Genomic DNA, 72,089 nt, shown 5'->3' on the forward strand with positions numbered 1-72,089 from the left:
AACTCAAAACCCCTTTGGTCACAAGGCGCCCTTTGCGGGTTTTCACCTTGGCCTCTCCATTTTTTTTTTTGAAATTTCAAGGCACCCTTTGCGGGTTTTCACCTTGGATTCTCCCTCTTTAGACAAACTATTTTTTAACTGAGTCTGAATTTACTGAATTGGGTAAACTTTTCCCATCCATTTCCGTTAGGATCAATGTACCACCGGAGAAAGCTTTTTTTATGACATACGGCCCTTTCCAATTCGGCATCCATTTTCCTCTAAAGTCTTTTTGGATAGAAATGATCTTTTTCAGCACCAGGTCTCCCTCGTGAAACTCTCTTGGTCGAACCTTCTTATCATTAGCTCGCATCATTCGCTTCTGATACATCTGACCATGACAGATGGCTCTTAGCCTCTTTTTCTCAATTAAGTTTAGCTGGTCATATCAGGATTGAACCCACTCAGCTTCATCTAACCTTACCTCCGTCAAAATTCGAAGAGAAGGTATTTCTACTTCAATAGGTAATACTGCTTCCATCCCATAAACTAGCGAGAATGGAGTTGCCCCAGTAAAGGTTCTGACAGATATCCAATAGGCGAGGAGTGCAAACGGTAATTTTCCATGCCAATCTCTATAAGTCTCGGTCATCTTCCCCACTATTTTCTTAATGTTCTTGTTAGCGGCCTTCACTGCCCCATTCATTTTTGGACGATAGGGAGAAGAATTGTGATGTTTGATCTTGAACTGGTCGCAAACCTCTGCTATCGTTTTGTTGTTTAAGTTCAATGCATTGTCAAATATGATCTTCTCAGGCATTCCATACCGACAAATGATCTCCTTCTTCAAGAATCGACTCACAGCCGACTTAATAACATTCGCATAAGAGGCAGCCTCTACTCACTTTGTAAAGTAATCAATTACCACGAAGATAAACCGATGTCCATTCGAAGCTTTCGATGATATTAGTCCAATAACATCCATGCCCCACATGGAAATGGGCCATGGAGAGATCACAACATGCAAATGTGAAGGTGGAACATGAATTTTGTCCCCATAAATCTGACATTTATGACACTTCTTGGTATAGTTAATACAGTCTCCTTTCATAGTGGCCCAATAATAGCCAAACCTCATGATTTGCCTTGTCATCATGAACCCATTTGCATGCGTCCCACATATACCTTCGTGAACTTCTTCTAAAATTAGCTTAGCTTCCCCAGGGTTGACACATCTCAAAAGTACTTGGTCTTTCCTTCTCTTGTATAGGATATCCCCGTCCAAGACATAGTCACAAGCTAACCTTCTCAAAGTTCGTTTGTCATTTTCATTGGCTTGTTCAGGGTATTTACGATCTCTCACATATCGCAATACATCCTGATACCAAGGGCTATCATCCTTTTCTTCTTTCTCAATGTTGCAACAATGAGCTGGAGCCTCATAGACACTCATTTGAATTGGTCTCATCTCTTCCTCTTTATTTGCCTTAATCATTGAGGCCAAGGTTGCTAAAGCATCTGCCATCTGATTTTCGTCTCGTGGGAGAAAATTGAAGGTGATGTCATCGAACTCCTCTAGTAACCCCAAAACTACCCTTCGATAATTGATCAATTTAGGGTCCCTTGTCTCCCATTCACCTCTCAACTGATAAATTACCAACGCAGAATCTCCATATACTTCTAGGGTTTTTATACCTCATTCTATAGCTGCTTGGAGTCCCATGATGCATGCTTCGTACTCAGCCATATTGTTTGTACAGTCAAAGTCCAACTTACACGTGAACGGGTAATGATCACTATTTGAGGATACCAAGACCGCCCCAATTCCATTTCTGACTGCGTTAGAAGCCTCATCAAAATTTAGCCTCCAAAGAGAATCTTCAGTGGTTGCTATACACATTAACTCTTCATTTGGAAAATCGAAGTTCAATGGCTCATAATTCTCTAGAGCCTTATTGGCCAAAAAGTCTACTACCGCACTTCCTTTTATAGCTTTCTGACTTACGTAGACTATATCAAACTCTAAAAGCAAAATTTTTCATCTCGCCATTTTCCCATTTAGAGCTGTTGACTCCATCATGTATTTTAATGGATCAAGTTTTGAGATGAGCCAAGTGATATGGTATAGCATGTAATGTCTTAATCTCCGTGTTATCCAAATCAGTGTATAACACAACTTTTCAATTGGTGGATATCTCATTTCACAGTCAGTGAATTTCTTACTGAGATAATAAATTGCCTTCTCTTTTTTCCCTGATTCATCATGCTGACCAATCACACATCCCATAGAATTACTGAATACTAACAAGTACAATATTAACGGTTTGTCTGGGCTTGGTGGAGATAATACCGGGGCATTCAACAAATACTGCTTGACCTTTTCAAAAGCATTCTGGCATTCCTCATCCCAAATTCCTTGATTGTGCTTTCTGAGGAGGCGAAAGATAGGATCGCATTTCTCGGTCAGTTGTGAAATGAACCGAGCGATGTAATTCAACCTTCCTAGGAATCCTCGAACTTCCTTCTGAGTACGTGGCGTAGGCAACTCTTGTATGGCTCTGACCTTGTCTGAATCGATTTCAATTCCCTTTTCACTGACTATGAAGCCTAATAACTTTCCCGATCTGTCTCCAAAGGTACACTTTGTTGGATTGAGTTTCAACTAAAATTTCCTCAATCTCAAGAACAATCTTCTTAAAACCTCAATGTGCTCTTTTTCTGTACGCGACTTGGCAATCATATCATCAACATACACCTCAATATCCTTGTGCATCATGTCGTGGAATAAGTTTACCATGGCTCGCTGGTATGTTGCCCTTGCGTTCTTCAGTCCAAATGGCATTACTTTGTAGCAAAAAGGTGCCCCACAAGGTTATGAAGGTAGTTTTATCCATGTCCTCTGGATGCATCTTTATCTAATTGTATCCTGAGAAACCATCCATGAAGGAGAACAATGAATATCCCGCTGTGTTGTCTACTAAAGTGTCAATGTGTGACAAAGGAAAATTATCCTTTGGGCTTGCTTTGTTTAGATCCCTGTAATCAACACACATTCGTACCTTCCTATCTTTCTTAGGAACAGGTACAATGTTAGCTATCCATTTAGAGTACTTCACCTCTTGTAAGAATCCTGCATCGAACTGCTTTTTAACCTCATCTTTTATTTTTAGTAAAATGTCTAGCTGCATTCTCTGCAACTTCTGTTGGACTGGTTTACAGTCCTGTCTTATCGGAAGACGATGTACTACAATGTTAGTGTTCAATCCAAGCATATCCTGATATGACCAGGCGAAGATATCCTTGAACTCTCGAAGTAACCCAACCAGACCACACCTTGTATCCTCGGTAATCAGTGTTCCAATTTTCAACTCCTTCCCTTCCTTTAGGGCTATATTCTCTATTGCCTCTTTCTCATGTGGCATGATTTGTTTCTCCTCCTGCTTTACCATTCTTAACAGATCAAGAGATACGTCACAATCTTGAACATCTTCAAAAGCTTGAGGTTCCTCTAAACACATGTCTTGCTCGCAAGAGAAATCAAGAGTTGCAGTATCAGTGCTTAAATCATTGATATCTAAGGACCTGTGGGGGTATGAAAGAATATACAAAGAATGAATGAATCTAAGAATGATTGTTTATGTGCTACGAATAAAAGAATAAGAATTGCCAAAATTTAAAGGAATACTGGTTGATAAAAGTGAAACAATATTCGTTTAAATTGATCAAAGTTATGTTTTATTTAAATAATAATAGATGAACATAAGCCTATTTCACAAATGTAATCTTACTACTCCTAGGCCGTAGAGTAATAGACATGTTTCGAGAATTACTCTGAAAAATTCCTAAAGCCTACAGGAAGGTCTTTCACAGTCCAATTGTTCAGAGAGCTCCTTGGTTTGTAAGGGCGAATGCCCTTGAAGTTTCCTTGCTCCAATCCCTCATCGTGTACAGTATTAATTTGATGACTTTCTTCTACTAGTAATCCTTCCAACTTAAAGGATTTGGATATAGGTGGGAATGCCATCGGTTCCTACTCCACTTTTCCTCCATTCAGACGCGCCTTTCTTCTCGCTTGGCGCTTCTCAATCTCTTGCCTCTTGTGCTTAGGGTCTGGCTTGAAGCCCAAACCAAAGCAATCTTTCTTCTCAAACAGTTTTGGGATTTGAATTCCTCCTTGCAACTGTCTTCCTAGTCTTTTTCCTGGCAATGCCCCTTTTCCTACCATCATTTGCAGGGCCATCCTTGTGGTTCTGGACATTTTGGGTAACGGCACCTCACTTCCTTCCAAAATGAAGGTTGCATTGATGATTTCTAAAGAGCGAAAATAGCACTCAATAGCTTCTTCATTCGCCTCGACATAGGGGACCTTGCTAGTGACTGCTGCTATAATATCCTCCTCCGCATTGATGGTTATTAACCGTCTATCTGTTACTAACTTCAATTTTTGGTGCAATGAGGAAGGCACCGCTCCTGCCGAGTGTATCCATAGCCTCCCCAATAAACAATTATAGGAGGGCTTGATATTCATCACCAAGAAATCAACTTCATAGGTATTTGGCCCAATTTCCAAAGGGATGTCGATTCGTCCCATCACTTTCCTTTCAGTTCCATCAAAGGATCTTACCACATTATGACATGTTTTCATATGCGAACTGTCAATGGGTAATCTGTTTAAGGTGGATAATGGTAGGACGTTCAAAGCTGACCCATTATCAATGAGTACACTTGGCAGCATGTATCCTTTGCACCGAGTGGTGATGTGCAAGGCTTTGGTTGACCCTATGCCCCCAGGTGGAATTTCATCATCATTAAAATAGATGAAATTGTCAGCACTAATGTTATTTACGAACCAGTCCAATTTGTTAACGGATATGTCGTGGGTGACATATGTTTCGTTAAGCACATTCAATAATGCGTTCCGATGCACCTCAGAACTCAGAAGTAGGGCTAATATTGATATACGCGATGGCTGCTTACGCAACTGCTCGACCACACTATACTCGCTATGCTTAAGGAACTTGAAGAACTCCTTAGCCTCCTCCTCCTTCACCGACACATTGATGAGTATTTCAGTCTCTTTCTCTTTCTCAACCTCGACACCTTTTGTCTTTGTGGGCTCCACTTTGACGCCCCCCGTATCATAACGTTTCCCACTCCGCGTATGGGAACCTTCATTTTGCACACTCCTAGATGCACTGACTATACTATCTTCTTCAGGTACTGTTACACTGCAATCATAACTCCATGGTACCCTCTTGTCATCCTTGTAAGGGAAAGGATTGGGTTTATGGATGACAACCCTGGGCCCGGTTCGCACCTTTACTTCATTATTCCCCAGTAAGGAAATAATAATTCTCGGCCGGTAGGTTTCTTGTCGTTCATTTTCCAGTACACATAATTGTCCTTCGCCAGGACTACCCTCAGAAATCTGTAGCTCTTTGTTAACCATAAGGCCTTGCACCATGGCCTTAAACTTCTTACAATTTTGGATCACATGACCCATCTCTCCATGGAATTCGCAATAATTCTCTATTCCTCTTCTACCTTTTCTAGAGGTCAACATACCTCTCTTCATCATCTCCTGCCATATTACTTTTATGGGTGTGTTTACCTCAGCAACATCTTCCTTGATTTTTCCTTCCTTTGTTTCATCGATGGCATTCACTCCTTAATTTTCATGATCTGGTAAAGGATTTTCGGTATTAGGAGTACTGTCGAACTTCACAACCCCCATCTTAATAAGCCTCTCTACGTTCTTCTTGAATCCGGTGCAGTTTTCAATCGAATGCCCCGGTATTCCCGCGTGATATTCGCATTTAGCATTTGCATCATACCATTTGGGGAACGGTGGCTGTAGTGGTTTCAAGTGAAATGGAGCGATAGCATGTGTATCGTATAAGCTTTGATAAAGCTCACGCACAGGGATAGGCGTGAATTGTATCCTCTCTGAATTCTATCTTGTACCCGATTCCTGTCTTTAAGCACTTTGTTGCTCTGCTTTGGGTTGACCAATTGTGACTGCTCTCGAGTTGAGGCTATTCATATTATTTACCTCGTTGTCCTTTTTTCTTGGGGCTGATCTTTTAGCCACTTCCCCCTCGATTTTACCGCCTCTCACGGCATTCTCAATCATCTCACCTGCCATAATTATATCCGCGAAACTTTTCGTGGTACTTCGAATCATGTGAGTGATGAATGGCGCCTTCAAAGTGTTGATAAATAACATGGTGGTTTCCTTTTCCAACAATGGTGGTTGTACTTGCATTGCCACCTCCCTCCATCGTTGTGCATATTGCCTAAAATTTTTATTAGGTTTTTTCTCCATGTTTTGAAGTATGATCCTATCTCGGCCATATCACCACATAGTTGTCTTTGTTGCATGAAGGCTCTGCGCTGATCTCTCCATGTACTTATTCTTGCACGGCTCAACTGATTGTACCATCTAGCCGCTGCTCCTACTAAGCTGTCCTGAAAACAATGGATCAATAATTGATCATTGTTCATATATCCAGTCATTCTCCTACAAAACATTGTTATGTGTGCCTCTAGACAAGTAGTCCCGTTGTACTTTTCAAACTCTAGCATCTTAAATTTATTAGGAAGCACTAAATCTGGGACCAAACTTAAGTCTTTGGCATCAATCCCATGATGATTGCCAGCGCCTTCCAAAACTCTAAACTTCTCCTCTAACCACTTGTAACGATCCTCCAATTGTTTCGCGGATTCGATTGCCATTCTTTCCTTCTCCATCGACCCAAATCAGGAGTGATAGGGTTGATCGAGCTATCACCCAAATTATTTCCCAACCCAGATGGGAAATTTACAGGGATTCCAGCATCAACTGGCCCATGTTGAGGCCTCACGGTGACAGATGGCCTTCTAGGAAGTGCCTCGATTTGTAGTGGCACATGAGGCGGAGTAAAGCCCGGAGGAGGACCTTCATTCTCCTCTTCAGTGATCACCATGGGAGCTTTTCCTTTATCAGTGGCTCTCAGCAGCTGAGCCATTTCAGCCATCATGTTCCTCTGAGCTTCTAGTATTTGCTCCATTATTTCATTCTGCATTTTGGCCAACTGCTCTTGCATTTGGTCTTGCATATCTTTTTGCAATTGCTCAAACCTTTGATCCATACTCTTAGTTTTAGTGCGAGTGCCGTAAGGATGTGTGATTTTCAGATTTTCTTTTCTACCTTCTGAAGTAAACTTTAACTAATTAGGGTCTTTCTATAACTTTGAATACAAACGATGTGATGAAATGAGATACAAATGCATGAATGCAAAAAGGATATCGATTCTGGTTCAACTTCATTTAGAAAACTTTATTTAGAAAAAGAATATCTTTATATACAAGAGGATTACAAATAGGCTTTCGCCCTAAGGCCCAAAGTTTTAACTCTATCTAATAAAAGGGCTAACTCTCGTCCTATATCCGACGACGATGAATACAATAGGCTCAATACATCAGTTCAAATTGCCAAGTCTTGCACATATTCAGCAACCTCTCGAATCTGGGCTATAGCCTCACCAATGACATGATCCCTTTCTCTGACCTGTCCTCTAGCCTGATGAAGCTCTCATTTCAGATAATCTTCTTGTGCCTTAAGCTGCTCAACCCGGAGTTCACCGTCATGCAATGCCATTTCCAAATCTTCAACCTTGCTTTTTAGCTCCTTTAACTCGACCGTAGAATTATGATTTTGGTGCCAACGCAAGGATCTTCCAAGCTCAACTAACTTAGTCTTTAACCCTTTATTCTCTTCCTCTAATGCCAAATTCTGCACCTGTATCTCTTGGAACTTCCTCTCCCAATACTCGGCTCTAGCCTTTTCCTCTTGGACTTTTTTCTGCAACTGATCTGAAGATCCTCCTACTCTCGCTCTCCTCAAGGATACTTGTGCCCTTTTGTAATGCTCCTTTAGATCATCTCGATCTTCCTCAATCTTCCTCTTTTCTTTCCTCTCTTTCTCGACCTCCATCTTTTGAATGTCGACGTCCAAACTCAAGTACATCTTTTCTTCTTCGAGCTTTGCTACCTTCTTCTCGAACTTCAAGCTCTTTCTCTCGAACTCCTGCTTCATAATTTCTAACTCTGAGGGCATTACTTGCAAATATTCCTTTACCAGTCGAGCTCCTTCCATGCTTGGCTTAGGAATGTTATCATTAACCTTTCTGCCTCTCCATTCAACGTATTCCAGTGTGGTTGCAGGGCTAATAGCTACTTCTTTCAACCAACAAGTCTTTTTCCAAGCACTAGAAACTTCACTAACCTTCCTCTTGTAATCGGCTCCTCTGTATACGAACTCACTTTGCGCTAACCCCTGAGTTGCTGGTATGAACTGTCTCAATCCATGCTGCCTCAGCATGAGCAAATGGGCATAACCAATGGCACCCCAAATTCCCAACAAGGGGACCCAATCAAAACTACCGCATCGGTAAAAAACCTCAGCAGGAATCATCCACGGAGCCCTCCACTCGACATCTTTCGACTGAAGGTTATGAAGTAGCACCATCCAATTCTCTTTTGGAACATCAACTCTCTTAGTTGAAGCTACTATGTCCTTCAACGGTGAGTAATCCTCAAAGAAGACCCGACAAACCACTCTATCTATCAACCGAAAATGACTGTAGAACCAAGCCAAAAGTAACTGAACACATCCTATAAACCTGCCAGCACTAACCCTCCTACATGCACCTAAAGACCTGAATGTCTCCGCCAAAATTGCAGGGACGGAAGTGACCTTTTTACTGAGTCGATGAAAAAGATCCGTGGTTGCCTCATCCACATATCCCAAAGCCCTAGGGAAGACCATCGATCCATACAAACTTAAGGCAAAAACATTTACCTTCTTCGTCTCATCAGGGTGTGTCAGAATCAGATCTTTCAAGGCGTCCCACGAAATGCACTTGCACTCACATTTCTCTTTAATTCTGGCCGTGGTCCAATGCTCGTTCATCCCCGTAATAATCATCAATTTTTTCCAAAAGGTAGGGACACAAGCAACTCGAGAATAGATCCTATCATTCTGAAACCAGGGACAACGAAGTAAGGCAATGTACTCCTCCACAGTAGGTACCAAGTCTACTTCCCCAAAAGTGAAACAACTGTACGCCGGGTTCCAAAACTGAGCAAGGGTTCAGAATAAGTGCTCGTCTACTTGAACATCGAGCAAGTAAGGTAAGTCTCCATAATTATCATAGAATAACTGCTTGGTCTTTTTGTCCCACTAATCCCAAATTTCCTTAAGCTCTTGGAGATTATTCTGCGTGACACTAATACGAGTGTAATCTGACAGCGCTGACATGTATCCCATAGTTATACTATCTCTCTTTTCTAGTTGCGTTTGCTCAGACCATCTATGGACGTTGGCGTTGTCTTCCACTCTATCAAGAAGTCCGTTCTCCATAGTAAAACTCTTTATCTTAGAAACTAACCGTGAATGGATACCTTTGTAAATGCAAAATGACATGCAAACAAAAGAAAAGAAACAGTCAGTACCGCATGATATCAATAAATCTCAATAATAACTTATAGGGTAATGTCTAGAATTTAACATCTAACTAAGCTGGGTTCTTACGGTTTTCTATATAAGGTCGGTTCTAAAGTTTGAGGTACCCGAACCAGCAGATTCCTCGATTCTCACCCATTTTAGGCTCATTTGAAACGAGTTCAGTTCAGGGGAATACATTTCCCTATGGCTACACGAAGATGAAAATCTCACGAAACCATAGATACGGATGTATCCCGAAAGTGATCCACTATCCTGCATGGAGGCGAAAACCTCACGAAGGCGTAGTTTCTCACTCCCACTTAAGGGTGTAACCACAACGGTCATGCAAATGCAATGCGTATCAGAATATAGCAACACATGTAATAATACAAACACATGTAATGCAAAGAGGATTAAATTTTAAAATTTTTAATTTTCGACATTAAGACAAGAAATAATCAATTACACGGCTTGGCTCTCTTATTAGTCCCCAGCGGAGTCGCCAAGCTGTCGAAACCATTTTTAAATTGAGTTTTGGAAAATTGGAATCGACTTTAAGAAACGGAAACAGGAGTCGCCACCAATATTTTTTAGGTGTGATTGGATCACCTTTAAAACATTTTGTTTTAAAATCATTAGTTTTGGTCTACGAAATCATAAGATGGGTTCGGGAGCCGGTTACATACGAGGAAGGGTTAGCAACCTCGTAATGCCCAAAAATTGGTACCTAATTGATTATCAAGTGTTTTTAATGTCGAAAATTTAAAATTTTTAAGATGTAATCCTCTTTAAAATATTTTGATTTTGTAAATTGGAGTTCACTCGTATCAAAGTATTGACATTAAGTTAGCTTTTTAGAAATCTCCATCTCGAAACAACAAAACGCCACATCCAATAAGTTAGGACATATTGCTTTGCAATTCTAAGACAGTTGCTCACATTTTGAAAACCTTTAAAAACTTAGAAGGGTACTTGATTATTTGAACTCAACGAGAAAAGTTGTAACCCAATAAGTTAGGGCACTACTTTCTCGAAATTTCCAAACACCAAGCATTGCCTTTATATTTTTTGAAAACTTTGGAGCCTTATTTTTTTTTTTAAATGATGCGTGGGGAATTGTATTGCATTACAAATCATACATAGTAACATATTATTGTAGTAAGTAAATAATACATGCATTTAAACAAAATGATGGCAATAATATAAAGATCGTGCATTAGATACATACATATAAAACTAATATACATATATAGCAAATATTAACAATAAACAAAACATACAAACATACAAGTAATAATTAAATAATGCATGATATACAAAAAGAGTAATACAATATCAATGTACATATTCATGAAATGTAATATCAAAATATAAAATAACATATAACACATGATATATGCAATATAAAAAATAAAATAAGTTATTATTAACAAAATATACATATAGTACAAATAAAAACATAATATTTAATAATAATTTTAAAATAGTATTTGCTATACAATATATAAAAACATAATAACAAAATATTTATAAAAGAATAATAATTATATATAAAATATATGGGGTTTTAAAAATATATAAAATAAAAGTATGTAAAAGAATTTATAAAATAACACATAATATAAAAATATCATTTTAAAGTAAAATAATACATAATAAATAAATAATTAATAATTTAACATGTGTATAATATGAGTTAAAATATAATTTAATTTACAAATTTTAAAATTTTAAATAATATAATGAATAATATAAACATAAATAATATAATAGATAATATATGATATACATAACAAATATAGAATAAAAATAAAAATATAATAAAAGTTATATAATAAAATATAATTTAAATATATATAGAAAATAAGTAATATAATAGATATAATATAAAATGATGAAAGTATATATGTAAAAACAATATATATATAAATAATTAATAAATATATAATACAAGTAAAAATATAATAATAATATAAAAATAATGATGTAAAATAATAATAATAATTTGTGAAAAATAATAGATAATAAATAATATTGATATATTTAATAAAATAATCTTACAATATATAATATAAAAGCAAGGTTAAAAAATAAAACAAATAACAATATATGAAATATATATATATATAATAAATAAATATATAGGGCTAAATTTAAAGTTCAAAGAAAATTATCAAGTAATTCAAAAGAAATAAAATTGAATTTAGGTCCCAATTAAAACGCGTGTAAAACAAAAGGAACTCATTGGGCAAATTGCCCTATTCCCAAAACAATATTGCTTCCCGAATGTGATTTAATAACCGTTGGGACTAAATTGAAACAATTGTAAAATATTAGGGCTAAATTAAAAATAGAATAAAACGTAATTATAAATTAAAAGAGATGGAAGGAGTGATTGGGTAATTAGCCCAATTCTAAAAAACACGCGGATACTCCCCGGGTAATCGGGTCAACGCGCAGATCCTAGTTTATATACGACGTCGTTTTAAGCTTATTGGATTAAGCTAAAAGCGGCGTGGATTACTCGTTGTGGCTATATAAGCCAAACTATTAGTTTTAAATCATTTTGAATCGGTTCGAGGAAAAAGAAAAAATTCTCTGAAAGAGAGTTGGGGAGGGTATTCGAGGTCACCGACCTCTATCTGAGGTCTCAGATGCTCCACGCGCCTCGTCTTCTCCTCCGCATGCGGTGGTCGGAGGTTTAAAACCTCGCCTTTCAACGCCGATTAAAGGTATTGCTTTCTCTTTTCATTATTTGCAGTATATATATGTACATATATCTAAAAAAAATTCACCTTTATGTATTCAATCGATTGAGATGCTTGCTCTGTATATGTGTACGAGAACAAATTCTTTTGCTGAATCTCTAAACTTTTATTGATTCTCTCTGTGTATTCTTTTTTCGAACGTAAGTCTTTACATCATTTTATTTGGGCTTTTATAGCCACTGCTTTGTTACATAAACTGGAAAAGAAATCTTCGATTTCTTTCCATTTCTTGTCCACCGTATCCACCGTATCTTTGATTGTGATCTGCTGAAATCCTTTTATTTTAGTTTCCTTTTTTTGTTTTTCCGTATCTGCTGGGCTTCCTTTTCTTTTACAGGTACTTACGAGAAATTTGGTGGTGACGAGGGCTGGTGTAGATTCGCGCGCTGATTTCGGAGGCAGAGTCACAGCGCTGATGGCCTCGATTGGGGAGCTAGACAGACGCTCCCCGAACCTTCCAAAACTTGTTGCGGCGCGAGGGGAAAGAGCTAGGGTTGAAAACCCTAGCTGATAATTTTAGGCTTTTGGGCCTCTGTTGTTTGGGTCTAGTTTAGGTCTGGGCCTTGGGTGTATTTGGGTTAAGGTTGTAAGTGGGTCCACTGGGTAGCTTTAGGCCTACTAGGTGGTATCCGGGTAAATGGGTCCGAGATGTTTGATTTTGGGCCCACTGTTTGGGCTTTGTAACATGAACTGTTTATTTTTGAATGGACTTTTAAAATAAACATTTATTTTTTGTTTCTGTTTTAGTTAAGGGCCCGGTCAAATTTGGGCTATTACAGATATTATTATAAATAGAAAAAAAAAACCTCTCAAACCTAATAGACAGTTAGATTTTGTTAAATCGAATTTTGGGGCGAGTTGAATCTAATTTTTCAATTGGTTGGATCAAAATTGAATATAATTTTGTTTCTTTTAGTTGGATTTAAGGAAAGTAAATTAATATTTGCTTTTAGGTCCGTGAAATAATATACTTAGCACGTTGAAATAGTTGGAAGGTTAAATATTATTGCGGATAGCAAAAGAAATAAAAAACTCAAACCTAATAAATGGTTAGATTTTTTTAATCTGGTAAGTGAAATCTAATTTTTCAATTAATCGGATCAAAATCGAAATAAGATGTAGCTTTATTTTATTTTTTGAATTCTCTAGTTATTGCATGCAAAGGACATGTAACCCACCCATCACTCTCACTAAAGGTATACTCCAACAATAAACAATAATCGAAGTAAGAATGTCAACATCGAACCAAGAAGCTTTTTGGCATTAAAACTTGGATTCAAAGTTCAATTTACCTTAAAAAAATTAATAGCCATGAATTCTGAAATGGTTAAGTTCATTGACATTAAAGAACAATCATACAGCCTGTTAAAGAGCATGGAGAAACACACATGCAAACACCAATGCCGTCTTGAAATTTTCTATGTACAGAACCAAATTCAAAATGAACACGTAAATACAACCACATGTTTGGTTTGAATCAGATTAGGAATGATATAATCAAATCAATCATCAAGAAATTTGATGATGATGACGAGGAAGCATTGCATTTGTAAATTAACATATTTCCATATATCTATAGAATATCCCAAAGTACAGACACACGAAAGGGCAAATACCAGAAGGTTTCTGCAAACATAAATGATAAAAGCTACTTTAAATATTTCGCCAAAGGCTAAAACGCAACATACAAATTTGCTGTGCATAAAGGAAGAAGTTTTTTTTTTTTTTTTTTAAATTTTATCCATCAAAAGTCGAGCATATCGGCTGCGTCGAACAAGGGAGTTGCCATGGCTTCATCAGAGGATCGGAGATCTCCAGGATATCGACGTCGTACCCGCTTCCGTCTTCCGCCATGTGCAGTATCGAGTTCAAGGACTGCAAGCTCTCGGTCAATTCAATTATTTGAGCTCTTAAGACACTGTTGGAAGCTTCCATTTTGACGAAGCGTTGGGTTGTGAACTTGATCTTTTCACAGATCTGGGTGTTATTTTTCTGCAATGCACTCACTTCGTTAACTAAATCTTCGAGTAGCTTTTGTTTCTTCATACGCGATCGCCTCGCTGATTCACGGTTCGACAGCATCCTCTTCCTTTTCTTCTCGTCCATGTTGGCGCATCTTGGGTCGGATTCGGAGGAACTCGCCGGTTTTTGCACAGTAGCCATCTCAGGTGGGAGGGAAATTATTTTTAACAAATTAAATGAAAATTTAGAGATTTTATTTCTTTCAATAATCACAGAAACTAATCTAGTAACTACAACTTAGCTTTAAACGATCACATTGATGAACAAAGGGGTAGTCCTTGAGAAAACATAGAACCAGTAAAGGAAAACGACCGAGAACGAGTGAAGAATATGGATCCGATGCATAGGGATAGCGAAACTCATTGAACACCCAAGATCATTAGACCGCCTTTTTTTTACACCGACACTTACCCAAATTCACAGATCGGACATTAACAAAGACGAAACCCTAAAACCAAATCCCCAAATTTTAAAAAGAGAGAGAGAGGAGATTTTTGAAAGAATACTTAGCTGATTGACTAACAAGAAACAGAGAGCAATTAAAGGCAAAGCTGAAGAAGGTTTTCAAATGAAGAAGAAAGGGTTATTTTATAGGCAAAAGAGGGGTAGTTGATAGATTAGGTTAGTGGCTAAAATAATAATAATAATGGAGGTGGAGGGGTATTTAAGGTATTTTAATTGATTATTTTATTGGAAAATGGAAAGTGCTGGTTGTCACCGCTGGCGTGCGAAGTGTGGGTACAGCTACGATTCCAACTCCGTCTTTGGAGTTGTTTAATGTTTTTTTGACCTTTTTGACAATGATTACTCGAAAATTATATTGATTATTAATTAATTACATTTTATTATTCTTAATTGAAAATAAACATTGAAGATAATAAAAACAAATATGTAATTAATAGGGTAAAGTTGGAGTTCAAATTTCAAATCTCCCAATACCCACAAATACAATTTGTAATATATGGTAATAAATTAGAATTAAGTGCATCTTTATTTAAATATCATCTCTCAATTATAAATGTTATCTTTATTATTAAAATTATTAATATAACTATTAACTAACACATCAAATATTATCTAGTTAAATTTAAAATAAAAATAAAATGTAACTTTTAAAAATAAAATAAAAATAAAGTAAAACTAAAAAACCTTTAATCTAAAAAAAATATTATCTAGCAAAGCTTCACCATTATAAAATTAAAACAAAGAGACCTTTTAATTTAAAAACAGTGAAAGATTATAATATTATTATAAACTTATATATATATATATATATATATATAGATTAGTAATACTTATATATAGAGATTAGAAAAATAAAAGTGAGAATTTTGGAAATTATAGATAAATTATTAAAATAGTCACTTTTGTTTACCTTAGCTTACATTTTAGTCACTTATGTTTGAAATGTTATATTTTAGTCATTTATGTTAACCTGTTGTTATCTTTTAGTTCATTGAGTCGTTAATTGTTATTAACGTTGTAACCGTAAGTTGACATGTCACTTTAAATCATCATTTCAAACAAAAATTTTAGGTTAAATTATACAATTGGTCCACATATTTTTTTATTTTGAGCAATTTTAATTTTTTCTTTTATATTCTTTTAAATTTCCTTTTTTTTTTCTTTTTTTTCATTCTTTTGCTTCTCTCTATTTTCCTCCCTTTTCATATCTTTTAATGTAGTTTTTCTATGTTTTCATATGTTAAAACGAAAGGGAAGAAGAAAAGGAAAATAAAGAAATAAAAAGAAAAACTTAAATTGTTCAAAAAATAAAAGTATAGAGATTAATTTTAACAAATAGAAAACATAGAAAATTATGTTAAAAGAGACAGATAAGGGAGGAAAACAAAGGGTGAAGCAAAAGAGAATGGAAAATAAAGAAAAAAAGAAAAGAAAAGTTAAAGGGATATAAAAGAAAAAAATTAAATTGCTCAAAATAAAAAAAATATGAGGATCAATTGTATAATTTAACCTAATTTTTTTGTTTAAAATGGTGATTCAACATGCCACATCAGCTTAACGTTAATGACAATTAACGGCTCAGTGACTAAAACGTAACATTTCAAATATAAGTGACTAAAATGTAATCTGAGGTAAATAAAAGTGGCTATTTTGAAATTTACCCAAAATAAATAGATTGAAGGAATGATAGAAATTGAGAAAGATAAAAAAACAAGGCAAAAAAACTGAAAACCAATGTCAAGGATGTGAAAAGCCATGTACGTTGGTTTCATGCAAAATTCAGCCTTTAAATTAAAATATAAGGACCTAAATATAAAATTTATGAGGACTAATATCAGAATTCGACCTATTTATTTCTATTTGCGAATGCAAACAAATAAATTGCATTGGCGCTAAACAAATAAAACTTTTACACAATGAATAGGTGTTTTTGTAATTTGGGACTTTTTGGGTCCTTTCGGACAAATTAACTGCCTTCGAAATGCGTCGCATCTAAGGAAAGACGGTGCACCAAAATAACCGTGCAGCCAAGCTGGTTTGTTCAACGCCAAGTCGTTCAATTTCATTGCCTGTGAAAAATTTCACTCGTTTCCTGATCTAAAACCAAAATCTCCCTTATTGTGAGTCGCGCTGAACAAATCATTAGTAGAAAGAGCAGAAAATGGGGACGGAAGATGTTCCTTTGGACGACAAGGCGAAGAGAATGAGAGATCTGCTGTCGAGCTTCTACTCTCCAGATCCTTCTTCGACAAACGACGCTTCTTCAAACCACGGCAGCTTAGACGCTATCGACACCACTTCTTTCGATGCCGATCAGTACATGAACCTCCTGGTACGTTCCAAATAGTTTTGATCTGAATTACGGATTGAAATTTTACTGAATTCTAGTGTTAGATTTTTTTATAGAAATCAATTGTTCGGAATGGAATTCGTCGTTTGGATTACATTATTCATGTTTTTGGTTGGATTTATAATTGATTTGGAGGGTTTGATACCTCAAAACATGGATTGGATTGAAATGTATAGATACGGAAGTCGAATTTGGAAGCGCTTCTTCAGAGGCATGTTGAAATGGCGGCCGAAATTAAGAATATCGATACCGATTTGCAAATGCTGGTTTACGAGAATTACAACAAGTTTATCAGTGCCACGGATGCAATTAAACGGTAACTTGTTTCAATTTTTAAAATCAATATTAGCATCCGCCACTGCTAGTAGAATCGTAATTTGGGAAAAACTATAGGGCTTGTCAACATTATATCTATCCGTAGAGATTTTGTTATTTCCTTTTGATTCAGCAAGATTTTTGATGTGGTAGCAACTGTTGTTTGTTCGATCAAGTTATCTGGACTTCTGCAGTTCGTTCACAACCACTATTTCTTGTACTGGAATATTGATTTTAACAGGATGAAAAGTAATATTGTAGGCATGGAAACAAATATGGAACATCTGCTTGATAAGGTGTGTTGGAATATTCTTCATGTCAGTTCTAGTTGAATTTTTTGAATAATGTATGAACAAACGAGGAAAAGTGAATTACTCAAAGCTGAATATTTTTCCTTTACATTTTTATAATTGCAGATAATGTCAGTGCAATCTAAAAGTGATGGGGTCAACACTTCTCTTTTTGAAAAGAGAGAACATATAGAGAAATTGCACCGGACACGTAATCTTCTGCGTAAAGTTCAGGTATTAAAGACTGTTAAATCTACGTGGTGGCTAGTGAATAATGTGACAGCAGCCCTAAGGTCAAACTGATAACATGTTAACTGGATGTAGCAATTGTGAGTAATGCAATGTTTTATTGAAGTAGATCATACTGCCCATGACAAAATAATGGTTTTAGGTTTTAGAGCTTAGAATTAGAAGTTATTAAAGAAAAATTTTCACTTTAGGATAAATTAAAAAATTACTTCCTCTTTATACATGCAATTGCTAGTTACTCAAACATTGTCTCATTTGGAGAACAGTTCATTTATGATCTGCCCGTTAGACTTGAAAAGTGCATCAAGTCAGAAGCATATGCTGATGCTGTCAAGTTCTACACTGGAGCAATGCCAATTTTTAAGGTCATTGTTGCTTATCTTGTTCGTTTTCTTCTATTTTTTAATTTCAACACTTCGTTTTCTGCATAATTTTGCTTTTATGTCAAAAATTTCTGTTCAAAAGATTTAACACACACCATTGTTTTCTTACCAGGCATATGGAGATTCGTCATTTCAGGACTGTAAACAAGCATCTGAAGAAGCGATTGCTATAATAGTTAAAAACTTGCAGGTATGTCTGGTCTTTGCCTTATGTCTGTATGGTGATTTATTGCAGATAAAAGAAATTTTTTAATGCTTTTCTGAAAATTACCTTCTCAGGGAAAGCTGTTTTCAGACTCTGAATCCATTCAAGCTAGAGCTGAAGCTGCAGTGCTTTTGAAGCAGTTGGATTTTCCGGTTTGTACTGCAAACTTTCAGATTGAATTATCTAGCTGGTTGTGCTCCGTCAAAATGGAGCTTAAAAACTAAATTACCATGTATGGCTTTACTCCACATGCAATGCATTAGCAAAGGGATGTAAATTACTTCATTCTTTCTCTCTCATGTTTTGTTTAAAAAATTGAACTTCTGATTACTGAAAGTCTTTAAAACGAGCAGCTAATATCTTTGACTTACAGTGATGCTACTTTCTAAACAGGATTTTGATATCACTCTATATATCTGTTTAAGTATATTCTTATGCATGACCTAGCTTATGTGTATTTGGGCAGGTGGATAGCTTACAGGCAAAACTGCTTGAAAAGTTAGAGCAATCTCTTGGAGACCTTCAGCTTAAACCAGATGAAATTGAGAATGTTTCTGTGGAGTCTAATGATCCTAAACAGGGAGAAGTTTCAGACTCAATTCCTATTGCAGCTCATGAGGTAAATGAGCATAAACTAGCATTTTGTTAATTTCTTTATATATGGCTTGTTGGATAGCCCTTCCCCAGCATCCCCTCAAATGAAAAGGAGGCTTGGGGTGTGGGGAGGGAGGGAAACTGCCATCTAGATAGACTAATGAAGAATCTCTTGTTTTCAATTATCTCAAATCAGGGTTCTGTCCTTGAGTTTGCGGAGGCTATCCGTGCTTATCGAGTAATATTTCCTGACTCAGAGGGGCAACCAACTAAACTTGCTCAAGACTTGGTTGTCAAGTAAGCAGCTTCATTAGATTTCCCATGACAAGTTGTAACTCTATTGTTTCTTAGAATACAAAGCATGAAAACATTTTAGTCACATGGTTCCTTTTCTCTAGGCACTTTGAAACTACTCAGCACTATGTCAAGGGACGGATTTCTTCTGGCAAACTCCTGGGTGTTCTTCGTAAGTAGGGTGCATTTGCTTTTCCTGACCTGTTCTTGTTCATGATTACGCAATGGCTATCCGAATATTAAACATAATTAATTAACAATTTTATCATTGTTTACAAATGCACATTTTAGAAGTGTCTGCTAAACAAATAATTTATTATCTTGACATTTGGAAATGTCAATATCATTTTGTACTTGATGGAGACAATAGAGGGCTTTTGATGTTATTGCTTTTTGAGCATGTGTCTCAACTAGAACTGAGGCTTCTTTGTGTTCATAAGAAAATTGATCCTTGGTGCCATTATTGTTTTATCAATGATGGTGTGAGTTTGAATTTGTTTGTTTTTGAGTTTTGTTGGAATTATATAAACAATGCTTTCGTTTGTTGTATTTCTTTTCTTTGTATTTTGAAACATAAACTTATTTAACCTTTTTCTTACTGTTGGAATTCCTTAAATTAAGCAGATTTTCTACCTTAGTTCTAGGAATTTCCTTGTACTATTAGCCATAATCTAATTACTATTTTTTAGGGATAGGCTAATTTCTAGAGATTATTTTCTTTTTATTTTTCCTGCTATTCTTTAAAAGGCTGTATTCAGATTAGAAGAAATAAGAATTATTCTTCTTCCTAAATTTGTTCATGATATCGGAGCATCAGGAATCCAGTTGATCCTGCTCTTTCTTCTCTTTTCTTGTTCTATTTTCTCTGTTAGAAACCCTACTCCCAAGGGTGACACCGAAAATTTCTCTGAGACTGAGATCTCACAAATAACTCAAAATAACAGTCAAGGAATCCCACAAAGTGACCTTAACTCTTCTCTTATAATCACAAATAATCGATTAGATGGAAAAAATTTCCCGCAACGGTCACAATATCAAGGAGAATTACTCGGACCTTGGAAATGCTTCCCAAGTATTCGAGATCAAATTAAAGTTGAAAGATATTTGACAAGGAACACTTGAAGTCACTCAATATTACAAACACCTAAAGATCTTATGGCAGGACTTAGACATGTATTATGAAGCTGATTGGGGCGAGGGCTTGGAACACACCAAGTTCATGGATCATCTTAACAAAGAGCGTCTCTATGAGTTCCTAGCAGGACTAAATCGTGATCTTGATGAGGTCCGAGGACGAATACTAGGCAGAACCACACTGGCAACCATAGGAGAAGCATTTGCTGAAGTAAGGAGGGAAGAGAAACGGCGTTTTATTATGTTGGGAGACACAAGAGAACTAAAACCATTGACCATAGCTGGTTATCGTCCTTCCGAGAACTCTGCTCTTATTTCAAGAGGCCCACAATCTCAAAGGTTCAAATATAAAAATGATTCTGGTTCAAATAGGCCATGGTGTAGCCACTGTAATCGGGTTGGGCATACCAAGGAGAAATGCTTCAAACTCCATGGCTATCTTGAAAAAAAACAGAAAGAAAACAAGGCAGCAATGATATCTACTACTGAAGAAGATGCTCAAGATGTTCGGCTAACCAAAACTCAACTTGAGGCTCTTCATAAACTACTCAGGACTCCTACAGCCAGTGGGTCACTAGCTATTCAAGGTACTGCTTTAAATACTACACACGAACCTATCACAACTTCCTGGATACTAGACTCGGGTGCATCCGACCACATGACAGGTAATCTAAGTTTGTTTCACACCTATTTATCTTGTCATGATCACTCTCGGATTCACATAGCTGATGGATCTTACTCGCTGGTGGCTGGAATTGGGATAGTTAGACTTACTGAAAATTTTTCCCTTGATAAAGTTTTACATGTTCCAAATCTTTCCTATAATTTACTCTCAATTTGCAAGCTTACCAAGGATGAAAAAGTACTTGTTGAATTTTCTGTTTTAGGTTGTGTGGTTCAGGAACAGGAATCGGGGAAGATGATTGGCACTGCTAAAGTTGATAATGGCTTATATGTTTGGAACAAAAACAGTTCACAAGAAGGGATGGCCTTATCTACATCAAAAGAAGATTCTATCATGCTATGGCAACGTAGACTAGGACACCCGAATTTCATGTACTTGAAGAAATTGTTTCCTCTACTATTTCTAAATAAGAAAATAAGTTCCTTGAACTGTGAAGTTTGCCAACTGTCTAAACACACTCGTGTCCCTTATCCTTTGAAACCTTATGTTCAATCTCAACCATTCTCTTTAATCCACAGTGATCTATGGGGAACCAGTCGGGTAAAAAACATCACAGGGGCTAGGTGGTTCATAACTTTCATTGATGACCACACTAGAGTTTGTTGGGTCTATCTCCTTAAAGAAAAATCCGAAGTCTCTAGAGTCTTCCAAAATTTTCATTCAATGATTCGAACCCAGTTCAATTCAAATATTCACACCCTTAGAACTGATAATGGGAGAGAGTACTTTAATTCTATCCTAAGTCCTTATCTTTCTGAGCAAGGAATCATACATCAAAATTCTTGTCCTGACACCCCTCAACAAAACGGGGTTTCCGAGAGGAAAAACAGGCACCTTGTAGCCGTGGCTCGTGCCCTTATGTTTACTATGGGTGTACCAAAGTATTTATGGGGAGAAGCTGTCCTCACTGCTTGTTATCTTATAAACCGACTCCCATCAAAGGTATTAAGCTTTCAAACACCTTTACATACTCTTCAAAATTTTTTTCCCTTGTTTCATGTTCCTAATCTCCCAACCAAAACATTTGGTTGCAAAGCATTTGTCCACAACCATCAACCTAACCGATCTAAACTTGATCCTAAAGCCCACACTTGTGTCTTTATTGGTTACTCACCTACACAAAAAGGGTACAAGTGCTACTCTCCAACCTTACACCGGATGTTTGTGTCCCTTGATGTTACTTTCTTCGAAAACGAGCCATATTTTTCAGCCTCTCATCTTCAGGGGGAGATACTTAGTGAAGATGAGACCTTGAGCAATCTTCTCATTATACCTCAAGACTCTATCAGCCCTACCACTACTACAAAACCTGCTGAAAATCCTACAGCCACTGTTATTCTTATTTTGGACCCTGATTTTTCCTATCTCCACTGTTCAGCAACAAGAAACAAGGGTGATTTACCATACTAATGAAGAAAAACAGCCCACTCATTCTGAAAAACAACAAGGAAAAACTCAGGGGCTTCGTGTATACTCTTGGAGACATCAGCTGCCCGAGACCGAAACAGCAGTGCCAATGCCATCTTTACCCGAGGACTGTCCTGAGGAAGAAGTTTCACCTCCTTCATCTTCCATCTATCTTCCAATTGCAGTAAGAAAGGGCACTAGGAGCTACACTCAACATCCCATTTCTCAATTTGTATCTTATGGAAACTTGTCTAAATCCTACAATGCCTTTGTTTCTAATGTTGACTCTGTAGAAACTCCAAAGAACATAGAAGAGGCTCTTAAGTCAACCAAATGGAGGCAAGCTGTGTTGGAAGAAATAAAGGCTCTTGAAGATAATGGAACTTGGGAAATATCTAAACTACCTACTGGGAAGAAGACCGTGGGTTGTAAGTGGATTTTCACCACAAAATTTAAACCAGATGGGAGCATTGATCGATACAAGGCTAGACTTGTGGCCAGGGGTTTCACTCAAACATATGGGTTGGACTATGAGGAAACATTTGCACCAGTGGCCAAACTGAATACTATTCGAGTGCTTCTCTCAATTGCTGTCAACTTAGAATGGCCTTTGATCCAATTGGATGTAAAGAACGCTTTTCTCAATGGAGAATTAAACGAAGAAGTCTACATGGATTTTCCGCCTGGATTCGAAGGAAGCAAGGGCCAAGTATGCAAGTTGAAGAAGTCCTTGTATGGACTACAGCAATCCCCTAGGGCTTGGTTTAATCGTTTTGCCAAAGCTATGACTAGTAGACATTAGACTCAAGGTCAAGCTGATCACACCTTATTCTACAAACACTCGGATAATGGGAAGTGTTGTATTCTCATTGTCTATGTAGATGACATAATATTGACAGGGGATGATTCTATTGAAATTGAAAGACTAAAAGAGTTCTTAAGTCTTGAATTTCAACTTAAAAGACTTGGGGAATCTTCGATATTTTCTTGGAATGGAGATAGCAAGGTCAAAGGTAGGTATTTCAATCTCTCAAAGAAAGTATGTTCTTGATCTACTTTCTAAAGTCGGACTATTGGGTTGCAAACCAGTCGAGACTCCTATGGAACCCAACCTTAAATTAGGAACTGATAAGGATGGAGAAGAAGTAGACAGGGGGAGATATCAACGGTTAGTGGGAAAACTTATCTATCTTTCTCACACTCGTCCAGACATAGCTTTTGGAGTAAGTGTTATTAGTCAATTTATGCATGCTCCTAGGGAGAAACATTTGGAAGCTGCCTACAGGATATTGAGATACTTAAAAGGGACTCTTGGTAAGGGGTTGCATTTCAAGAAAGATGTAAATCGAAGCATAGAAGTCTACACTGATGCAGACTGGGCAGGGGCAGTTAATGACAGGCGCTCGACAAGCGGTTACTGCAGCTATATTTGGGGTAATCTCGTGACATGGAGGAGTAAAAAGCAGTCTTTTGTGGCACGCAGCAGTGCTGAAGCTGAATATCAAGCTTTGTCCCACGGTATATGTGAAGGAATGTGGTTACAACGGCTAATGGGAGAACTAAAATTATCCTATACGAAACCTATAACATTATACTGTGACAACCAAGCAGCAGTTAGCATAGCTCATAACCCTATACACCATGAGCATACCAAGCATGTGGAAATTGATCGCCACTTTATTACGGAGAAAATTAACAATGGGGAAGTTTGTGTTTCATATCTACCTACTAGACAACAAGTAGCAGACATGTTAACCAAAAGCTTGAGCAGAAAAATGTTCAAAGAAATTATGGGCAAGCTGGGTTTGATTAACATCTACACTCCAGCTTGAGGGGGAGTGTTGGAATTCCTTAAATTCAGCAGATTTTCTATCTTAGTTCTAGGAATTTCCTTGTACTATTAGCCATAATCTAATTACTATTTTTTAGGGATAGGCTAATTTCTAGAGATTATTTCCTTTTTATTTTTCCTGCTATTCTTTAAAAGGCTGTATTCAGATTAGAAGAAATAAGAATTATTCTTCTTACTGATTGCCTAATCCTTTGCAGGGATTATTTGGACAGATGTGCTTCTAATGGATGAAGTGTTAAGTGAGGCTGTTCTACCTGGTTTTTCTCTGGAGGTCTTTCTTGGATCTCATTTGACCCATTGTATTTTTAATCTATATTTCATCTCTTCCTCCAATCAGAGTAAATATAGTTTATTTTCATATTGAGGACAATGCTCCGTATAATGATACTCTTATGTGGTCTCAGGCTGCCCAAGTTGCTCTTAAACAGTATGTTGCCAGCACGTTTAATTACCTTCTACGGGACATATCAGGTTTCTTTCCGCACTTGCTGCTCTTGAAAATATTTTCACTTTTGGAGTTTCAAATCACTCAAAAGATAACAATATAGTTGAAATTTACTAATGATGGTCTCTTGGGCATTTTATTGCTTTTTCCTGTTTCCTGATGGAGGTCCAAAGAAATCTCATTAATCATTTCTCAATTTTTAAAGATCCCAGTTCACTTGAATTCTAACTAAAAATATAATTAACCTAAAGGTAGCATAAAGCAAAAGTCATGTCTATGACCTGCCGCTCAGCTATTGCTATTCCAGAATTGATATCCATAGCTGCCTCATTATTACTTTCAAATGCATGTTCGATAAGGATTTATTTATGAAAAATGAGAGTTGCACTAAATGTTAAAGCATACATATTTCTAAATCCTACATGAACTTTTAAAATATTGAAAAGTTGAGTACAGTTGATTCGTTTTGATTTATGTAGATCCATCTAATGAAAATTACCTTAGAAGTCTGAGTTCATTATGTATAATTTGCAGATGCCCTTCTGAGAGTAAATGTTAGTTCAAAAGAGGCAGCAGAGGAGCTCCCCTTGCAGGTTGCTTTGGAAGCCAGCAAAAAAGCTGTGCTCCAGGGCAGCATGGATGTCTTACTGGTAAACTCATTAGATGCTGAAGCAACACTTGTTTTATGCAAGCAAAAATGAATCAAACTTTGCATCCCTCATATGCTATTTATATAAATAATTCTAGTCCATTTTTTATGTTGCTTCTCTGCATATTTCTCTCTTGGATGAATATAAATGACCTTGTAAATGCTTTAAATACTTTCTATATTGAAAAATGGCCTAAGCTTGGAGGCTGCTTTGCATTTGTGGGTTATAAATATATTGCCTTTTTTTGTTATTTAATTCTTTTTTGAGCTTGTACCTTTTATATTTTCATTATTCTTTGCATAATAGTTTATAATTTAAGTGCAGTGTATTCCTTGAACTTCACTTTTAATCTATTTGCTCACTGCAGGAATTCCGTAGACTTCTTGATGATGACTTAGGGCTGCTAGTTCAATTGAGAGATTTCTTAATTGATTGGGTTCAAGAAGGATTTCAGGACTTCTTCAGGGCTCTTGATGATCGTTTTCTCTTACTTTCGGGAAGAAAGAGTTCATCCAGTCAAGATCAAGATTTAACTGGAGCACACGGCGAAAAAGTTCTTGCTGGTCTTGTCCTGGTGTTGGCTCAACTTTCCGTTTTCATTGAACAAACTGCTGTCCCAAGAATTACCGAGGTAACTTTCTGTCTTCACCTAATAATTCTATCTTACCAGCTGATGGAATAATTCTATTACTCTCCCTGCTTCTGTGGGCTTCGGTCATATTTTCATGTATTATTGTTTAGGAAATAGCTGCATCCTTTTCTGGTGGTGGTGGTCGAGGCTATGAAAATGGACCTGCTTTTGTTCCTGGGGAGATATGTCGAATATTTCGGTCAGCTGGTGAAAAGCTTTTGCTCCATGTAGGAACTCCTTCCTTTCTTCTTTTGAAATTTTTAGTACTTATATTGCAACTGTGGGATGTCTTCTCTCCCGATTCAGTTCATCGGTTTGGAAACCTCATGGAATGTCGATGATTTGGTCCCATGCCATTGTGCTCAAGGGAGCTCATAATTTAATTTTGATGGTTTTTAATTTTTCGTGTTGGATTAATAATTTGAGATATCCTTTTCCTTTTTCAATGCAATGCCAGTTATTTCATTGTTAATTACAAATTCATTTTGTTCCATTCTGCAGTATACAAAAATGAGAACTCAGAAGGTATCTACTCTGCTAAGAAAGCGGTTTACAACACCAAACTGGGTCAAGGTTAGTATGCTGTATTGAAAGAAATTCCTATAATTAAGATAGTCCATCATTCAACTTTCCAACAACTTATTTTTAATATTTGCAGCACAAGGAACCTAGAGAAGTTCATATGTTCGTTGATTTGTTTCTTCAAGAGGTTAGCGTTTACTCAAACATTTCTGATTGAATAAGGATATCGATTTTATTTTATTTTCCTCATGGTTGAATATGCCTAAATATTTTGGCTATGCAACAATTCTGCTTAACCTCAATTTTCTTTGCTCTGCTTTGCTCTAGTTGAAGGAAATAGGAAGTGAGGTGAGGCAGATTTTACCTCAAGGGCACTCGCGTAAGCACCGGCGCTCTGACAGCAACGGAAGCACTGCTTCATCCCGGAGTAACCAATTACGAGATGATAAAATGACTAGGTCAAATACACAGAGAGCCAGGAGCCAGCTTTTAGAAACACATCTAGCAAAATTGTTCAAACAAAAGGTTGAAATTTTTACAAAAGTTGAATATACGCAGGTATGGTCTATGAATACTCGAGCTAGTGGAACAATATCCAGTGCTTCTATTGAAGCAAAATGAGCCGAATTTCCTTCTTGCAGGAGTCCGTTGTAACAACTATAGTAAAACTTTGCCTTAAAAGCTTGCAAGAATTTGCCAGACTCCAGACTTTTAATCGAAGTGGTTTCCAGCAAATTCAACTGGATATTCAATTCTTAAGGACTCCTTTGAAGGAAACTGTTGAAGACGAAGCGGCGATTGATTTCTTACTTGACGAGGTAGTAGAAACATTCCCTGGTTACGAACTTTGATCTTTCCATATCCCATAACTACTATGCATATTACTCTTTTTTCTTTTTACTTATTGTTTGTATGACTGGTAACAAAAATGATAAATATCGGTATTATTTCTGTTTGGTAGGTGATTGTTGCAGCATCAGAGCGTTGTCTTGACCCGATTCCTCTCGAGCCTCCAATTTTGGACAAACTTATACAAGCTAAGTTAGCAAAATGGAAGGAACAGAATCCAGTTACACCCTAGAAGTTGAAAACTGAAAGTGGTACGAATGGCCCTGCTTTATTGTTGCTTGGATTGTAATCTTTTGATGTGATTCAATGGTGGAAAGGAAAATTTCGTATCTGATCCTGACGTGATTCATGTTCAATTCGCTACCGCTCACATCGTGGCATACACCGAGTTGGCGTTTATAATCAGATGATCTGATTCAACCTTAAGGTTTCTGATTTGTATAACTTAGAAAAATCATTTTGGAATGAGTCATAGCTCGTGTACAACGAACTCTTCATAGCCCTTCTTTGTCCCCAAAAAAAAAAAATTCCATTTACTATCCTTGAAAAGTACCTTGTGATCATGGATATCTCACATACATTAAAATGATTACGTCCCCATGCATGTTCTTGCTTCCCTCACTTTCCTATTTCCTTTTCTCGATTGCTGGAGACTACCGGATTGCATCCATTCTAAGCTTTTTTTTTTTCAGGAAAAATTGAACTGCATATTATTGGTAAATAATATTCCCCATTGTTTTCAGAACAAACCAGATTGATAGGTTAGATTAGGAACTGATCGGGATATTAATTTGAAAAGAGGGCTTGAATCGGTTGACTCAATTAACTAGGCTAAAATATCAGTTTAACTAGTTATCTCTATTTTTAAAAGATTTTTTTTTATATTTTTAATAATTTATTTAATCAATTTGGTTGGACTAATTAAATCAAGAACTGATGATCTGATCAATTCAATCATCAATTTTATTTTGAAAACCTTGATTGAGATCAAATTGTAGAAGGGTGACATAATTCCATCACATCTTATCAAATTATACCACCCTTTGCCTTTGGTTGCAGAGTAGAGGATGGCAACAAATTGGTATAAAAATATAATGGAGATCTCTATATAAGGAGTAAGATTGTATTTTGTTCATTTTATTAAAAACTTGACAAAATATTCAATATATGATAGAATAAATTGCAAATTGGTTCTCTTAAATATTCCCTCCATTTGTGTTGTAAGTGATGGTTTGACTTTTCTTAAGATTAAGATTAAAAAAAAATTCATTTATCCATTTATCCAACTTTTTCATAAAATACTTTCTACATCATTATTTAATGATGAATTTTTAATAGAAGGATTAATCTGTATTTATTTTGAAACATAGTTATAATTTAGTATTTCCTAAATATACTATCCACTAGATTCCTTGCCAAAATGTATAGGTGTATGTTGTACAAAAATTAACATATGAATATACAACATGAGATAAATCAACCATTATTCTTTTGTCTCAATACTTTCAATGACTTCCATCAATTCATTTGTCTTTAAAGGTTTATTCAAGTGAGCATCCATTCCGGCTTCCATCGCCTCCGTCCCAGATGTATGAGCAGTCAACGCAATGATCGGAATACGAACACCGTATCGTTCCTCCTCAATTCTAATCCGTCTCGTTGCTTCATATCCATTCATCGGCAACATCTATCAGAACATGCACAAAAAAGAAGAAGATCAAAACTCATTAAATCCACCAAACATCGAAAGTTAATGCAATAGTAAGAAGTCATAAATATACATTACCTGACAATCCATCAATATATAATCATAGTTTCTCTGAGCTTTGAGACCATCGCAAACTAATTCTAAAGCTTCATTTCCATTTTCACAATGCTCAACATCGGCACCGAGCTGTGTGGCAGTAGTTATAGCAAGAATGCTTAACATTTTGTTATCCTCAGCAATCAATATTCTTTTCCCAATCAAGGGCTTCTCACCGTTACTCGACTCGGCACCGTCCTTGTTCTTTCTTTTCGATTTCAACCTACCACGAGTACGCTCTAGTGTAGGTGATGACGATCCTTGCTTACTATACCGTTCATTGCTCGAGCTGACGTATCCTTGTATCTCGTCATTACCTTGAGTGTGTCTCAACCTTGTCTTGCCATATGGATGCTTTGAACTTTCTGAACTAGATGAAATACCTTGTGACAAGTTTCCAAATTCCGAAAGAAGTTTTATCACTCGGTGCAAACGTGAGCCATGGAAAGGTTGTAACAGAATTTCATCACGGGAATCAAGTCTTTTTGGATCGATGCAAGGTGAAGTAGGTTTATCTAACCATATCACCTTACAACATGTACTATGAAGGCCTCTTCGGAATTCAGCTACAGTCCTCCACAGCTCGGAAAATGACTCTGCATTGACATCAATCACAAGTAGATTGAAGCTCGGTGTATCTTTGCGTCGGTTGAAAGGTAATTTATGTTCAGTTCCTTCCATGGCACTTAAAGGCATTTCTTTAGAACTCGAACTTGAGATATCACTTCTACAACTCATATCTGATCTCCTTGAAGAATTGAGTAAAGAATTTAGCTTGGATTGTATCTTTTTCAATGCAGATGGAAAATGGTGACAATGATCTACGACTAATACACTTATACCAAGACTCTCCAAGAATTTTTGTGAAACTCTTCGCCTTTCGATGTTTCGCATGAAGAGAACGACTTGTGATCCGTCTAAATTGGGACTAGGAGTACGAATGCCGAGTTTGGGACTAGAATTTCGAATGGCAAAGCTCGAGTTTGTGCCACCATACATGGCATTACCTTGAATCTCAAACGCTTTGAGGAAAACATTGAATCTAAAGCAAGTGCCCTTTTCACCAAACTCTTTATCAACAATTCCAATCTCTCCACCCATTAAACGTACCTAATAAAGTAAGTTTTGAATTAGTTAATTCATTAAATCAGTACGCTGTTAATAAAGTAAGTATGTAATAGCTGCAACTTACCAAAGATTGAACAATTCCAAGGCCTAAACCAGTACCTACTTGTCCAGCTGCTGTTTCTTTAACCTGCACGTAGTTTTCAAACACTGATTTTTGTTTCTCTTTCGGAATACCTTTACCTGTATCATCGACCTCGAACACAATCTCCACCGAATTACGATTCTGTCTAACTGCACTTACTGCTTTGACGTCACTGTTGCCATCATTTTTACCGGAAAACAAACTGGACATGTACTTGCCTAAACCTTTCCGAGTGGAAGCAAGTATTTCGGTTTCGAAATCAGGCTTTCCGACCCAAGCTCGAACACATACATGCCCTTCAACAGTATATTTAACAGCGTTGCTCAGTATATTGCTTAATATTTGTACGAGTTTCCCTCTGTCACCTTTCACTTGTGAGAGCTTAATAATGGATCCATCACAAGGGTCTAAAACAACATCAACACCCTTAATCATACCCACAGGATGATATAAATCAACCACATGTTCAATCAAATCAGCCAAATTGAACTCCTGTTCTTCCAAATTCATCATTCCAGCTTCAATTTTGCTAGTATCAAGTATAGAATTCAATAGCCCTGCAATTTATATATACAAATATTTAGATTAGACCCCCCTGAAATTTTGGTACCAATAGGCAAGTGAAATGAATTTACCTAATAAATCCTGTGCACAAAGACTCATTTGCTTCAAATATGTCTCGAAATCCGACCCAGGGGCTGCATTTGCCAGGCATAAATCGATGAAACCAGTAATACCGGCTAATGCTGCTCGGATGTCATGGCTGGCACCAACTAAAGCAAGGCTTTTGTTCATGCTTTTTCTCTCAGCTTGTTGAGTTGCTTCCATTTGTTTAATGAGCTTATCATGTAAGCAAATCTCCCTTTGAGCATTGGTGATCATTGATGATACGAAGAAAACAAGGGGGATGACTAATAACACCATTGTTACCACGAGAGCAATGTGAGAATAATTGATTTTGCTATAAACAAAGCTTGCTATTCCTTCATGTGGTAAAGCCAATGCATATACCTGAAAACCAAAACTCGTTAATAGAACTAGCCGCGAACACTGCAAACACCAAGAAAAATGAAGAATTCGGATAACATACGGATTGTACTCCCGAGATTTCGACTGTTGAACAACGAACATTATACTCTTTTCCATCAGTGTCCACCTTATAGGTTTCTGGGGTATCATTGCTGCATGGGAAATTTTTAACACCATTTGGCCACATAAACTGTAAGAAAATGGTACCATTAACATAGATGAATTTGGTGTTTGGGATTCCATTTAGTAACAATTTTCCATCCATTGTAATCAAGCTTAAGCTTCCACCATAAAGATTAATACCACCAAGTCTATCAGTTAATCTTTTAACTGGTACTCCCATGGCAATAACACCTTTTCCAAGCAAGCTAACACTAGTGAGAAACAAAGGTTCCCCACCATTGTTCCACCCATTTTCTAATGAAGAATACCCCCATGAATGATTTAATGCTACTTGAAACCAACTTGTATTCACAACATTGAATGAATGTGATCTAACAGGTTCTCCATATAGCTTCCCTGTTTGATTATCCACCGGTTGCTTGTACCAAACATGCTTCTTTCGGCTCGAAAACGAGGAGTTAGCATATGTTGATAGAGTTTGATTTCCATCAATGTAGTAACAAAAAAACAGACCCTCTAATCCAACATATGAAATTTGAGACAGGTATGGGGTTGTAGTAAATGCAAGGAACAATGTAGGTGCCACCTGCAAAGAGTAAGTAACATTGTTAATCCTATGTATCAATGTTTACATGTATGTATATATATGGTTTAATGCATACCTTAATTTCAATCTCATCGAATGAGATTTCATCAGTTTGGTTGAAGGAAGAACTTAAAAGTTTTGCTAAACTTGCAGCAGATGAATTTAATGGTGGTATTGAATTTGCAATGATGTGAATTTGTGATTGAAATCCAGAATAGAAGCTATGGGTATTGAAATCCACATTTTGTTCAATTTGTCTTGTTGTTTTATACCACCATGTGATCACTATACTTGGTGGTACCAACACCAGCAATGCCTGCATTGATAACTTTATTCATTAGAATTTTTTTTACGGTCTTATATATATATATATATATATATATATTTTACTCTAAAATGATACATTTAAATCTAAGGATCAATGTTGAACATTTTGCAATATGTAAAAGGAACTAAGCCAAATCATAACCAGGCATAGAAGAGGATTCAAATGAATTAGTTACCATCATATCAAGATATAGTGAAATAATTTTTTTTAATAAATGTATTAAACTCTTATTCGATACTTGAAATATTTTTTTTAATAAATATACCTAATTAACAAGCTTTTGAATTCTCAAATAAAACAGTCGAAAAATACCCGATAATAATGCCAATCAATTCTTATAGCAAAGTTTTAAAATAAATTTTAACAAATTTGCAAGCATTTAAATTTTTCAAAACAAAGATAAGTTTCAATAGTCCAAAAGCTATTTATCAATTTAGAAAGAAAAACATTCATTACATATAAAATAACATTTACTTCTTATTTTCTTATATACCATTCTTGAACTTATAAAGCATTTACTAACAAAAAAAGATAAAAGAAAAAAATTGAAGAAGAGCTACAAATTACCAGAAAAACGAAGACTGTAACAGGGCGTGACGCTATAAATATGTTGAGCTTCATTATATTTTCTGCATTTCAAATTACCATTCAGCTTTTTGTATATATATATATAACTCAACATTGAGAAAAGATACAAGAATTTACTTTAATCTTTTACCTTACAAAACTTTCTAAGTCTTTTTTTTTTTTTTCCCTTTTACAAATCTAAGAAAATCCATTATCTCTCTCACTATCTTTTGTTTTTTTCCTATTAAATCGATATTATTTTACTAAATGAAATGCAATCTTATTTTATTTTTTACTTAATTAAGAGATTCACTGATTTTAACTTTTAATCTGCGAATCTCTTAATTAAGGAAAAAAAGATAAGATTTATTTATCATTAATTTCAATATATAATGGTATCCTAATAATCTTTTGGAATTAAACCTTTCCTTTCTTGTTTGAAAAAATATAAAAATTAATTTTAATAAAATAAAAAGGGATAAATATATATTTTCGGGAACAACTGAAATAAATAAAAATCTTAATTATCCAAAAATAAAATTTTAACAACTCTGCCAGTATTTAAATTTTTCCTAAACAAACATAACTTTCAATAATCCAAAAGCTATTTATCAATTTAGAAATAAAAAAAAATCTTATATAGCCATTCATGAACTTATAAAACATTTACTAAACATATAACACAAAAATTTTAAAGAAAGAAAGAAAATTGAAAAACAGCTATAAATTACCATAAAATGACTATAATAAGGCGAGACGCTATAAATAAACTGAACTTCATTAAATTTTTGCATTATAAAAAAAATTCAAAGTATAAAAATATGCTTAAAACCAATTTTATCATTCAAATTTTCATTATATATGAATCGTCTTTGAATAAAATTCACCATTAAGAAAAGATATAAGAAATTTCTTCAAAACTTTTGATGTTGATTTTTATAGCTAAGAAAATTTATTATCTCTCTCACCCTTGTTTAAATTGTTTTATTTCCTTTTGTTTGCATGCAAATTAAATCAATATAATTTTATTAAATAAAATATAATCTCATCTTATTTTTTCCTTAATTAAGTGATTCACCGATTTTAACTTTTAATTACCATATGTCTTTAAATATATATTGGGCGCACAACAAAAATATGAGAGGGGACTAAGGTATGTACTCTACACCTATATATGTAATTTTGAGCCCCTAACCAATCTAACAGCCATTTAGAGGGTAGGTTATACAATATATTTTAAGTGATGAATTGGATGAAATTGAATTTTGGAAAAAGGTGAAATGACGAAAAAGGTAAATTTGACAAAAACGTATAATGTGATGGCATTAAGAACCAAATGAAATCCCATAGAGCTATATGCCTTTACTTTTAACCAGAAATGGTGTCACATGGTTTTGTTTTCATTATTACTCTTTCCATAGCATATTTATCCACATTGTAGATGAAGTTAAATTGGAGTAAAAAGTAATTAGCCAATTTAATATAAATCCTTCGTCTAATTCTTCCTTTCACAAAAATATTTATCATTATATTCGTCATCCTAAAAATAGTTTTCAATTTCATATTTTTTATCTAATGAATGAATCTATCTAAATAATTCATACAAATTGCATGAAACGTCACCCCTCAATAATAAACTCAAATTTAATTACACAATTAAAAGTAGACTACCTTTCCAATTAATCCGAAAAAACACCTCCATGACCCTTTAATTGTATGAACAAATATAACGCATCCATTTATCTCTAAAATGATTGATAAAATCAAAATCTTGACGAAAGTAATAACTCTTGAAAATACTACAAAATATAAACAATGTATCCAAATAATTAACACAACTTAATTAAGTTTTGCCAAGAATAAATAAAAAATAGCATCACCACAAAAAATAGAGTAGATCTAGTAGCCAATGAAGTTATTAGCATACTAGAGTGACATAAGGCTCTAAGCTCATACCTTATGGCTTTTTATGTTCTCTCCATTCGCTCCTTTTCGTATCGTAAAATTTTTTGTCCTTCTTCTTCTGTTTCGTCCCAGACTTTTTTTTTATTAAAAAAAAATCAAGATATTCCCCAAGAAACTACACTAAAGGATAGTGTAATACTGCTACATATACACACACGCAAATTAAGTGAATCTTTTAATTAAGGAAAAAAATAAGATGAGATTTATTTATCATTAACTTCAATATTTATTGGTATAATAATAATATTTTCGAATTAAATCTTTTCTTATTTTTTGAAAAAATATAAAATTAATTTTAATGAAAGAAAAAAAAGGTAAAAAATATTTTTGGGCATATCAAGATTACCAAAAACAAAAAAAAAACTCAAGCTTGTAATGTAATAGATTACATCATTATTTCTTTTTTTTATACAAGATTACATCATTATTTCTTAAACAAAAGTTAATGTATAAGAACTTAGCTAGATAGGCAAAGCTTTACCATTAGATATCAAGATTTCTTGTGCCAATCTCCTGGGTTTTCTTCGTTAGTTGGGTGCATTTGCTTTTCCTGATCTGTTCTTGTTCATGATTACGGAATGGCTATCTGAATATCAAACGTAATTAATTAACAATTATATCATTGTTTTCACATGCACATTTTACAAGTGTCTGTTAGTCAAATAATTTATTATCTCGACATTTGGAGATGTCTTTAGCTTTTTGTACTTGATGGAGACAAGAGATTGCTCTTTATGTCACTGCTTGTTGAGCATGTGTCTCAACTAGAACTGAGGCTTCTTTGTGTTCATAAGAAAATATAGTTTACTTTCATATTGAGGACAATGCTCCGTATAATGATACTCTTATGTGGTCTCAGGCTGCCCAAGTCGCTCTTAAACAGTATGTTGCCAGCACGTTTAGTTACCTTCTACGGGACATATCAGGTTTCTGTCTGCAATTGCTGCTCTTGAAAATATTTTTACACTTTTGGAGTTTCAATCACTCAGAAGATAACAATATAGTTCAAAAGAGGCAGCAGAGGAGCTCCCCTTGCAGGTTGCTTTGGAAGCCAGCAAAAAAGCTATGCTTCAGGGCAGCATGGTTGTCTTACTGGTAAACTCCCCAGAAGCTGAAGCAACACTTGTTTTATACAAGCAAAAATGACTCAAACTTTGCATCCCTCATATGCTATTTATTTAAATAAATGACTCAAACATAGTTCTAACTTTGTACGTCGAGATCTACTACCCACTAGATTTCTTGCCCACAATGTATCAACACATGTTGTACAAAACCTAACATATAAAAGTATAGCATGAGATAATTCAGCCATCATTTTTTTGTCTGGAGACTTTCGATGACTTTCATCAATTCATTTGCCACAAGAGGTTTATTCAAATGAGCATCCATTCCAGCTTCCAACGCCTCCGTCCCTGATCTATGAGCGGTCAACGCAATGATCGGAATACGAACACCATATCGTTCCTCCTCAATTCTAATTCGTCGCGTTGCTTCATATCCATTCATCGGCAACATCTTTCAGATCACACACAGAGAAACAAAGATCAAAACTCATTAAATCCACCACACATTAAAAGTTCATGAAGTAGTGAGAAATCATTTATATACATTACCTCACAATCCATCAATACATAATCATAGTTTCTCTGAGCTTTGAGACCATTGCACACTCGTTCTAAAGCTTCATTTCCATTTTCACAATGCTCAACATCGGCACCAAGCTGTGTAGCAGTAGTTATAGCAAGAATGCTTAGCATTTTGTTGTCCTCAGCAATCAATATTCTTTTCCCAATCAAGGGCATTTCGCCGTTACTCGACTCGGCACTGTCCTCGTTCTTTCTTTTTGATTTCAACCTACCACGCGTGTACACTAGTGTAGGTGATGATGATCCTTGCTTACTATACTGTTCATCGCTCGAACTGATGTATTCTTGTATCTCGTCATTACGTTGAGTGTTTCTCAACCTTGTCTTGCTATATGGATGCTTTGAACTTTCTGAACTAGATGAAATACCTTGTGACAAGTTTCCGAATTCCGGAAGAAGTTTTATCACTCGATGCAAACGTGACCCATGGAAAGGTTGTAACAGAATTTCATCATCGGGATCGAGTCTTTTTGGATCGATGCAAGGTGAAGTCGGTTTATCTAACCAAATCACCTTACAACATGTACTATGAAGGCCTCTTCGGAATTCAGCAACAATCCTCCACAGCTCGGAAAATGACTCTGCATTGACATCAATCACAAGTAGATTGAAGCTCGGTGTATCTTTGCGTCGGTTGAAAGGCAATTTATGTTCAGCTCCTTCCATGGCACTTAAAGGCATATCTTTAGAACTCGAACTTGAGATATCACTTCTACAACTCATATCTGATCTCCTTGAAGAATGGTGTAAAGAATTTAGCTTGGGTTGTATCTTTTTCATAGCAGATGGAAACTGGTGACATTGATCTACAACTAATACACTTATACCAAGACTCTCCAAGAATTTTTGTGAAACTCTTCGCCTTTCGATGTTTTGCATGAAGAGAACGACTTGTGATCCGTCTAACTTGGGACTAGGAGTACGAATGCCGAGTTTGGGACTAGAATTTCGAATGGCAAAGCTCGAGTTTGTGCCACCATACATGGCAGCACCTTGAGTCTCACAAGCTGTGAGGAAAACGGTGAATCTAAAGCAAGTTCCCTTCTCACCAAACTCTTTATCAACAATTCCAATCTCTCCGCCCATTAAATGTACCTAATAAAGTAAGTTCTGAATTAGATAATTCATCGATACATGGAAATGTATGTATGTAGGTAATAGTTGTAACTTACCAAAGATTGAACAATTCCAAGGCCTAAACCAGTACCTACTTGTCCAGCTGCTGTTTCTTTAACCTGCACATAGTTTTCAAACACTGATTTTTGTTTCTCTTTTGGAATACCTTTACCTGTATCATCAACCTCGAACACAATCTCCACCAAATCACGATTCTGTCTAACTGCACTTTCCGCTTTGACATCACCATTGCCTTCGTTTTTGTCGGAAAACAAACGAGGCACGTACTTGCCTAAACCTTTCCGAGTAGAAGCAAGTATTTCGGTTTCGAAATCATGCTTTCCGACCCAAGCTCGAACACATACATGCCCTTCAACAGTAAATTTAACAGCATTGCTCAATATATTGCTTAATATTTGCTTGAGTTTCCCTCTGTCACCTTTCGCTTGTGAGAGCTTAATAATGGATCCATCACAAGGGTCTAAAACAACATCAACACCCTTAATCATACCCACAGGATGATATAAATCAACCACATGTTCAATCAAATCAGCCAAATTGAACTCTTGTTCTTCCAAATTCATCATTCCAGCTTCAATTTTGCTAGTATCAAGTATAGAGTTCAATAGCCCTGCAATTTATATATACAACTATTTAGATTAGACTGCCCAAAGTTTTGGTACCAATAGGCAAGTGAAATGAATTTACCTAATAAATCCTGTGCACAAAGACTCATTTGCTTCAAATATGTCTCGAAATCCGACCCAGGGGCTGCATTTGCCAGGCATAAATCGATGTAACCGGTAATACCGGCTAAGGCTGCTCGGATATCATGGCTGGCACCAACTAAAGCAAGGCTTTTGTTCATGCTTTTTCTCTCAGCTTGTTGAGTTGCTTCCATTTGTTTAATGAGCTTATCATGTAGGTAAATCTCCCTTTGAGCATTGGTGGTCATTGATGATATGAAGAAAACAAGAGGGATGACTAATAACACCATTGTTACCACAAGAGCAATGTGAGAAAAATTGATTTTGCTATAAACAAAGCTTGCTATTCCTTCATGTGGTAAAGCCAAAGCATATACCTGAAAACCAAAACCAAAAAACTGAAACTCGTTAATAAAACTAGACATGAACACTGCAAACACCTAGAAAAATGAAGAATTCGGATAACATACGGATTGTACTCCGGAGATTTTGACTGTTGAACAACGAACATTATACTCTTTTCCATCAATGACCATCATATAGGTTTCTGAGGTATCATTGCTGCATGGGAAATTTTTAACACCATTTGGCCACATAAACTGTAAGAAAATAGTACCATTAACATAGATGAATTTGGTGTTTGGGATTCCATTTAGTAATAATTTTTCATCCATTGTAATCAAGCTTAAGCTTCCACCATAAAGATTAATACCACCAAGTCTATCAGTTAGTCTTTTAACTGGTACTCCCATGGCAATAACACCTTTTCCAAGCAAGCTAACACTAGTGAGAAACAAAGGTTCCCCACCATTGTTCCACCCATTTTCTAATGAAGAATACCCCGATGAATGATTTAATGCTACTTGAAACCAACTTGTATTCACAACATTGAATGAATGGGATCTAACAGGTTCTCCATATAGCTTCCCTGTTTGATTATCCACTGGTTGCTTGTACCAAACATGCTTCTTTCGGCTCGAAAACGAGGAGTTAGCATATGTTGATAGAGTTTGATTTCCATCAATGTGGTAAGAAAAAAACAGACCCTCTAATCCAACATATGAAATTTGAGACAGGTATGGAATTGTAGTAAATGCAAGGAACAATGTAGGTGCCACCTGCAAACAACAAGTAACATTCTTAATTCTATGTATCAATGTATACATGTATGTATGTATATGGTTTAATGCATACCTTAGTTTCAATCTCATCGAATGAGATTTCATCAGTTTGGTTGAAGGAAGAAGTTAAAAGCTTTGCTAAACTTGCAGCAGATGAATTTAATGGAGGTATTGAATCTGCAATGATGTGAATTTGTGATTGAAATCCAGAATCCAAGCTATGGGTATTGAAATCCACATTTTGTTCGATTTGTCTGGTTGTTTTATGCCACCATGTGATCATTATGCTTGGAGGTATCAACACCAACAACGCCTGCATTGACAACTTTGTTCATTAAAAATTTTTTTACGTCTCATATATATATATTAATCTAAAATGCTATATCTAAATCTAAGGATCAATATAAAACTTTTCGTAATACGTAAAAGTAATTAAGGCAAATCATAACCAGCCATATAAGAGGATTCGAATGAATTAGTCTCCATTATACCAAGATATCAATGAAATAGTTTTTTATTTTTAATAAATGAGTTAATATCTTATTCGATAGTTAAAATTTTTTCTAAATATACATAATTAACGAACTTTTGAATTCTCAAATAAAACGGTTGAAAAAAACTCAATTATGGCGCGAATCTAATTATAAGCAAATTTGCAAGGATTTTTATTTTTTCAAAACAAAGATAAGTTTCAATAGTCCAAAAGGTATTTATCAATTCAGAAAAAAAACCATTATTTATAAAATAAAATTTACTTTTCATAAATTTATATAGCCATTCATGAACTGATAAAGCAATTACTATACATGTAACACAAAAATAAGAAAAATAGAAAAGAGAAAAATTGAAGAAGAACTATAAATTACCAATAAGAAGAGGATTATGACAGGGCATGACGCTATAGATATGCTCAGCTTCATTACATTTTCTGCATTATAAAAAATCAACTTAACATTCACCTTCATGTTGATAATTTTGATGAAAAATAACAACATTTTAATTATTGGATTAAAATTTTATTATATATATATATATATATATATATGACCATCTTTGAAGAAAATTCAACATTGAGAAAAGAAATAGGAAATTTTTTGGTTTTTCTTAAAGATACTTTTTTTTGGAAAAGAGGGTTTTTAAAAATATATATATATTCTAATGGTTAATTATTGTAATCTTTCACCATACAAAATTTCCAATTTTTTACAAATAAAAGAAAATCCATTATTTCTCTCAATCTTTTTAAAATTTCTTTCCAATCCGTATAATTTTATTGAATAAAATTGTTTCTTTTTCTTTAATTAAGAGATTCATTAACTTTAAATTTTAATTTCCAATTAAAAAATATGAATCTCTTAATTAAGAAAAATAAGATGATATTTTTTATCATTAACTTCAACATATAATTGTAATAATCTTTTCGAATTATACCTTTTCTTTCTTGTTTGAAAAAATATATAAAAATTAATTCAATGAAAGAAAAAAAAAAGAATATTTTTGGGCATAACTCAAATAAATAAAAATCTTAATTATCCAAAAAAATCTCAAACTTGTAATAGATTACATCATTATTTTTATACAAAATTACATCATTATTTCTTAAACAAAATAAAACTAACTAATGTATAAGAATTTAGCATATATATGTATGAATGATTAGAAAAAGAATGAGAATTTAGAAGACAAATAGAACCTGAGAGATGACTGAGTACAGGAGTGTCAAAGGATGTGATGAGATTATATTTTGCTTAATAAAATTAAGAATATATATATATTTTTGGAGTAATGATGATAAAAGACAATGTTTAAATAGAGGATAAAAAAATATAAGGAAATTAATGGGGCATGGAAAGGCATGCACGTTGGCTTCATGCAAAATTCAGCCTTTTGTTTTGTAATACCAGCACATGGTAATATAAATTAAACTGGATTTTCTATTTCTTAATTATTAATTATTTATCATAGTTTTATTTTATGTTTATTTATGACTTTTCTGGAATTTTAATATTAAATTATCGCATGTGTTTTATTAAAGAATTTATATGAACTGCGATATGATGTGATTGACACGTTTTTATTTTATAAAAATAAAATTTATAGCGTTAAATTGAATATTTTAAATTATATAATGTTAAAATCATAAAATGAATTTTTTGTTTATGTAATCTTAGGAGATTTTATATAAATGAGAGAAGATATGATAATTATTGCATGATATCTCATATGAGATTCTAATAAATGAAGGAGGATTTGTTAAATGCTTTTACTATATATATACACAAAAATATACGGAATTTAAGGAAAAATACCGTTGAGTCATTTATATTATGAGTCAAAAATAAGTAAAGTAGTTTTTCTAAGTTAGATTAAAGAGTAAAATTATCCTTTTTTTTTAGAAAATTTCATATACATCAGCATGAGATACACGTGGTATGTCACATTTAATTATTTGATTATTTCATTAGCTACTCCAGTTTTTAAGAGTAAAATTGGATGAAGTTTTAACAAAAAAATCAGCTTGTTCTTTAATCTAATATATATAAATTGATTTGTCTATTTTTAAAAATAAAGGATAAAATACAATTCAACTGTTAATATAAATACTTCTATAATATATTTACTATCGATTTAATAATGTGTATAACATCAATTGTTATTTAATAGAAATGTAGTCTTTCCAACCTACATTTTTATTTTCCTATCCATATGCCATGAAATATCAAGACAACCCAATCAATGTCAATATCATAAATATTGTGGACAATTAAAAAAATGAAAAATAATACATAAGAAACATTTATATTTAATTTATTAATTTTATATAAAATTTATAAATCACCCATTGAGGCATGTTCTCGATTATGAAATCACCAATCGAGACATTTGCCAAATTCTTACAAAAAAAAATAAATTCTAAAAGAGAGCAGTTTTAATTATATTTTATGAGAACTCGGAGCATTTAAGGTGAGGAATGGCGGCTGCTGTCAAGTGAGATTCGGAGTCGGAGTTCAGTTCAGTTCAGCTCAGTCAAGTGAGAATTCCTTTGGATGACAAGGCGAAGAAAATGAGACATCTGCTATCGAGCTTATACTCTCCAGATCCTTCTTCGACAAATGACTCTCCTTCCAACCACGGTAGCTTAGACGCTATCGAAACTGCTTCTTTCAATGTCGATCAGTACATGAATCTCCTGGTACGTTCCAAATAGTTTTGATCTGAATTACGGATTGGAATTTTACTGAATTCTAATGCTATATTTATAGAAATCGATTGTTCGGAATGGAATTCGTCGATTAGATTAGATTATTCATGTTTTTGGTTGGATTTATAGTTGATTCGGAGGGTTTGATACCTTAAAACATGGATTGGATTGAAATGTATAGATACGGACGTCGAATTTGGAAGCGCTTCGTCAGAGGCATGTTGAAATGGCAGCCGAAATTAAGAAGATTGATACCGACTTTCAAATGCTGGTTTACAAGAATTACAAGTAGTTTATCAGTACCACGGATGCAATTAAACGGTAACTTGTTTCAATTCATCCGCCACTGCTAGTAGAATCGTAGTTTGGGAAAAACTATAGGGTTTGTCAATATTATATCTGTTCGTAGATATTTTGTTATTTCCTTTTGATTCAGCAAGATTTTTGATGTGGTAGCAACTGTTGTTTGTTCGATCAAGTTATCTGGACTTTTGAAGTTTGTTCACAAGCACTGTGTCTTGTACTGGAATTTTGATTTTAACAGGATGAAAAGTAATCAAATATGGAACATCTGCTTGACCAGGTGTGTTGGAATATTCTTCATGTCAGTTTTAGTTGAATTTTTCGAATAATGTATTAAGAAACGAGGAAAAGGGAATTACTCAAAGCTGAAATTTTTTCCTTCTTTACATTTTTATAATTGTAGATAATGTCAGTGCAATCTAAAAGTGATGGGATCAACACTTCTCTTTTTGAGAAGAGAGAACACATAGAAAAGTTGCACCGGACACGTAACTTCTGCTTCAAGTTCAGTTATTAAAGACTGTTAAATCTACGTGGTGGCTAGTGAATAATGTGACAGCAGCCCTAAGATTTAAAGCCAATTTTTAAGGTCATTGTTGCTTACCTTGTTTGTTTTCTTCTATTTTTTAAATTTTAACACTTTGTTTTCTACATAATTTTGCTTTTATGTCAAAATTTTCTGTTCAAAAGATTTAACACACACCATTGTTTTCTTGCCAGGCATATGGAGATTCGTCATTTCAGGACTGTAAACAAGCACCTAAGAAGCGATTGATATAATAGTAAAAAACTTGCACGTACGTCTGGTCTTTGCCTTATGCATGTATGGTGATTTATTGCAGATAAAAGAAAATTTTTAATGTTTTTCTGAAAATTACCTTCTCGGGGAGAGCTGATCTCAGGCTCTGAACCCATTCAAGCTTGAGCTGAAGCTGCAGTGCTTTTGAAGCAGTTGGATTTTCCGGTTTGTACCGCAATCTTTCAGATTGAATTATCTAGCTGGTTGTGCTCTGTCAAAATGGAGCTTAAAAACTAAATTACCAGGTTTGTACCGCAATCTGTCAGATTGAATTATCTAGCTGGTTGTGCTCTGTCAAAATGGAGCTTAAAAACTAAATTACCATGTATGGCTTTACTCCACATGAAATGCATCAGCAAAGGGATGTAAATGACTTCATTCTTTCTCTCTCTTGTTTTTTTTTTAAAAAATTCTTTAAAAAATTGAACTTCTAATTACTGGAAGTCTTTAAAACTAGCAGTTAATATCTTTGACTTAAGTGATATTTCTATAACACCCCTAATTCGTATTTATCGTCGAAACAGGGTTACAGAGCATTATCGAAATTTACAGAACAAATAAACAGATATTTCATATCATATAGCATTTATATCAGAAACCAATCAAAACCAAGCATAATGTCCCTTATGTGAGCCCTCGAAGCCTAAAATACACATTAGAAACAAGTCGAGATTAAATCGAGTACTTAAAGAATTTTTTGGAAAACATTAAAATTTTTCAAAGGTGCAGGAGACACATGCCCGTGTGGCCAGGCTGTGTGTCTCATACGGTCAATAAACACGCCCATGTCTCATGCTGTGTGGGCATTCGAAATAGGGACACACTTATAAGCTTTCTAACTTGGGTCACACGGCCAAGCCACACGCCCATGTGTTAGGTCGTGTGAGCATTCTGTTTTGCAAATTAAAAGATACAAGGGACATAGGCTGAGACACAAGCTCGTGTCTCTACCCGTGTGGACAAAAATAGGCCATTTCCAAGCCACATTTCTCACCCAATTTGCCAACAATCTAACCAAACATTTTTGGACATCAACAATCTATATCAAGGCAATCCACCAAGCCAAACCCAAATCTTATACATGACATAATACCACATATATCCAAGAATCCATACTTACCAAATTGACCAAATACTCAAATATGTAAATTTATACCAAATACAAGCCATACAAATGACTAATCTCAACAAAATGTATATATGCCAACGTTGGCCAAATTAACCTTGTAACGCCTCAATTTTCGGGAATTCTGTGAATGTTGGCATAGGTTTAATTATGTTAGTGGGCCTCTAGAAGGCCCAAGCTTAAGATAGAACCCGGCAATTTTAGTTAATTTTTGTTCCATAAGAAAAATGGGGTGAAATTATGAAATAGAACCTATGTGAAAATGTTTGAAAATGCTATAGGCTAAATTGAAGTGGCCAAATAAATAGGAGTGCAAAATAGGAGGATTTGCATGACAAACCTCCCATTTTACATGAAGTGGCCAGCCATCATGTTGTTGTAGACAATATGAACACTTGATATTCATAATTCATGGTACAAATTGATAATAGGTTAGGTAAATGTTCCATGATAATGGATTAGGTAAATATTCCATGATAATGGGTTAGGTAAATGTTCCATGATAATGGTTTAGGTAAATGTTCCATGATGGGCATTTCATGTCTTTTGTATTAAAGAATTAAATGGATGAAATATGAAATTTTATTAAAAGAAAAAGGGGTGAAAAGAACAAAGTTTTGTCCATCTTTGTTCATCATAGCGAAATTTAGAGAAGAGAAAGGAGAGGAGAAAGCTCTTGAATGTTCGGTCACTTGGGGAAGAAAATTGAAGGTAAGTTCATGGTAGTTTGCTTCTATCTTGATGTTCATGAGTTCTTCTTGATTCTACCTTAACTCTTGAAGCATATTTTGGTTTTAGTTGTGTTGTGAGCATTTAGTCATGAATTAAAATGAAGGAAATGGTTGTTGTTTCATGTTCTTTTGATGAAAAATGGAAGATAGGTGAAGTTGAGCCAAACAAATGAGCATGCATGTGCCTTAGATGCTAAGGGGAAAAATCGGCTAACATGTTGTGCTTTAAAATGATGAAATGGAGATTATACTTAAGTAAAATCATAGATATGTGATGATTGATTGGTGATATACATGTTTAAATAACAAGCATGCAAGTTAGGTGTGAAAGAGTGATTTGGTAATAAATCTGCTTAGGACAGCAGCAGTAACGTGACTTTGAAAAATCACCATAAATTGTGGGAGATAAATTAGATGCTGAATAAATTATGTAATTAAAGCTTATTGAGTCTAGTTTCAAGTGGAATAAACGAGAACATATTTTGAATTCTGTATAATGAGAAATTTGATTCGTAATGAAGAGTAGTCAGATTAGTCAAACAGTGAAACATGGGAAACTTTTAGAAAAATCTGGTATTGATTAGCTAAACCAAAAATTCTGAAAATTTTATGGATAGAAGATATATGAGTCTATTTTCAGGGGAAATTAATGGAACTTGATTTGGAGTTTCGTAGCTCCAGTTATAAATGATTTGGTGACTGTTGCTCAAGAAGACAGCTTGCAGTGAAATTATGATTATGTGGTAAACACTGACAAAAATTTGTTAATGAGTTGCTTATTGAATTCTTATAAGCTTACTCTGATCTGTAGGTGTGGTTGGCCGAATATTGTAAGGGTTTAATCGTAATTCAGTATTTGAATAGTTAGATTAACGTGTTAGTAATCCAATTGTAGGCGGTTCGTGTGTGGATCTCGTCAAGATATCGTCATAAACAGTGTGTAACTAACACCCTCTTTCTTAGTCGGATCGGTAAAAGTCGAAAAGCGAAATGCGAAAACCGGTATTTTGTAGATTTGCGAAAAGCGAATGCTCGTGAGGTAAATCGATTAATGTTTTTGGTAAGCTGCAAAATTTGGACTGCAAAGTGCATGATTTCTGTGCCCTCGATATTTTTGGGCTTAATGGGCCAAAATTGGAATGATGGGCCAACGGGCCCAATTCGGTAAGAACCCTCGATGCGTGATTACGTTAGTACGTGAAAAGTAGGAATATGCATGAAAAACCCTAAAATAGATAAATTACTGAAATACCTTTAAAAGTAGAAAATTTATAGTTTTACCCCTAGTAGATAAATTACCGAGGGTTAAATTGACCTAAATGCATGTTTGACTGTTGTTATTTACTGCATGCCATGTTGTTATTATCTGATGCATGGGATTGGGATATTGACGGAGGAAGTACTGAAAGTGGCTTGTCCACGTCTTGGAGGCTTTGCCTCAATTCTTTTAATCGAGCGACAAGGCCGCAATCTGTGGAGTGTTGGGCTGGGTGGGTTGAGCTATTCCCCACATGGAGTGTAGGGCTGGTACGGGTGGAGTGTAGTGGCTGGTAGGTTGAGTAGTCTCCCCAAATGGGCTTGCATATATTATTGATGTTGCATGTATTTTGAAATGGGCCTATGGGCCATACTATTATCTGAATAAGGGGCTAAGGCCCAGTTTATTGTAATCTGAAAAGGGCTCGGTCCAAGACCACTTTGTTACTGAATGGGCTTAGGCCCAATAGGCTTGAGCTGACTTGGGCTTTGAATGAGTTTTCCTTACACACTGAGTTTCCCCAAACTCACCCCTTTTATTTTCATCCACGCAGGAAATCCCCAATCATAGTGGGCTTGGAGCTGTGAGGGAATTCGGAGTGGCCACCCGTTCTGAAAGTTTGGTTTTCTTCTGGTGAACTAGACATCCTATTATTTACGTTGAGGTTTGGGTTTGTAAATGTAATAAGGCCTCTTAATTATTTTTGATGGTTTTAATATGTATTACTAAGATAGGTATTACTTATTTTAACTGTTGAAATTGGATAGCTTTAGGGCGCGTTTTCAAAAAAAAAAAACAACAATTGATTTCAAAATAACACGACAACAAGCAAAGCTTCCGCAATGAAAGTATTTTCCAAAATTAATCACTTTTCCTAAAAATGACTTAATCAAATCGGTTTCCTAGAAATATACATGACGTTAAGGTGTGGCAATAGCGATGTGCATGTCTAGGATTGGATCCGAAGGGAGCTTGGTTCTTAAGTAGTCCGATAGACTCACCTCCTCTTTTCCGGTTTCCTACTTGGTGCACAGCTTCTATTCACTTTAACCTATAATGAAATTATCTTTTAAAACGCTAAGTAGGTTTTTTTGGATCAACAATATAAAATGTTTTGAACGCTTTGATGTGGCATGTTGGATCCGGCCATAACGTCTGGGCCGGGTTTGGGGTGTTACAAACCTATATATGCCATTTTAACCAAAATTAATTTACTATTTATACCAAAATGGGCCGCTGATAGTGTGAATCTGCTCTAACCAGCTTCCAACCAAAATGAGCTTTTGATTTACTATAAAACATGAGAAATAAAACAAAGTAAGCATTTACGCTTAGTAAGTCTATATAACATGGAAATTAATTTACCATTCAATTGCATTTAAGGTAAGCATACAAAACTTATCCAAATTATTTTTGTCAAATGCTTAAACACATATCCTCAACATGTTAGCCATGTAACACTTTCAATAACCAATAAACATGGATGTACATAATCACTAGGTAAGTTTCACATACATGTATCATCCCTCTCATGTTTCAATATATCATGTAATATCATTTCCATGTATTTCTAAGTATATACCGTTAATAGTTTGTTTCGAACTCAGAATGTCTCATATCAGAACTTAGCCTGTTGAACCATTTAGAATATCGTTGGATACACGGGTAGTACACACGAGGTGTACAAATCTGTAATGTATTAATTCATATAAAGGTATACCCATGAGAGTATGTAAACAGAAAGCTCTTTCGAGCCATGTAACGGGAAGCTTAATCGAGCTGTATATTGGAAAGCTCATAAGAGCCATAAATCGGGAAGCTCATGAGAGCCAATTATTGAGAAGCTCAAGAGAGTCATTAATCAGTAAGCTCACGAAAGCCAAATATCAGGATGCTCATAAGAGGTATGGTATATCCACAACACATGCAGGACCATAACCAATCTGGGAATAAACTAGCATTTTGTTAATTTCTTTATATATGGCTTGTTGGATTGGCCTTCCTAACTTCTCCTCAAATGAAAAGGAGGCTTGGGGTGTGGGGAGGGAGGAAAACTACCATCTAGATAGATTAATGAAGAATATCTTGTTTTCAATTATCTATAATCAAGGGTTTGTGGGTTTGCAGAGGCTATCCTTGCTTATCAAGTAATATTTCCTGACTCAGAGGTCCAACTAATTGGTCTTGCTCAAGACTTAGTTGTCAAGTAACAGCTTCATTTGATTTCCCATGATAAGTTGTAACTCTATTGTTTCTCAAAATACAAAGCATGAAAACATTTTACTCACATGGTTCCTTTTCTTTAGGCACTTTTGAAACTACTGAGTAGTATGTAAAGGGTCGAATTTCTTGTGGCAATCTCCTGGGTGTTCTTTGTAAGTAGGGTGCATTTGCCTTTCCTGACCTATTCTTGTTCATGGTTATGCAATGGCTATCCGAATATTAAATGTAATTAATTAAAAATTATATCATTGTTTACAAATGCACATTTTACAAGTGTCTGCTAGTCAAATAATTTATTATCTCGATATTTGGAGATGTCTTTAGCATTTTGTACTTGATAGAGACAAGAAAGTGCTCTTGATGTTACTGCTTGTTGAGCATGTTCTCAACTAGAACTGAAGCTTCTTTGCGTTCATAAGAAAATTGATCCTTGGTACCATATTGTTTTATCAATGATGGTGTAAGTTTGAATTTGTTTGTTTCTGAGTTTTGTTGGAATCATATAAACAATGCTTTCATTTATTGTATTTCTTTTCTTTGTATTTTGAAACTTAAACTTATTTAACCTTTTTCTTATTGATTTCAAAATCCTTTGCAGGGATTATTTGGATAGATGTGCTTCTAATAGATGAAGTGTTAAGTGAGGCCGTTCTACATTGTTTTTCTCTAGAGCTCTTTCTTGAATCTTATTTGACCCATTATATTTTTAGTCTATATTTCATTTCTTCCTCTAATCTAAGTAATTATAGTTTATTTTCATATTGAGGACAATGCTCTGTTGAATGATACTCTTTTGTGGTCTCCGCTGCCCAAGTTACTCTTAAATAGTATGTTGCTAGGACATTTAATTACCTTCTACGGGGCATATCAGGTTTCTGTTTGTGATTGTTGCTCTTCAAAATATTTCTACACTTTTGGAGTTTCAAATCACTCAGATGATAACAATATGGTTTAAATTTACTAATAATGGTCTCATGGGCATGTCATTGCTTTTTCCTGTTTCCTGATGGAGGTCCAAAGAAATCTCATTAATCTTTTCTCACTTTTTAAAGATCCTAGTTCACTTGAATTGAAAATATAATTAACCTAAAGCTAGCTGATGATGATTCACTTAACTAACTAAAATCACGACAAAGGCAAGCGCACCTATCGAATAGTAGTATAATTATGGTGAGTCAGGAATATCGTATCCACGAGGACTAAAAATACTACTAATTACTATCTTTTTATTATCTAGCCGATAAATTGAAGGAATTGTTTTTAATCTAAAATTATCTAAACTAATTATTAAGACACAACAGAGAATTAAGTAAGAAAATATTCGAATGAACTAATGAGAGACATAATAAGAAAATATTCGAATGAACTAATGAGAGACATAATACCCAGGAAAGAATCCACCTAAACTTCACTTATTATTCTGAATCTAAATTAAACAATCGATTCACTTGCCTTGATCCATAGAAATCTCTAAATTATATTAATATCTCTTTCGAAAGTAAAAATAACTAACTCTAGGCTGATTAATTGAACTAACTCCAGGTTGGTTAATTGAAATCTCTTTCTAATTGAAACCCCTATTGTCGCATTAACTCGATCAATAGATTCCCCTATTAGATTTGACTCTAATCTGGTAGATTTATTTCACCCTATTTCTAGAATTGCATGCAACTCCACTGAATTACGCTAGATCTACTCTTAAATAAGGATTTTTGCTCCACTAAAATAAGTACATCAATTATGAATTAATATCCTGAAAACATTAAAACATGAAATAAGTACACATAATTGAGATCAAGAAATCAAGTATTTATCATGTAATTCAGAAATTAAATAACGAGATCCATCATAGATTTCATCTTCCCTAGGTGTCTGAGGAATTTAGTTCATAATTTGTAAGGAAGACATCTCAAAATTAGAAAAACAGCAAAATATAAAGAAACCCAAAAACTTCTAGAGAAATTGTGGAGATCTTCAATCTTGAAGGAGATCCTGCTTCTGATTTGAATCCATTGGCGTTCTTCGAGTGAATTCTTCATTCTTCTCTGCGTCCCCCTTTAGATCCTCTTCTAGTGTGTATTTATAGACTTTAGAATGCTCAGAAACCCTAAAAATTGGCTTTTTCATGTGTTTGGGAAACAGGGAGCGATATCGACACAGACTGGCACATGGGCATGTGCTCAGCCCGTAAGGGAATGCCCAGGCTATGTAGTTCCTGAAAATAGCTCGTTTTGTCCAATTTTGGCCCGTTTTCCACTCCTTTTGCTTCTTTATGCTCACCTAAGTATAAAAACATAAGTTAAAATGATTAGGAGCATAAAATTCATTAATTCACATAATAAATCATCCAAAAATATGTCAAGCATGGGATTAAAATATGTTACTTTTATGGTTTATCACTAGCTCAAAGCAAAAGTCATGTCTATGACTTGCCACTTAACTATTGTTACTCTAGAATTGATATCCATAGTTGCCTCATTATTACTTTCTATTGCTTGTTCGGTAAGGAGTTATTTATGAAAAATGAGAGGTGCACTAAATGTTAAAGCATACAAATTTCTAGATCCTACATGAACTTTTAAAATTTTGAAAATTTAAGTACACATGATTTGTTTTGATTGATGTAGATCCATCTAATGAAGATCACCTTAGAAGTCTGAGTTCATTATGTATAATTTGCAGATGCCTTTCTGAGAGTAAATGTTAGCTCAAAATAGGCAGCAGAGGAGCTCCCCTTGTAGGCTGCTCTGGAAGCGAGTAAAAAAGCTGTGCTCCAAGGTAGCATGGATGTCTTACTGGTAAACTCATTAAAAGCTGAAGCAACACTTGTTTAGTTTCTTGGTCTTAGATAGGTTATTTGCTTGCTCGTATATAAATAATAATAAGAAACGATAATTAAATTCAAATACGTTTATAGAACATATTACTTCATGGGTTGGTTGGAAATTTAAATACACTGTTTTTAGTTTTTAAAAGCCAAAGACACCTAAACTAAATTAACCTGAATTAAACTCTTCAATAACTTAATATTCTAGTGAGCAATCAATAAAATAATCTATTTTATGTATTTTTTTAGCATGAGTGACAATGTGTGATTTTGTTGTGGATATATTTAACATGTGGGTGACAATTTACTATAATGAATTTATTTTGTGTATTTTTTAATTATAATGTGAATTTATTTTGAATGTCGACAACAACATATTTTTGAAATTATTATTTGTTACTTGTATTTGTTCTTGAATTAATAATTATTATTGGTTGCTATTTTTTAATTATTATTTATTACATGATCATATAGCATCAATTGTTATTTAATTTATATGTGAATATGTGTAATAGAAATTTTTAAATTATATTTTCTAATTAAATGCAGATGTTTGATGATGAATATTACATCAACTTGCATGCAGGTTGGCATTTTCTATGTAACTCATATCTTAGGTACATGGGTGGGAATAAGCTTAAAATAACAAAGGATCTTGATACCATATCTTACTTTGAGTTATGTAATAAAGTACAAAAAGATCTGCAATTTCATATTGTGAAAATTATTTACTTTTATGTGCCTAACAGTGGGAGTTTGGATGGTAGGCTTAAGGTAGTATGGGATGATAGTAGCATCATAGATATGTTGAATTATTGGTACAAGCATTTTGTTATTGACTTATATGTGGAGCATGAAATAGATAGTGAGCCACTTATAAAACAAGAGAATGATGCATCACATGTTTATAAGAATGATGATTTTGGAGCTGGTGGGAGGGTTCTTTTGGGAGCTATAGATGGGTCCAACAAGAGGGACTGTGAGGGGGATGGTAAGGGTGTTGGTCAAGGGGCTTTTGAGGCAGATGGTGTGTAACACCCTTAACCCGTATCCGTCACCGGACTAGGGTTAAAGGCATTACTGGACAATCGAAAGTATTTACATTCAATGACAAACATCATAGCATCAAAGGTCAAATATCAATACAAAGTCCCTTACATAGGTTATTGAGACCTTAAACATACATTAGAAAGGGGTCGGGACAAAACTGAACTCATACAAAAATTTTCGAAACTTAAACAATTTTTTCAAAGTTTCACAGGTCACACACCCGTGTGAACAAGCCGTGTGCCTCACACAGCTTTAGACACGTCCGTGTGTCTAGGCAGTGTCAAAACAGGGCATACATACTGACTTGTCCACACGGCCATAAGACACGCCCATGTGCCAGGCTGTGTGAAAATTAGGGAGGCTACTGACTTGGATCACATGGCCAGTCACATGCCCGTGTGTCTAGCCCGTGGTCGAAACTGACTTGGCAACACTGCATGGCATGCGCCAATGTGTGCAACCATGTGGTCTGCCCAGGCTCATTTCAAAATGGCCCTCGAGCAACACGACTGAGACACATGCCCGTGTTCTGCCCGTGTAGGCAAAAGTAAGCCATTTACAAGGCCAATTTGCCACTGAATAAGGGTCCTCCTTACAATCATCAAATAGGCAGAAATTGCACATCAAATTCCAACCATTTCACAGCCAAAACATACACCATTTATACCGATACATTATCAACAAATTCCATTCTCAATTTATCAACCAAATCATACCAAATCTAAACCAAAATCATACCAAAGCATATGTTTCAATACTTCAAATTTACATCATACAATCTCATAACTAAACTTACCATTTTCTCAAATAAATATATATCAAAACTTACCAAAATTGACCATTTCATTTGGTCATTCATAAGCACATCACATATCATATACCAAAATCAAACATAAGATCAACTAAACCAAGCCATATCACATGGTTAAATATATACATCTCAAAACATAATCAAAGTACTTTTAGCCTATACATGCCATACTTTAATATATACATTTTCAAAAGGTACTAAATTAAGGTTTAATAGTGTGGTGACAATCCTCGACGACCCCCGAGCTCTCGATAGCTACGATATCTATAAAACAATGCAAACACACACAAAGTAAGCTTTCAAAAGCTTAGTAAGCCATATACAAATAAAATTATCAACTTAAATCATATAATCATCATCCATTTACATATAATTCATAGCCAAATACTATCACAAACCTCATTGTTCATATACATTTCATATATTCCCAATTCTTTAGCACATATAGCATATTTTCTCATGCTTTTATCACATATCATCAGTTGATCACTAAAGTACATATACTTACCTTTTACATCGAATATGATACTCATTCTACACGTACCTGAATCGGATACATGTTCACATCATAACTCATTTTCTCAGAATTCCCATTGAATCATTCGGAATCATAAGGATATGCTGATAACTCGAAAAGCTATTAGAATGCCAACATCCTAGACATGGTTTTACATGTAATCAAATATCGATGCCACTGTCCCGAATAGGGTCTTACACGAAATCAAATACGATGCCAACGTCCCAAACGTGGTCTTACACATAAACTATAATTCGATGCCAACGTGCCAGGCGTGGTCTTACACGATAACATATGTCGGATCCTATGTCATGACATATGTATCCTATACTATTCCTAAGGTTCTTACGAGGCTTTTCGGACGTCGGAACTTTGTCGATACTTTCTTGGATATCTCATTCTCAACACATATATTCATTCAATATTGTTCAAAATCATATAATCAATAATAATTCAATTCAAAATGCATTTATTTGTATATCGACTTACCTCGTACGAATTCGAATAAACGGAATCGGCTACTCGACGACTTTCGACTCTCCCCTATCTAATTTTGTTTTCTTTAATTCTTGATCTATATAAATTCAAATTTAACTCTTTTATTCACCAGATCATTCAAATCAATCTAAAAACACATATTTAGGGCATTTTACAAATTAACCCTCACATTTTCACATTTTGTCCTTAATTCACAAAATCACAAAATACACATAATTTCCATATACCCAAGCATAGCTGAATATTCATAGTGTTCATATAAGCCCATATATTTCATTTATTTCACATTTTAGTCCCTCAATTTATAAATTTTACAATTTAGTCCATTTTACTCAAATTCATCAAAAATTCAAAGACAAAACTTAGTAATCTAACACATATCTTTCATTTTCTAACATCAAACTTCATAAAGCTCACATTATCATCAATAGCTCCACTCAAAATCATCAACAATTTTAGAAATTCAAAAATGGGCTTTGGAGAACACTAAGCAACAATCACAAAAACATAGAAATTATTAAAAACAGATCAAAACACATACCTCAATCAAGCAAAACTATAGTCGAAACCCTAACTTGTGTTTTCTTCTTCTTTTGTTCTTCAATTTCGACATATACAAACATACTATGGCCTATTTTCATGTTTTGGTTAATTAATATAACTTAAATATACCTTTTACCATTTTAACCTTATTATAAACAGTATAAAATCATATATATTAAGGCCATTTATGTCCATTATCAAAACCAATGGTTTAATATCAACATAAGGGCTCTCAATTAATAAGCCATGTCATTTCAACACTTTTAACAAATAGCATACAACTTTTACATTTTATGCGATTAAGTCCCTTTATCAAATTAAGCACACAAATGATTGAATTTTCATACAAAACTTTTACACATGCTAATTCACATATCATAAGCACAGAAAATAATATTAAAATATTTTTTTGACTCAAATTTGTGGTCCTGAAACCACTATTCTGACTAGAGTCTAAACCGAATTGTTACAACTCTCCCCCCTCAGGGATTTTCGTCCCCGAAAATCTTACCGTCGAATAGGTTCGGATATTGCTGTTTTATAGCATCTTCGAGCTCCACGTAGCCTTTTCGACCCCATGTCGATGCCACAATACTTTAACTAACGAAATTTTCTTATTTCTCAATTTTTTAATCTCGTAGCCAAAATACGGATCAATTCTTCATCGTAGGTCATATCAGACTGAATCTCAATCTCAGACGGAGAAATCACATGCCAATGATCAGATTTGTATCATCGAAGCATTGATACATGAAATACATTATGAATTTTTTCTAGCTCTGGTGGTAATAACAATCTATAAGCAACTGGTACCCTAAACCCTAAACCCTAAAACCCTAAACCCTAAACCTTACGCTAAATAATTTCATACGGCCCAATGAAACTCGGACTCAATTTGCCTTTACGGCCAAATCGAAGTACTTTCTTCTAGGGAGACACTTTCAAAAACACTTTGTCACCGATCTCAAATTCAATGTCTTTTCGTTTCAAATCTGCATAAGATTTCTGTTGATCGGAAGCTGCTTTCAGACTATCTCGGATCACTTTTACTTTCTGTTCAGTTTCTTTTATCAAATCAACCCCATGTATCTTATTCTCATTAATCTCAGTCCAATACAAAGGTGTACGACATTTGCGACCATATAAGGCTTCGTATGGTGCCATTTTGATGCTCGATTGAAAACTGTTATTGTAAGAAAATTCAATCAAAGGCAAATACTTTTCCCACGAACCTTCAAACTCAAGAATGCAACATATCAACATATCCTCGAGTATCTGAATAATCCGCTCGGGTTGACCATCCATTTGCAGATGAAAAGCAGTACTGAAGTATAATTTTGTACCCAAAGCATCTTGCAATTTCTTCTAAAATCGCGATGTGAACCTCAGATCTCTGTCTGACAAAATAGATGATGGCACACCATGCCATCTCACAATATCGAAAATATATAACTCAGTTAACTTATCAAGTGAGTAATCAAATCGTACCGGAATAAAATAGGCTAATTTTTTCAATCGATCAACTATAACCCAGATTGCATTTTTCTTTCTCGGAGATATGGGCAAACTCGAAACAAAGTCCATTGTTACTCTATCCCATTTTCATTTTGGAATCATAATCGGTTGTAACAACTCGAACGGCACCTGATGTTCAGCTTTAACTTGCTGATAGATTAATCATTTCGCAACAAATTCAGAGATATCACGCTTCATACCAAGCCACCAATAAAGCTATTTCAGATTATTATACATTTTCGTACTACCCAAATGAACAGATAAACGACTATTGTGAACTTCATTTAAAATCATCTGAATCAATTTTGGATTTCTCAGAAAACAAATTCGATCTCAGAGTCTCAAACAATTGTCATTAACAATTTGAAATTCAGAATCAGAATCCAATTCACACTGAAACGTTTTGCTAAAATCTCATTATCAATCTTCTGAGCTTCGATAATCTGTTGAATGAATAACGGTCTTGCTTTTAATTCGGCTAAAACCGAACCATCATCAGACACAACCAAATGAGCATTCATCACACGCAGAGTAAATAGTGATTTTCGACTTAAAGCATCAGCAACAACATTTGCTTTTCCCGGATGATAATCAATTACAAGCTCATAATTTTTTAATAGTTCTAACCATCTTCTCTGTCGTAGATTCAAATCTTTCTGAGTCATCATATATTTCAAACTCTTATGATTAGAATATACGTTAAATTTCTCACAAAACAGATAGTGGCGCCAAATCTTCAAAGTAAACACAATCGCAGCTAACTCAAGGTTGTGCGTCGGATAATTCTTTTCGTGTGACTTTAACTATCTCAAAGCATAAGCAATGACTTTACCTTCCTACAGCAAATACATCCCGGACTGTTCAACAAAGCATCACTATAGATTACAAATTCTTTACCTGTTTCGGGTTGTACTAACACTGAAGCTTCAGTCAACAAAGTTTTCAACTGATCAAAACTTTTCTGACACTTTTTGGACCATTCAGACTTCACATCTTTCTGAAGCAGTTTCGTTAACAGAGTTGCAATCTTAGAAAAGCCTTTTACAAATCTTCAGTAATAACAAGCAAGTCCTAAAAAACTGCGAACTTCAGAAACATTTCTCAAATGCTTCCAATCTAGAATAGCTAAAATTTTTCTCGGATCAAATCGAATACCTGATGTTGATACAATATGGACCAAAAAACCAACTTCTTGTAACCAGAATTCACATTTACTGAACTTCGCATACAATTGCTTATCTCGCAAGGTTTGTAGCACTATTCTCAGATGTTCGGCATACTCGAATTTATCATGCGAATAAATCAATATGTCATCAATGAATACAACAACAAATTGATCTAAATACGGTTTAAAAATCCTATTCATGAAATCCATAAAGATAGCATGTGCATTAGTTAATCCAAAAGGCATAACTAAGAATTCATAGTGGCCGTACCTCGTTCTGAATGCAGTTTTTGGAATGTCTGAGTCTTTTACTCGCAACTGATAATAACCCAATCTCAAATATATCTTCGAAAACACAGTAGCTCCTTTCAATTGATCAAACAAATCATCAATTCGAGGCAGAGGATACTTGTTCTTGATAGTCACTTTGTTCAACTGACGATAATCTATGCACATTCTAATCGTACTTTCTTTCTTTTTCACAAATAGAACAGGAACACCCCAAGGTGAGAAACTCGATCTCGTAGACCCTCTATCGATTAATTCTTGCAACTGAGACTTTAATTCTTTTAACTCGGTTAAAGCCATTCTATACAGAGCTATCGAAATCGAAGTAGTTACCGATACTAACTTAATACCAAATTCAACTTCTCGGATCGGAGGTAATCCTGGAAGTTTTTCAAGAAACATATAAGGGAATTCACAGACAATAGGCACTAATTCAATTTTCTTTTCTGACACATTTGAATCAATCACATAAGAAAAGTAAGCTTAACAACCTTTTCTCATAATAATCAGAGCTTTCATTGACGAAATCACAGCTGGTAACCCATTTAAATCACTGGATTCAATTCAAACTATTTCATCATTTTTACATCTCAAATCAATAGTTTTTCGTTTTCAATTCACAACAGCATCATGCAACACTAACCAATCCATACCCAGAATTATATCAAACTCATTGAAAGGTAATAGCATCAATCAGCCAAAAAACAAATGTCTCGAAACATCAACGGACGATTCTTGTAGACTTTATCAACCAAAACACATCTGCCTAGGGGGTTCAATACTTTAATTACAAATTCAATAGACTCTAGACTCTACAGGAAAAGTCTTACTATTCACTAAACTCATGCATATATAAGAATGCTTGATCCAAGATCTATCAAAGCAATCACAGAAGTATCATAAAGAGTAAGTGTACCCATTATAACATCTAGAGATAAAGCTTCTTCACGAGCTCGGATGGCGTAGGCTCTGGCAGGTGTGCGAGCCTCAGAACTAACAGCGGTGTCTTTTGTTCCCCTCTGACTGACACTCACATTACCCGTATTTTTGAGAGGTCTACCATAAGATACATTGCCACTTGGCCTCGAATTTTGTACCATTTCTTGCTCAATAGACTCTGAGCGATCACGGATAAAGTGATTTAGTGATCTACATTTGAAACAAGCCCGATCATACAATCTACAATTACCAGGATATCTTTTACCATAGTGTTTGCACTCAAGGCGATCAAATCTGACATTTCCAACACTTGCAACAGAAGTAGCTAGAGCTCTAAAGCTCGAATGCAATCTAGCACGATCTCTACTCGAATGCCCCACATTAGCCTTTGAACGGCTATAATCATCTCAGAATTTCCTTGACACAGGCTGAAATGATTTACTTGCAGATCTCTTTCTCACATCTCTAGATTCTGAATCAACTTTTCTTTTCTCTTTCCCAAGTTCTTCTACTTTACATGCTCGTTCAACAAGTACTACAAACTCTTTGATCTCAAGAATCCCGACTAACAAACAAATATCTTCATTCAGTCCATCTCCAAACCTCTTATCATAATACCTTCAATCGAAACACATTCTCGAGTATACTGGTTCAATCTTACAAATTCTCGCTCGTATTCTGTAACAGACATACGGCCTTGTTTCAATTCAAGAAACTCTTTGCATTTCTGATCAATAAATCTCTGATTGATGTATTTCTTTCGAAATTCAGCTTGAAAGAAATCTCAGGTGACTCGCTCTCTCGGAACCACTGATATCAAAGTCTTCTACTAGTGATACGCTGTATCTCTCAGAAGTGAAATGGCACATTTTATACATTAATCCGAAGTCAGAGACAATTCATCAAACACTCTTACGTATTCTCTAATCAGAACTCGACTCTTTCAGCATCATCATTTGTTGTAGCACGGAATTCTTCAGCACCGTATTTTCTAATTTTGTCAATTGGAGTCTTATTCAACTGATTTGAATTAGTTTGTAAACTAACAGGGACTTGCGAAAGATTGACCAGGGTTAGGGGTTGTTGAACAGCCGGATTAGTTCTAATGTACTGACTGAACCAATCATTCATCATTTGATAGAAGGCTTGTCTAGCCTCCCTATCACAGCTACTTGTAGCCGGTCTAGAATCGTATGGCGCTGTCCCTTGCGCGAGAGCAGACACATTATTCTCGACATTGTCAGCTCTGGCTCGTTCGGGATCTATTTGTTATATAAAACACATTTTCATTGTCAGGATTCCTCACACTATCGCAATTCATAAATATGGCATGTATAGCTAGACTCGCATACGCTACGTTAGTCCTAAAATCGACTAAACTATAACTCTAATACCAACCAAATGTAACACCCCTGACCCGTATCTGTCACCGGACTAGGGTTAAAGGCCTTACTGGATAATCGAAAACATTTTACTTTCAATAACAAACATCATAGCATCAAAGGTCAAATATCAATACAAAGTCCTTTACATAGGTCATCGAGACCTTAAACATGCATTAGAAAGGCGTCGGGACTAAACTGAGCTCATACAAAATTTTTCGAAACTTAAACAATTTTTTCAAAGTTTCACAAGTCACACGCCCGTGTGAACAGGCTGTGTGCCTCACACGGCTTTAGACACGCCCGTGTGTCAGGCCATGTAAAAATTAGGAAGGCTATTGACCTGAATCACATGGCCAGTCACACACCCGTATGTCTAGCCCGTGGTCGAAACTGACTTGGCTACACGGCCTAGCACACGCCTGTTTGTGCGACCGTGTGGTCTTCCCAGGCTCATTTCGAAATGGCCCTCAGGCAACACGGCTAAGACACACGCTCGAGTCTCTGCCCGTGTGGGCAAAAATAGGCCATTTACAAGGCCAATTTGCCACCCATTAAGGGTCCTCCCTACAATCATCAAATAGGCACAAATTGCACATCAAATTCCAACCATTTCACAACCAAAACATACACCATTTATACCGATACATTATCAACAAATTCCATTCTCAATTCATCAACCAAATCATACCAAATCTAAACCAAACTTACCAAAGTATCTGTTTCAATACTTCAAATTTACAATACAATCTTATAACCAAACTTACCATTTTCTCAAATAAATATATATCAAAACTTACCAAAATTGACCATTTCATTTGGCCATTCATAAGCACATCCCATATCATATACCAAAATCAAACATAAGATCAACTAAACCAAGCCATATCACATGGCTAAATATATACATCTCAAAACATAATCAAAGTACTTTTAGCCTATACATGCCATACTTTAATATAAACATTTAGAAAAGGTACCAAATTAAGGTTTGATAGTGTGGTGACAATCCTCGACGATCCTTGAGCTCCCGATAGCTACGATATCTATAAAACAATACAAACACACACAAAGTAAGTTTTTAAAAGCTTAGTAAGCCATATACAAATAAACTTATCAAATTAAATAATATAATCATCATCCATTTATATATAATTCATAGCCAAATACTATCACAAACCTCAATATTCATATACATTTCATATATTCTCAATTCTTTAGCACATATAGCATATTTTCTCATGCTATTATCACATATCATTAGTTGATCACTAAAGTACATATACTTACCTTTTATATCGAATATGATACTCACTCTAAATGTACCTGACTCGAACACATGTTCACATCATAATTCGTAAAATGCCAACATCTCAGACGTGGTCTTACATGTAATCAAATATCGATGCCACTGTCCCAGACAGGGTCTTACACGAAATCAAATACGATGCCAACGTCCCAGATGTGGTCTTACACGTAAATCATAAGTCGATGCCAACGTCTCAGACGTGATCTTACACGATAACACATATCAGATCCTATGTCATGACATATGTATCTTATACTGTTTCTAAGGTTCGTACGAGGCTTTTCAGACGTCGGAACTTTTTTTATACTTTCTCGGATATCTCATTCTCAGCACATATATTCATTCAACGTTGTTCAAAATCATATAATCAATAATAATTCAATTCAAAATACATTTATTTGTATATCGACTTACCTAGTCCGGATTCGAATAGACGGAATCAGCTACTCGACGACTTTCGACTTTTCCCGATCTAATTATGTTTTCTTTAATTCTTGATCTATATAAATTCAAATTTAATTCTTTTATTCACCAGATCATTCAAATCAATCCAAAAACACATATTTAGGGCATTTTACAAATTAGCCTTCACATTTTTACATTTTGACAATTTAGTCCTTAATTCACAAAATACACATAATTTTCATATACCCAAGCATAGCCGAATATTCATAGTGCTCATATAATCCCATATATTTCATTTATTTCACATTTTAGTCTATCAATACAAATTTCACAATTTAGTCCATTTTACTCAAATTCGTCAAAAATTCAAAGACAAAACTTAGTAATCTAACACATATCTTTCATTTTCTGACATCAAACTTCATAAAGCTCACATTATCATCAATAGCTCAACACAAAATCATCAACAATTTCAGAAATTCAAACATGTGCTTTGGAGAACACTAAGCAACAATCACAAAGACATGAAAATTATCAAAAACGGATCAAAACACATACCTCAATCAAGCAAAACTATAGTCAAATCCCTAACTTGTATTTTCTTCTTCTTTTGTTCTTCAATTTCGGCATATACAAACATATTAGGGCCTATTTTCATGTTTTGTTTAATTAATATAACTTAAATATACCTTTTACCATTTTAACCTTATTATAAACATTATAAAATCATATATATTAAGGCCATTTATGTCCATTATCAAAACCAATGGTTTAATATCAACATAAGGGCTCTCAATTAATAAGCCATGTCATTTCACCACTTTTAACAAATAGCATACAACTTTTATATTTTACACGATTAGGTCCTTTTTATCAAATTAAGCACACAAATGATCGAATTTTCATACGAAACTTTTACACATGCTAATTCACATATCATAAGCACGGAAAATAATATTAAAATATTTTTCTAACTTCGATTTATGGTCCCGAAACTACTATTCCGACTAGGGTCTAAACCGGACTGTACATATGGTGAGTGGGAGGATATTGACCGGAAAATTGTTGATGAAATTTATATGGTTAATGTTAAATATCTTTCAATGGTGATTATTTATCTGATATTAAACTTATAATTTAATAAATATCTTATTTGATATTTATCTGATATTTTAATAGTCGCTAGAAATTGTCAATGCTGAAGTTGCAACACCTTCAAAACTGATAATCTTGTAAACCTAATATTATGTGTCATTAAATAAATATGAAATTGGTTTCTTAAACTATTACTTCTTGTAATTTTTTTAGGCTGTTGTAATTGTTATTTTTTTGCGGATTTGTTGAAGAGTGGGTTTTCATGTGGTGGATTGACAGTAGTAGGTAGGTTATTATGCATTTGTTGTTGTTACTATCGACGATTTCTATGAATAATTCTTTCTGGATCAGTGGGTGGCTCTACGGGTGTGCTCCTACTTCAAGTCATGCATTGAAACCACAAAGAAAAAGTTAAAATGTTAGTAAAGAAAAATAAAAACAAATGTTAGTAAAGAAAAATAAAAACAACTATAAATTAAAATCGTATCTATAATTTAAAATTTTCCTAATTATCCTATTAAACACAAAAATTAAAACTAATTTAATAGCGTTGCCTCCTCGGCAACGGCGCTAACAACTTGACTATCTCTGGACATACTAACGTTTAGGGTGTAAATCCTGCAACCAAATATAATTGTTTGGCGATTTTTGCAAGTATACGAATTAGGCTGTAATATAGATTTATACAACGAAGTATTGGAGTAGTCTGATGATTGTACCCAAGGGAGGCAAAACTATACTAATTCTAATATCTACGTTAATAGATCTAATAGTAATTTAATTAAACTATATTACAATGAATCCTAAGGTGATGGAAAATCATATTTTATAAAATAATTGAAGGTATAAAAATAAATAAGGGACAACAAATAGTAGATTTTATCAATTCTAAGGATATAAGATTAACTCGCATCGGTGGTCATAATTAACTCCTATTTCGAGTTCTGTTTAATCAACTATTCATTAACCTAGCAGGATCCCTTGATATTCCAATAAACTAATGGGTCGGCAAGAACTACTTATCTCTCGACCTCACAGTTTAGACCAGATTGGGGTAAGCTGTTCACAAATACGTAATACCAATTTTGGGTTCATTCCCACCTAGATGACTTCTTAGGATTGCCAGGCCTAGGATTTTAAGTTCTTCCTATCCTAACCAATTTATCAGTTAAGAAACCCTACATAGAAGTTAATTACGCTCACATCCACTTACTAATCTCCATAAAAGGATTAGTTCCTCGTAGATCTAATAAATATCATAAACTTAATTGAAAAGATGAACATAAATAATAGATTAAGAATAGAGTTTAAGAAAAATCTAATATATATTGATAATTTGTGTAGACAACAATCCACGAAGAGTTGATGAATACACAAATCGAGTTCCACAACAAAAGAAAAAAAAACTAAAATAGAATTACAATTGAAAATAAACTTATGTACAAAATAAACTAAAGAGAACTGAAAAGTAAAGCCAAATGAAGTCATAAACTAAAACTTGAATAAAATTTTTTTATAAAGTGTTTAGCTATCTATTTATAGGCTTAGGGTTACCCACCGTCCATCGACCTTATTCAACTAACATTTTTGCATTAAAGTTTGTTGTAAGGACCAAAACGCCCTTGACTCATTATTTCACCTCATCATGTTGGTGTCGCAACACCTTCTTGTATGTGTCACGACATTGATGGCAGTTTACAAGCTCAGGCTGGATTGTAGAGCTGTGTCGCAACACACTCTATCTTAATCACAACTCAGAAGGTCGTTTTCTCCTTTTGAGTGTTCTGCTCACTATGTTGCAACATCAACACTTTATGTTGCAATATCACGGCCATTCTCGTGTTCATATGCCTTTGAATAATGTCCTGCATACTCACCGAATATGTTAGCCTTCCTTTAAGCCTATTTTGGCCCCTAACGACATATAAATAGCTCAAATCACTCCTTTCATTATTTATGAACTAAAATTAAAAGCTAAGTAAAAACATGACAAATTACTCTTATACGAGCTCTTCAAGTACGAAAAATGGTTTAATTTGCTAAAACGGATTGCAGCAGATCCAATAGCGAGATTGCTTATCGTGTTATGATCGGGTCGCCTACCTTCGTAATATAGCTTGAAGTTATAGTGTAGTCTTCGAATAGAGCGACCTACATAGAAAAATAGAGAACACACAAAGAAAACATATGCAAATAAAAAAACCAAAAAAAAAAGAATCCAAACCAAGTAGGGAGTTTAGGGCTTGAAAATAAAAGAGATTTGAGGTTTCAGGGAGCACTTGAGGTTAAAAAAGGTTAAAACACATAGGTCATGATACCTAAAACGGGCATTTTGCAGGACCCAATCGGAGTATCGCAAAATTAGGGTTGGGTATAGTGATATCCCGAGTGTTTTGGTGCCTCATTTTGTAACTGTTTAGGGTATCGCGATACCAGTACCACTATAAAATACCTAAAGTTCTTAATTTTTCAGCTAAACTCCTAACTACACAAAAATTAGACCTATAAAGTCCTAAATCTAAACATGTAATGAATTTAAAAGCTAAACTAAAAAAAGTAAAAAGAGCATCAGCATAATTAGTTTAATTATTTACAAAAAAAAGTTTGAATTTTGCACAAAAGCAATAAAAAATAGCTCTTTGGTGATACATTATGCCCCCGAAGTGGAACTTTCACGACATTCTAGAGACTTTGACCCTTCACTCGTTCATCCTAGGGTTGATAAGGACCTCTTTCAACAAATGAACATATCGATCCTGCCTTTACTTAATTTGGTTTCGATATATACATTTCGAGCCATTTCTCACCAAAATACAATCCACTCTATTGCACCTTCCGAGGGATCATCAATATTTGGATCAAAAACTCAACTTCTAAGTTCTGTATCTCTATTTGAATGTTCCTTTGATGGGGCACATCCTCGATTGGTTTGTGGTGTAAAATTTCTTCCACGATATCCAAAAAGCGTGGCAGATTGACCGCCTATAAACGAGTTATCGTTTATAGTTAAATAATACACCATAAAATATAAGAGTTAAGAATGGCGGTGTCGTTCACAAGCGCATGAGTCAAATTGTGATATAGAGTGTACAATGAAATACTTAGAAGTATTCTGAGGATCGTACCCAAAGGATGATGGAATAAATAACGAAAGTATTTTTTTATAATACTAATTCTAAGTAGTAATAGTTAATTCCTATATTATGATAGATTATAAAATAGATTTAGACTAATAAAAATAAATAAATAAATGAATTAAATTGATAAACTAATCAACCCCTAATGTCTTATATATAAAGGTGTTAGCAGCCCAAATTAGGTCTTCGACATATCCTAGGTCTTCGTATAAGTTTGATTGCGTGAACGAAAATAACCCTGAAATGTCCAGATCTTGAGTGTTATTAAATGATACAAAACATTTAACAAAAACAGTTTGTAATTTCTTATGTATTTAAAACTGTTATTTAAAGTTCCAAAAAAAAACTTAATATTTGAAAATTTAAAATAAAATATATTATAAATAACTTATTACATCAGATTTGATACAGATCTTTACAAGTTAGAATTTCATTTTAAGATAGACTCAAAAAGGTGTATTCAAGACTGCGTCACAAATCCACTGTATGCATAATAGCCCACTCTGCCACCAGCTTGGCCTATTCCTGGCATTGCCTTTCCAGGCGAAGCCTCTCCTCAACAAACTTGAAAATCAATAACAAACCCTGTAAGTACAAGAGTACTTAGTGAACTCACTATGGCCATATGTAACGACCCAAATTTTAAGGTCATCGAAAAATTAAATTTTCAGGTTATAAATTCCAAACAATAAATTCGTAAATATTTATTAGAAATATTTACGAAGCTAGTAGTGTAGTTAATTAGACTTTGATTAAGTGAATTAGCTTGAATTAAGGTTAATTTAGTGAAAGGACTAGATTGAATATAGTGTAAAAGCTTAATTGTAGAATAGAGAAAATTCAAGGGATTAAATTAGCAATTAGGCCATAAGGTAAAGGAGAGTGATGTACCGAAGACAGCATTCCGTACACGGTATGGACATTATAAATTTTTGGTGATGCCATTTGGGTTAACAAATGCTCCGGCTGCTTTTATGGATCTTATGAATCAGATTTTTCAACCATATTTGGATCAGTTCGTAGTGGTTTTTATTGATGATATTTTGATATATTCGAAATCTGAAACTGAGCATAAACAGCATCTCCGAATTGTTTTGCAAATATTGCGACAGAAACAATTATATGGGAAATTCAGTAAGTGTGAATTTCGGTTAACGGAGGTTGTATTCCTTGGTCATGTAGTATCAACAGATGGGATAAGAGTAGATCCAAAGAAAATTGAAGCCATACTTCAGTGGAAAGTTCCTAGAAATGTGTCAGAGGTACGTAGTTTCCTTGGTTTGGCTGGATATTATTAAAGGTTTGTGAATGGATTTTCAAAAATAGCTTTACCGATGATAAAGTTATTGCAAAAGAATGTTCCGTTTGTTTGGAGTGAGTAGTGTCAAAAAAGTTTTGAAACGTTAAAGCAAATGTTGACAGAGGCACCAGTATTGACTTTGCCAGAGTCGGGAAATGATTTCGTTGTGTACAGTGATGCTTCTTTAAATGCTCTCAGGTGTGTACTGATGCAAAACGGAAAGGTAATTGATTATACTTCGCGATAATTGAAACCCTATGAACGTAATTATCTGACTCATGATCTGGAATTAGCAGCGGTGATTTTTGCTTTAAAGATTTGAAGACATTATCTATATGGTGAGAAATGCTATATCTACACTGATCATAAAAGTCTCAAGTATCTTCTGTCACAGAAAGAATTGAATTTGAAACAGCGTTGGTGGATAGAACTTTTAAAAGATTATGATTGTGTTATTGACTATCATCCGGGTAAAGCTAATGTGGTAGTGGACGCATTAAGTAGGAAGGCTGCAACTGAGTTTAGAGCAATGTTTGCACAGCTCAGTATTGTTGATGATGGAATTTTTTTGCTGAATTGAGAGTAAAACCAGTAATGTTTGATCAAATTAGAACAACACAGTTAGAAGATGAAAAGTTTATAAAGAAGAGGGAGACGGTACAGAACAGTACAACAGAGAATTTTAGCATTGATGAGCATGATTGTTTGAGATATCAGAATCAACTTTGTATTCTAACTATTTCAGAGTTGAAAGAGTTAATACTTCGAGAAGCACATGACAGTTCTTTTGCATTATATCCCGGAGGAACAAAGATGTATCATGATTTACGGGAACTGTATTGGTGGCCAGGTATGAAGAAAGATATAGTGGAATATGTGGCTAAATGTTTGACTTGTCAACGGGTAAAGGCAGAACATCAAGTTCCAACAGGGTTGATTCAGCCGATTAATATTCCTGAATGGAAATGGGATTGCATCACGATGGACTTTGTAACCGGGTTACCACTGTCAACAAGTAAGAAAAATGCTATTTGGGTGATTGTTTATTGGCTTACAAAGTCAGCTCATTTTATAGCAGTCAGAACAGATTGGTCACTTCAAAGGTTGGCAGAAACTTATATCCGAGAAATTGTAAGGTTACATGGTATTCCTGTATCGGTAATTTTTGACTGGGATCCACGATTTACATCGAGGCTCTGGAAACAATTGCATGAGTCTCTCGATACTCGACTTCATTTTAGTACAGCCTTTCATCCACAAATTGATGGGCAGTCAGAACGAGTTATTCAGATTTTAGAAGACATGCTCCGAGCTTGTATCATAGATTCTGAATCAGGTTGGGAACGTTATTTACCTTTAGTTGAGTTTGTGTATAACAATAGTTTCCAATCAAGTATTCAAATGGCACCGTATGAAGCTTTGTATGGTCGGAGATGTCGATCATCAGTGTGTTGGACAGAATTGAATGAAAGAAAAGTGATTGGTCCAGAGTTGATCCAAGAAACAGAAAATATTGTTAAAAAGATTTGAGAAAGATTAAAGGCAACATTTGATAGGCAGAAATCATATGCATATATGAAACGACGGGACATTAAGTACTCAGTTGGAGACAAAGTGTTTCTTAAAGTTTCTCCTTGGAAGAAAATTTTGAGATTTGGTCGAAAAGGTAAATTGAGTCCGCGATACATTGGACCGTATGAGGTTATAGAAAGAATTGGACCAGTGGCATATCATTTAGCTCTACCTCCTGAATTACAGAAGATTCATGATGTTTTCCATTTTCTATATTAAGAAGATACCGGTCAGACCCATCTCATGTGATTTCAACTGAAGATATAGAGATTCGACCAGATTTGTCATATGAAGAAGAACTGGTTAAAATACTGGCACATGATGTAAAGGAATTACGTAATAAACGAGTTCCCTTAGTAAAAGTGTTGGGGAGAAGTCACAATATTGAAGAAGCAACATAGGAACCGGAAGATACAATGAGATCACAGTACCCCCATCTCTTTACAGGTAAATTTCGAGGACAAAATTTATTAAGGGGGGAGAAATGTCACGACCCAAATTTTAAGGTCATCGAAAAATTAAATTTTCAGGTTATAAATTCCAAAAAATAAATTCTTAAATATTTATTAGAAATATTTACGAAGCTAGTAGTGTAGTTAATTAGATTTTGGTTAAGTGAATTAGCTTGAATTAAGGTTAATTTAGTGAAAGGACTAGATTGAATATAGTGTAAAAGTTTAATTGTAGAATAGAGGAAATTCAAGGGATTAAATTAGCAATTAGGCCATAAGGTGACAAACGTATGGTAAAAATAAATAAAATGTGTAAAATATAAATGGTACACATGTAATAAACATGTGTATTTACTTATATTATAAGAAAATAATAATAATATTAAAGTATATTATAATAATATAATATAGTAAAGTAATTAAATAAAAGAAAAGAAATAAATAAAAGAAAGAATGAAAAACAAAATAGAGCAGGGAAAGAAAGAAGGAAAAAGGGAAAGAAAAAAAAAAGGAAAATTTAGGGTTTTGGAGTTCCAAGCTTGATTGGTAAGTCAATTTAATCCCTTTTCTTGTAATTTTGATGTCTATGGAATCCTAGGAAAGAATACTACTTGAGTTATGTTGGAATTTAGAAAGTTGTTTAATTTTTAGACGTTGATTAAGTTGAATAAATGGAAGAATTAAGTGTTAATTTGATGGAAATTCAAGTTAGAAGTGGGAGAAGGATTAAATTGTGAAAGAAAATATAGGTTTTGCAATAATAGGGATTGAATTGAGAATATGTTATAATTAGTATTTTATGCTGAAATTTAAGAGTTGGGATAGCTTAAAATGATAATTGAATGAAAATATAGGGTTTATTTTGAAGAAAAAGAATGGTTATGGTGGAAGGACTAAATTGGAATTTTAGTAAAAGTTACATGGAAATTAAAGAATGTGTTGTTAAATAATATATATTGATAATTTTAAATGTTAAATTTTATGTAGCCAACGTAGCACCAGAAACATCATCGAAAAAGGGAAATGAGAAAGTGAACGAGGATATTGAGTAAATTTGAGAAATTTGGTTTGTATTTCTATAAACTATGCTTAATGTTTTAATACAATGTAATTGTTATTTTTTTTATATAGTTAGAATGTATATGAATAATATGATAAAAGCTGTTACTACTATTGTATTGTAATTGAATTACATGTGAATTATTATGGAAAAATATTGAAATGAAGTGAAATTAAATTAAAAATGGAAATTTGAAAATTGGAAGTTGACTGAAAACCCTATTAACAATGTCGGACTATTCGGATATAGTTGGCATGCCATAGGATCAGTGGAGTTAGGGATATTCTGACTCTGTGTCGATGAGACACTTTATGTGTCGCTAGACTATGACTGTTTCGGATTCGTTTCGAAGAGGTACTCTATACCTAACTATGACTGTGACTGTTTCGGATCTGTTCCGAAAAGGTACTATGTGTACCATGACTGATATTGTTACCCTTATGGTGTATTCTGGCTTCAGCCGATGAAACACTGTATTATATCCCTGGTGTGTGGGTTGGATTTGGATCCGCATAGCCGTTCAGGTCCGAGTTATGCTAATAGGGGTAATTGAAAGTACTAAAGACAAAGACTGACTGCTATGAATTATGTGACTGTGACGGTTATACAAGTACTGAAAGATATTGAATGATGTGAAAAGTATAAATAGAATTGCTTAAATACATTTAAGAGTTATAAGTTAAAGGTAAGTGATGAATCTAATAAGATTATGAAGTAAAAAGTTATATTACAATGTATATACATAGCTTATTATTGTTTTAAGTATTAGTTTATAGAAATACCATTGAGTGCATACTCAGC

The 72,089-nt window shown here is 34.6% G+C and overlaps 5 protein-coding genes and 2 long non-coding RNA genes across 7 annotated transcripts; 3 read left to right on the forward strand and 4 right to left on the reverse strand.

Moving 5' to 3' along the window:
• Window positions 1–13,780: 13,780 nt before the first annotated feature.
• On the reverse strand, window positions 13,781–15,249 carry LOC108476896 (bZIP transcription factor 53-like). The gene has a single exon (XM_017779262.2). It carries the CDS (start codon window positions 14,395–14,397, stop codon window positions 13,972–13,974), a length of 426 nt encoding a protein of 141 aa, XP_017634751.1. The 5' UTR covers window positions 14,398–15,249; the 3' UTR covers window positions 13,781–13,971.
• A 1,295-nt stretch (window positions 15,250–16,544) lies between these two features.
• On the forward strand, window positions 16,545–28,174 carry LOC108479430 (vacuolar protein sorting-associated protein 51 homolog). The gene is made up of 20 exons (XM_017782011.2): window positions 16,545–17,053; window positions 17,248–17,387; window positions 17,628–17,682; window positions 17,803–17,910; window positions 18,192–18,290; window positions 18,421–18,498; window positions 18,588–18,665; window positions 18,980–19,132; window positions 19,304–19,404; window positions 19,506–19,573; window positions 24,677–24,750; window positions 24,884–24,950; window positions 25,459–25,574; window positions 25,942–26,205; window positions 26,316–26,432; window positions 26,707–26,778; window positions 26,864–26,914; window positions 27,055–27,285; window positions 27,369–27,545; window positions 27,689–28,174. Exons 1-20 carry the CDS (start codon window positions 16,883–16,885, stop codon window positions 27,806–27,808), a joined length of 2,340 nt encoding a protein of 779 aa, XP_017637500.1. The 5' UTR covers window positions 16,545–16,882; the 3' UTR covers window positions 27,809–28,174.
• Window positions 28,175–28,952: 778 nt separating this feature from the next.
• LOC108477928 (histidine kinase CKI1-like) lies at window positions 28,953–29,512 on the reverse strand. Its single transcript, XM_017780393.2, has 2 exons — window positions 29,363–29,512; window positions 28,953–29,263 (listed from the first exon to the last, which is right to left on the reverse strand). Exons 1-2 carry the CDS (start codon window positions 29,504–29,506, stop codon window positions 29,060–29,062), a joined length of 348 nt encoding a protein of 115 aa, XP_017635882.2. The 5' UTR covers window positions 29,507–29,512; the 3' UTR covers window positions 28,953–29,059.
• Window positions 29,511–32,650, reverse strand: LOC128279260 (histidine kinase CKI1-like). The gene is made up of 6 exons (XM_053022950.1): window positions 32,405–32,650; window positions 31,720–32,328; window positions 31,226–31,601; window positions 30,573–31,147; window positions 29,557–30,490; window positions 29,511–29,515 (listed from the first exon to the last, which is right to left on the reverse strand). The coding sequence occupies exons 1-6, from the start codon at window positions 32,648–32,650 to the stop codon at window positions 29,511–29,513; spliced, it is 2,745 nt and encodes a 914-aa protein (XP_052878910.1).
• A 3,529-nt stretch (window positions 32,651–36,179) lies between these two features.
• On the reverse strand, window positions 36,180–41,514 carry LOC108478749 (histidine kinase CKI1-like). Its single transcript, XM_017781214.2, has 8 exons — window positions 41,475–41,514; window positions 40,648–40,709; window positions 39,855–40,094; window positions 39,131–39,778; window positions 38,662–39,037; window positions 38,010–38,584; window positions 36,805–37,932; window positions 36,180–36,706 (listed from the first exon to the last, which is right to left on the reverse strand). The coding sequence occupies exons 2-8, from the start codon at window positions 40,699–40,701 to the stop codon at window positions 36,503–36,505; spliced, it is 3,225 nt and encodes a 1,074-aa protein (XP_017636703.1). The 5' UTR covers window positions 40,702–40,709; window positions 41,475–41,514; the 3' UTR covers window positions 36,180–36,502.
• Window positions 41,515–42,638: 1,124 nt separating this feature from the next.
• Window positions 42,639–43,579, forward strand: LOC108479048 (uncharacterized). The gene is made up of 2 exons (XR_001870395.2): window positions 42,639–42,974; window positions 43,165–43,579. It is a non-coding gene; the product is annotated as an uncharacterized LOC108479048 (long non-coding RNA).
• Window positions 43,580–46,984: 3,405 nt separating this feature from the next.
• Window positions 46,985–47,944, forward strand: LOC128285271 (uncharacterized). Its single transcript, XR_008275737.1, has 2 exons — window positions 46,985–47,106; window positions 47,754–47,944. It is a non-coding gene; the product is annotated as an uncharacterized LOC128285271 (long non-coding RNA).
• The last annotated feature ends 24,145 nt before the right edge of the window (window positions 47,945–72,089 follow it).

Source organism: Gossypium arboreum, chromosome 12 (genome assembly GCF_025698485.1).
Source record: "Gossypium arboreum isolate Shixiya-1 chromosome 12, ASM2569848v2, whole genome shotgun sequence".
In the NCBI taxonomy this organism is placed as follows: Eukaryota; Viridiplantae; Streptophyta; class Magnoliopsida; order Malvales; family Malvaceae; genus Gossypium; species Gossypium arboreum.

What these genes read in the sequence shown, in the direction of transcription:
- LOC128279260 (XM_053022950.1), bottom strand. Translation starts at nt 32,650, where the DNA reads ATGCAGGCATTGCTGGTGTTGGTACCACCAAGTATAGTGATCACATGG. An exon ending in TTGTGCACAGGATTTATTAG is followed by an intron (nt 31,148 to 31,225) that starts GTAAATTCATTT and finishes TATAAATTGCAG; the next exon opens with GGCTATTGAATTCTATACTT. An exon ending in TTGGAATTGTTCAATCTTTG is followed by an intron (nt 30,491 to 30,572) that starts GTAAGTTGCAGC and finishes TTACTTTATTAG; the next exon opens with GTACGTTTAATGGGTGGAGA.
- LOC108478749 (XM_017781214.2), bottom strand. Translation starts at nt 40,701, where the DNA reads ATGAAGCTGAGCATATCTATAGCGTCATGCCCTGTCATAATCCTCTTC. An exon ending in AAATCTCCGGAGTACAATCC is followed by an intron (nt 39,038 to 39,130) that starts GTATGTTATCCG and finishes TTTGGTTTTCAG; the next exon opens with GTATATGCTTTGGCTTTACC. An exon ending in TTGGAATTGTTCAATCTTTG is followed by an intron (nt 37,933 to 38,009) that starts GTAAGTTACAAC and finishes TTACTTTATTAG; the next exon opens with GTACATTTAATGGGCGGAGA.
- LOC108479430 (XM_017782011.2), top strand. Translation starts at nt 16,883, where the DNA reads ATGGGGACGGAAGATGTTCCTTTGGACGACAAGGCGAAGAGAATGAGA. An exon ending in TAATAGTTAAAAACTTGCAG is followed by an intron (nt 18,499 to 18,587) that starts GTATGTCTGGTC and finishes TTACCTTCTCAG; the next exon opens with GGAAAGCTGTTTTCAGACTC. An exon ending in CAAACTCCTGGGTGTTCTTC is followed by an intron (nt 19,574 to 24,676) that starts GTAAGTAGGGTG and finishes AATCCTTTGCAG; the next exon opens with GGATTATTTGGACAGATGTG.
- LOC108477928 (XM_017780393.2), bottom strand. Translation starts at nt 29,506, where the DNA reads ATGTTAAGCATTCTTGCTATAACTACTGCCACACAGCTCGGTGCCGAT. An exon ending in ATATATTGATGGATTGTCAG is followed by an intron (nt 29,264 to 29,362) that starts GTAATGTATATT and finishes ATGTTCTGATAG; the next exon opens with ATGTTGCCGATGAATGGATA.
- LOC108476896 (XM_017779262.2), bottom strand. Translation starts at nt 14,397, where the DNA reads ATGGCTACTGTGCAAAAACCGGCGAGTTCCTCCGAATCCGACCCAAGA.